Source organism: Poromitra crassiceps (genome assembly GCF_964638095.1).
Source record: "Poromitra crassiceps genome assembly, chromosome: 3".
Taxonomy (NCBI): domain Eukaryota; kingdom Metazoa; phylum Chordata; class Actinopteri; order Beryciformes; family Melamphaidae; genus Poromitra; species Poromitra crassiceps.
In genome coordinates, this window is record NC_139625.1 from 13,944,853 (window position 1) to 14,005,800 (window position 60,948).

Below are 60,948 nucleotides of genomic sequence, written 5' to 3' on the forward strand. Positions count from 1 at the left end.
GGTAGAGAAGTTAGTTTATTTTATCGAACTCACAGTCCCGTGGGAAGATCGAGTTGAGGAGGCTTATGAGCGCAAGAAAGCTAGGTATGCTGAAATGGCAGCAGAGGCAGAGCAGCGAGGTTGGAGGGCTCGAGTGCGGCCTGTAGAGGTGGGCTGCCGTGGTTTTGTGGCAAAGTCCGTTATTTCCCTACTAACTGAGTTGGGCATTCGGGGACGGAGCCTGAAACTTGCGGTTAGCAACAGGGCTGGACTGCAAAGTAATTCTACCGGTGCAATGGCCGGTGGGCCGCTCGCTAGTGGGCTGGTCAGGTTGGTGAAAAAGTATGTATTATGTATTTGAAAAAAATTTTTTTTTGGGAACTGAAATGTACCCAGGCCCGGGCCCGTGTGGCCCGGGCGGTTCCGCGACCCATGATTACACCTAAAACCCCTAGACCGGGTCATAACATGTGGCTTTATAAGTAAATCCCCAACCCATGCGAGCGCGAGCGAAGCGATCGCGAGCTCGAAAAATTGGGCCGATTCGAAATTGTGGGCCTGTCTGACACATGGCAGGTAGCTTTTTTGGTCCCAGTCCAGCCCTGGTTAGCAACATGTCTCAGGCAGCAGAACGAGCAAGTGAATGGCTGTGGCTAAGGAGGAAACATGCTAGCTGGGGAGCTCGCTAAGGTAAGATTGATTGTTGTTGGTCATGATTGACAGTCCGCATAAACAGGGCTGAATCATTGACAGCGGTGGTGTAGTTAGGAATGTCATACCGAACCGACCTGGATAGCTAGGCTTAGATAGTGAGGTAATATGCAGGTGTGCGGTGGTAGCATGGAGGGGGGTGTTTCCAGGACACTGGATTACACCGTTAAGCCTTCTTGAGGTGTCGTGGGAAACATCGGTGAAGGACGGTGCCCACTTGAAAACCCCAATGACATGTTTCATACTGCTGTTGGCTAGGGTAGGTAACTGGTGATTTGTGTCTTGTTTATTAGTTTGTTAGCCTGTTAGCTTGTTGTATTCTGGATTGGGCTTCTAAATGTGTTTTTGGCACAAGGGATAGTAACATCTTGTCCTGTGTATTAATTAATAAAATCATGTCATGGTGTTTTGGGGTCATTTAAAAACAAGATTGATTCTGTTATTTTTCTATAATATTTTTTGGTAATGTTATTTTACATTGAGCTCAACAGGGACAGGCTTGCGTTTCCCCCCTAAAAGGGGGCAGGAACATGTGCCGCCAGCAGCCACCTACAAAATGACGTATTGTCGATCTGGTGTATTGTGTTAGCTCCACCCACCCTGTGTCGCCACAGACACCATGTTCATAAATGCTGCAATACTGAAATGCAAAGGCTTGTATCAATGGGCCATAGGCAGATATTTATTTACATGAAAATCTTTGAGATTATCACTGTAAATCAGTATTCTGATAATAAAGTCATAATTCTGAAAATAAAGTTAGAATTCTGAGTTCAATGTCATAATTCTGACATTTAAATCAGAATTATTAGATTAAAGTCAGAAATCTGAGAGGAAAAGTCAGAAATCTGAGAGGAAAAAAGTCAGCATTCTGATTTTAATGTCAGAATTCTGAGAAAATAAAGTCAGAATTCTCAGATTAGTCAGCATACTGATACATGTGACATCACTGATGATTTCACATGTGATGTCACTGATGATGTCACTGTTGATATTACCGATGTACTGGAGATGACGGTGGAGGCTGGGAGGAGTTGGGCCATTGAGCAGCGAGGGAGGTCGGCGTGCTGGCACGAGGGCCGAGAGGTCCGGGAACACGGAGGTCGAATAGGAGAGCGAGGCGGCCGGAGGGAGGAGCACTGAGGAGGGGGCGGACCCCCGAGTCTGGAATTTGTGTAATATTCTGTGAGAGGCAGCAATGTGCCACAAGGCATCCAGTCTGCCGGAAAGCCATGAGAAGAAGAAGGCATTTGAATGTCGGGGGTCCCTAGATTTTTATGACGCCAAAGTGGGGTCACAAGCCAAAAAAAGTTGGGAACCCCTGTGATAGAACCTCAGTCTACTTTACTTCAGCCTCTCTCTCGCTCTCTCTCTCAGGTGTCCACACCTTCCAGAGGATGCATGGCTGTGAGTGGGATGATGAGACTGGAGATGTAAAGGGTTATGACCAGTTTGCTTATGATGCAGAAGACTGGCTGGTATTGGACCTGAAGACATGGACATGGATCGCTGCAAACCCACTGGCTGTCAGCAGCAAAGAGAGGTGGGATAATGACAAAGCTGACTTAGACCAAAAGAAGAACTACACCAAAGACTGCATTGATTGGCTGAAGAAGTTTGTGAATTGGAAAAGCACTCTGCAGAGAACAGGTAGAGTCACATGACCTGATGTAGTTTCATGGACACAACAATGTTCATCTGCCTCTTCTGTTTCTAATGTACAGAAACATGACAGTGAATAGGAACCAACACTGTATAACTGTAACATTGTTTGAATTTACACACAGCTTTCTCTCCCCTCTCTCCCACCTGTTTCTGTCTGTCTTTCTCTCACCACCCCTCTCTCTCTCCAGTGTTTCCCTCGGTGTCTCTCCTCCAGAAGTCTCCCTCCTCTCCAGTCAGCTGCCATGCTACAGGCTTCTACCCTGACAGAGTCAAGTTGTTCTGGAGGAGAGATGGAGAGAAGCTTCAGGACCTCATGGACCAGGGAGAGATCCTCCCCAACCATGATGGAACCTTCCAGACGAGTGTTCAGCTCAACGTTTCATCAGTCAAACCTGAAGACTGGAGGAAGTACGATTGTGTGTTTCAGCTCTCTGGTGTTAACTTTGTCACCAAACTGGACCCAGCAGTGATCAAGACCAACTGGGGTAAGATTGGGATCAGAGTTGATGGAGGTGGAGAGACACATTTAGTTTACTTCTTACACCTTACTTGCAGTGCATGAATGAATTAATTTATTCGACAATTTCATAACATTACAGCTCTCCAAAGAAAAAGACAAAAATAAAATACAATACCAATTATCAAACAAAAATAATCCTATTGGCCTGTGAGCCTTGAGCGTTCATTAATATTTAATATTTGTGTCTGTTTGTTTGTTTGTTTGTTTGTATCCGAGGTGCTCTTGGTAAGGGAAAAATTGAATAATATAGTGCCAGAGGCCACTTACTTGTACAGTGTGGTGGTCTCAAGCGCATCCAAGGCGACCCTCGTTGAGTGTTCTATCTCCCTCAACGAGTGTCGCCTTGGATGCGCTTGAGACCACACTGTACAAGTAAGTGGCCTCTGGCACTATATTATTTAATTGTTCATTAATATTACTTGGAAAACTATTCCACAAACTTAGTGGTGATATAAAAAAAAGTTTCCTTTCCCAGGTTAGTCTTAAATCTGGAAGGAACAACATCTGTGGAGCTCCCTCTAGAGTATGACTACATTTTTGGTTTTGTTGTACTGGACTGTCTCTCTGGTCATTGTTTGTCTGTCAGTTTCATCAAAAAGTTGTTGTCAGTTTAGTTTTATATATCCAAATGAACAGATTAAATGAAACTTTTGAAAATATGGTATGGCGTCTATTGCAAGTTCCAGTCTTTTTTCTCATGCAGTGTAGTTTCTATGCACTGTACATACAGTATGGTGCTCCCTGATAGCGCAATAGTTTGTTCCTCATCCTTTGGGGTAAATTTGAGAATATTGAAGGCAACCAAACATGCTGGTCATTTCACTAAAACACATTGGGTGTCTCTCTTATTCATCTGATTCACACAACCTATATACTTAAAACACTAAATGGAACAAAAACACATGATCCAATACATCCATTGTTATGTGACAAAGACTGAATGCTCTGTTTTGGTTCCAGATCCTTCATGGATCAACAGTGCTCTTGCCAGAGTTGTTGAAGTGTTGTTCCTCCTGGCAATCTGCATTGCTGCAGGCGTCATCATCTTCATCTTCTGGAGAAGGAATAATAATGGTGAGGGACGATGAATTTTATACTCATAAAGACATTTTTTTACTACTGTTGGATTTTACCATCTCGCATGGCCATGTTAATGTTATTGTTCCACAACGTAATAGTTACTGTGTGGTGCATCTGGTACAGATAATGCAAAGTCCTAGTCATAGTAATGCATATACCGTATGTAACATATTTTTTCTTTTTGGTTCCTTTCATGAATCTTATAATCTGTAATTGAGTAATAATGTAACCTCTTGTCTGTATTTCAGGGTTCAGACCTGCTAATAGTAAGTTTTCTTACTTTTTTTGTGTGCATCTACTATTAGGCTACTGTATTGTGTAGCTACTACTATTTTGCTTTGATGGTTTTTAAAAGACAAGGCAGACAGCCAGGCATTAGACATCGATCACAAATCTCTCATGTACAGTTCTGTTTCTTATAATATTGTTGTTCATTTCAAATTATTATTATTATTATTATTTAACTTTGTTGTGTTTTTGTAGCTTTGGAGAATTAATCTGCAGAAGCTGCATCTCCTACCTGATCAGTGAGTACAGTTATCATCATGTTCATGTCACTAAGTTGGTCACCCTCAACTGCTGTTGTCCTGAGTCGCGGTCTGACACATACATGTATTTCAGCGAACGCTTATTCTGATGTCTACAAGAAATCAGACTGCATCATTCTACATCTGTTATCGTTTGACCCAGAAATAAATATCCCATACATACAATATGAAAGCAGATAGACTGCACCGTGAAGAATAAGTTCAATATTTCAACTTGTCTGTTAATCTGTCTTGACAGACCACCAGTAGAGATGAGAAGAGGACGGTAAACTCCATTAGATTATGGAGGCATCAAGATCTATTGCAGCAGTTTATAATTTGCAACAAAAGTTCACATTGACAAAACTTGTTGAGAGTTTAAGTCACAGGATCTGTCAGAAACAAAATTGACAAATCAAATTGTAAAAATGTGTGTTGACTTACTTGCCAAATATGAATATTTCTGGTTGTTTCATGGATCATTTTTCTATCCTTGTGAGGCAGCTGGATTTGTGCGAGATCACAAGATCACAATTACACGACAAATCCATCTCTCCAATCTGTTAGTTTGAATCTGAACAATCAGCATCCTATGAGGCAGCTATACGGGCCAATCAGCATCCTATGAGGCAGCTATACGGGCCAATCAGCATCCTATGAGGCAGCTATACGGGCAGACTTTAAAGTTTAGGTGGGATGACAGCGAGAAACAGGCTCATTTGTCTAAAGTGCCTGCAGCACCAACATGGGCCTTATGGTTAATATCAAGCTATGGGGAGTTTTACCCAGAGTGCAGAGATTCATTGTTCCGGATGGGGAAGGGGCAAAATAAAGCCATGTCAATTATTAAAGGAAATCTATTTTGATCAGATTTATGATTTCAGTACTCAGAACAATCTGTTCTACACAACCAAACAAAAAAATGCATGGATAAATTGATTTAGTTTTGAATTACAAGCCTCTAGATTCAGAGAAGTGTTACACAAATGGATTCCTAGGTAGCATAGTAGTATTAGAAGAGGGATATTATTGTTTGTTAACATCTCTTGAAAAGCTACCTTATCTATTCAAGTCTTTATTATCTAGAAGTAATAAAGGTTGTATCTTCTCCCAGAATGCAATATAAAATTCAGGAGGTATCCATCAAAACGTTTGCATGCCGAGTGCCACCTCCTGTAGTTCCTCTAAGGAGATGGGTGCATCGAGACTTGTGGCATCAGCTGCTAAAGGCTGTGGTGAATTTAGCTGACCAAGAAAGTTATTACACCTGACCTGTCTCTGTCCAACTGAATCTCTGATTGGTATAAATTAGAGTAGAATAGAAGGTACAAAATATGACCTTTATTTGTATGGGTTGAGTTATGATATGGCCTGTAGAGGATCTAATGGAGGGGAGATCTGCAAAGCGTTCACTGGTATCCTTGAAGCCAAAAGGTGACTATATATGTGTACATAATAAATATGTATGAAAATAGGGCCCAGGTTAAAAAATACCGAGCTTCTGCTTTATATATATATTTGTGTTGCTCCATGATTGATTTTATGATATCCTTGTTTATGTTTACTGTATATTTTACTGTACTTTGCTTTTAACATGTGTTTTTAATTACATCTAGGGATGGTCATTGCAAATTAGCCTAGGCTATACATACTGTGATACATGTAATCAGATGTTGGCAAATGTTATTATGTTTATCTGTCCCTATATATATAAATGAATGAATGAAGTTTGCAGTCTAGCAGACCTAGCCATATAGAAATTGGAAGAAAACCAGGTGGTGTTACTCCTGATGAATCCTTTTAACCGCATTCCATACAATTTTGGGACCCCCAACTGAACCTATATTAAGTTGAAGGAAATCCTGTAACTGATTCAAACAATTTAGATTGACACGACTAATTTCTTAACAAAGTGGAGTTAAAGCACCATCTAGTAGCACATTTAGATCAATGATAGTGGCACAACAAAGTATACCTTTATGATGTGAGAGCAATAGGAAGTATACATGTCACTCAGCATTGCCAATGTTATAAAAAGCTGCATCGAAGAGAAAAGAAAATCTATCCTAGAGAATTCATGTCTAGCAGAAAAATTATGTAGTCTGTCATCGTAGGGTTGAATATGTCGACGAGTCCACGACTCTTAGCCCAGGATTGCAGAGCAGCAGTTGCAGCTTCTGAGCATTAGAACTTGACCTTGACCTTTCAACTGTGTTTATAACTGCTCCTGCAATAAATTAATATTCAGTTAGTGCCAAAAAAAATTGTGTGAACAAGTCATAAAAGTTTTTTTTCTTTTCCAAATGTATCTTCCTCCCATGCAATTCCACTTTGGCGATTGTTATTCTGCCTGTATTATCCACTGAGATGTTCAATATGTTGATTTTTGGGTTTTGTTTGCAGACAACAGCTACACCCTTGCTTTTGGAATTTGCTGAGGAAGATGCAATATTGTGGTAAAACTTGTTAGACAAATGACCAGAGTCTTTGCTCAACAAATGTCTATCTTATAGTAAATAGTCAATTTTCCTTTTTCGCAACATAGTCAGACTCCGAAAACTGGCATGTTTGGCATGTCACAGTTCCACTCAAGAATATACAATTCATTATTTTAGTAAAAGTATAGCTCTATGTGGTTATACCCTACACTTCATAATAAGAGAAATACAAATCTGATCAGAAAAACAATTATACAGTAGTAGGTATATATCCTTCTGTCAACAAGAACACACACACACACACACCAAATCAGAAAAACAAATAAAAGGCAAGGGTAGCGAATACTAACTGTATTCTTATTCCACATAGCCCTCTTCAGACCTCCTAAACTGCCTCTTGCAAAGTTGTGAAATGATAGCCGCTGGTCAACAGCACCCTCTATTGGCCTCCCTCTGTCATTAATGGGCAACATTCAAATTATGACAAATCTTTGAGGGATACAGTAAATTCATTGTTGTTGTTGTTGTTGTTGTTTGCATTGGTCTAAAAAAGAAAAATAGCAACAAAAAAGTTAGTCAAATGGTATTCCCTCCTACTTGTGATTGTTCATAATTAGACCTCCTACTTGATTGTATATAATTATGTGTTGTTATATTGGTATGCATTTGTATATATATTCACCATATTGACCACTTATATATGACTGAATGAATATATTTGTGTTGAATCTTCTTGTTCTTCTTTTTTACGTTACGTTTGTATGTGGTGGAATAAGAGTTCACACATTGGTCATGTTAGGTTATGTTACTATGTTACGGTTTCAATGATGCATCATTAATAAACTTCTACTCTACCAAATGATCAGATGGACTCCTGTCTGTTCAGCCCGTCCTCACAAGGAAAACGTCAACATGGACCTATTTTCAAGGTGGTTAAAACGGCCAATGTATACGAATGCGACCTCTTGCGGTCATGTAAGTGCATGCATGCAGTGCATACTCGACCATAGACTGTAAATATAAGTACTCGACATACTCGGGAGCTGTAACCAGGAAGTAGCGGCGACCTCTGGTTGTCTTTAACGTAACGACAGTCTGATATTGGGTTAGGTGGATCGGTGGCGTCCCCACCTCTTTGTGTCCCGGTAGAGAATTGGTCAATAGATCATCAATCAGTGACTGATCAGTGTAGCATGAGGTGGTGATGCTTGGACTACTGTATGTCATCTGGTGCAATCCAGTAAAAACCCAAGCTTATATTCATCATTTGTTTATTGGTTGCACACATTGATATTATTTCACCATTATATCATACAGATAAGACTAATATCCACAACATATCAAAAGTAAAAGATGAAAACCAGTTCAGAAAATAAGATCACTACATGTTGCAATAATAAAACAGCTTGGAAAGCAAACCGTTTCTCCCACAGAGAAACGATGGTCACTGTCACCATGGAAACACTTACAGTATAAAGATCCATAGATTATATCCCGGGCTGTAATCGATCAGCAGAGTTGAGGAGCAACAGGATTACAGTCATCAGATTGGCAAAAATGATGTTCAGATGATGAGTGTTAAAATTTGGATTGCAAAGTATATGAAGGGAAAAGAGCATTTGTGGCTCAATTTGACCGCATGGTACTGGCTCAACTTTTTTACTCTACTCAATTTATGCTTTCAATATGCCCCCACAACTGGTCGTCGTAGCGACGCCGACGCCATATATGACACAAGGCACCCCTACAAACTTGATCAGGTGGAAATCAATCATTTCTTGATTATGAGATTACACCAAGTGATTCATTCTTTAGTTATAAAACGCTATATTAGCTCCATTATCCCACTCCTGACAAACATTTTGAATGACCCGACGCTCAGCTCGCCAAATGCACACCACTGGCATTGCGTTCAAAGTCAACTGGACTTCTGATATTGGCTCAGAGACACAGCTAGCCTGTGCTCTGGTTGTTTGAGGGGAAGAGCTATCTGTGCGGGTCAGGGCAGAGAGCGAGAGGAGCGCGGCTCCGGGGAGAGGCAGCCATTTTTGCATCGCTTCAGTTCGCTTGGAACCTCGATTCTAAAAAAAGTATCACCTCAGTTCTTGCCCAATGGAAAACCAAAAAAGGCGAGGTGAGCTGGTACCATGCGGTCAATATATGGCTTTACATTGTGATATACAGTAATGGTTGACACTGGCTAACCCTAAAAATTTTAAGTGGACATTGTAAGAATTTTGAAAGCAAACCTAACCTAACCAAAATTAACATAAAAATGAACTGTGACTGTAACTGTGATTCAGTGTCTCAATTCAGTGTCAATTACATTACTGATCAGGAGGTGATCAGTAATCTGTAATGGATTCCATTTGGAGGTTCAATTTCTCAACCGATTACAGCTGAGCTGCGTTCAACAGCGGAACCACTTTGTTGAACGCAGCTCGGGTTGATTTTAATCTATGGCAGAATGGGCACACTGGCACTTTTGATAGCTACTCACACAATCACTTGGGGGACACAATAAGGCACGCACACACATGCACACACATACACACGCATACACACACACACATACATACACACCTCAACTACTTTGACTCATTTTCAGTTCAAAAGCCAAAGTCAGCCCTTTTTCCTGATTTTTTTTTTTTTACTTTATATTTGAATCCCAACCATTAGACAAATTTGGTCCAATTCAAATCTGCTGGGCCCAACACCAACACACACTCACACAAAAACACACACCAATAGCAGGTCAATGGCAACAGCATTGACATGACTGGGAGTTACAACAGTAAACATTACAGATGTTTATTTTCTTTTTTTGTTTCTTTTTGTTGCTTTCAGCTTCAGTCAAACTTTTAAACTGATCTTTTGGTGCATTTCAGTCACATCATATCAATAATCAGAACAATAATACAACACTTTGGCCATGGACGGTACACATTACGACTGATTCTACAGCACTGTTTGGTCATTTAGCAACAGGCTACAGCACTGTTTGGCCAGGAGTCATTTAGCAACAGACTGTTTGGCCAGGAGTCATTTAGCAACAGACTGTTTGGCCAGGAGTCATTTAGCAACAGACTGTTTGGCCACGAGTCAATTTAGCAACGGACTGTTTGGCCAGGAGTCATTTAGCAACAGACTGTTTGGCCAGGAGTCAATTTAGCAACAGACTGTTTGGCCAGAAGTCAATTTAGCAACAGACTGTTAGGCCACGAGTCAATTTAGCAACAGACTGTTTGGCCACGAGTCAATTTAGCAACAGACTGTTTGTCCACGAGTCAATTTAGCAACAGGCTACATGACCGCAGGCATCTCACACTGAAAGCATTTATGCTCCAGATTTGTGCCTACAAGTCCCGCCCACAGATTTGAATAACAACTTTGAGTGGAAAAATATCCTGTTGGGATGAATTATTTCACTTTCAAATACAACACAACTCTTTGGATGGGTTGGATTTGGAAACTGGATGTCAGACAAAAACAAAGAAGAGAAAATTAAGTTGATCAAATTAAGGCTTCGGCTGCTGAACGACAACAGAAAGTAAAGCTTTGTGGATTCACAACAGAGACATGAAAATGGCTTATTAACAATGAGAACGGCGGAAACACTAGCATTTGGCCTTGGAGTTACAATGAGCATATTGAACAGGAAATGAATTAAATAAACCATATTCATCCAAATAGCTGATGACATAAAAAGACCAATCACACTGGGCCGGTTTAGACCATGTGCCTGAATCCTTAACCCAGGTAAATGCTGAGAAGCTATTTACCGCACTGCTTTTCCCTAAAAACCATAACCCAGATAGTAACTAGTCATGTATGTACCACTAAAACAAGGTTATAAGCTGCTTGTGTTCATACAGCGCTTAATATAAACCACAGTTCAACACATTTAAACGTTAAATAAGGATTACCAGCTGAATTTCCTAAACCAGTTATGGCGGTAGTTTGGAAAATCAGTGGCCAATCTTTCCTCTGAGTTACAGTAAATGGAAGTTGTTTTAACTAGTAGAAATATATTCGCCAGAGTGGTACAGCGGTCATTTCAGCATCGTCGACCAAGGCCCTAAAGACCATCACACAACTTGGGTAAACTCCATCAGTGGCACGCGCCATCGGCCCAAATTCAAGGCAACCAAAGAATAGAACTTTATGAGACACGACAGCGTCACTACTGGCTGTGGACTTAAAGGGACATGTACCGGTAGTCTATTTAAGGAGGAAACACAAATAAAAAAGCATCCCAAATGGAGGCATCCAGAAAAGAGCTAAGTGGGGCAAAACGACTACATATGGGGGCGCTATAACATCGAGTGACAACAAGAGGATAAATGCGTTATGAACAACCAACCGAGCATTCCATAGAAATTCAAACTACAAAAAGGCGTAGTATCATATTAGTGCTTTCAGGTCGACAGGCCCGTAAGCCTTTCTTAAGCCTCATCACGCATACGCTATGCACAACCGGGACTTTTAAAGCTGCACTAGGCAACTGCACACTGGCCTCTCCAAACTCCAGCATCGGGTAAGAAGGATTTGAACTTCAATACCCAGAAATCCTGTGACGCTAAAGCTTTATAGGCTGCCAAAGGGAGGAAAAGATCTAATAGTGGTGAGTCCAGATGACTCTGGACAGCTGTGGAAGAGACAGTTTGGATTTCCCACCAGTGAAAATACTGACAGCAGAATGTCATCAAGGGCTCACTTTGTGATTTGGGCTGATAAGTCAGATGCATTTTATTTATTTATTTTCTAAATAAAAAAAGGTTAACCTAGCGCAGCTTTAAATAAGGTGCATGTCACTAAACGCACATAGGATTCAGTCTCAAGTGGCGCACCAAATCATTTTTTTGCGTTGATTAAAATCTAGTGCGATTTCTCCTCTTAACATATAAATATCCAAATAATGATTCAGTGCTCCGACCTGTGTTAACCCCCCCCCCCCCCCCCCCCCTCCAGCTGCAAATAGGATAAAAAGTCGCGTAAGATGACCGATCTATATCAGTATATTTAGCAGTAATCTGCGATCTCCTGACCGGCACGCAGATCATTTCGAGCTACAGCGGCGCTAACGTGGCCAATGGACACATACAGTGAGCTGGGTAAAGTGGGAGAAATGTCAGTCAGGCCTACTTTCAGTTTTCAGAATTGTATATCAACTGGGTTTGTCTTAAGACTCATACTGTCGATTACCGTCTTTACAAGTTTGATACCGCCGAAAAATGAAAAGGTTTTCGTTCCCCGTTCCCTCTTCAAGATTCAAATTCAATGTTGAAAAATGCTGCGAAAATGAAACACATTTTCACAGCACTGTATCTTTTTTTTATCCCATTTTTTATGCCCCATTAGTGCTAATTTGAATTTATTTATCCTGGTCGCTGCTCCACCCTCTGCCGATCTGGGGAGAGCCGAAACTGGCTCCATGCTTCCTCCGAGACATGGGCAGTAGCCAGCCGCTTCTTTTCACAAAGGAAAGCTTCACCGGTAGGACATAGCACGTGGGAGGATCACGCTATTCCAACGAGTTCCCCTCCCTTCGAACAGGTGCCCTTAACGAGCAGAGGAGGCAACACTTCAGCGACCAGGATATTGCATGTTTTGGTGAAGGGGGGTCCTATATGAAGGAAACCCCCAGCGGGCACAGGGACAACATGCAAACTCCACACAGAAAGGCCCTTTTGACGACCCCACCCGGGCGGTGGGCACTGGAGGACATGCGGACGGGCACGCACCCCTTCAGCGCTCACAGCGTCCCAGGTGGGAATCGAACCCAGGACCTTCTAGCTGTGAGGCGACAGTGCTTACCACTGCGCCACCGTGGCCCTAGCACGTATCTCAACTGCTACCATTTAATAAGCAGCGTTTGATATGAACAGTGAAGACATGGCTATTCTGTTCAAGATGTTGACCAATGTTGAATATTATCAGAAGCACATAACAAATGAGCCAGTCTTACTAGCTGTTAGCAATCAACTGAGAAATGCTTCATATTTTACGGTCAGTAGACAGCAAAATCGACCAGCGACATTGACACCGTTATTCCCATTATACCAGTGGGCAAACTGAAACACCAAGTCACTGTTTAGTTCACGTGTAAAACACCAATGATCTAAAAATACAAGTTGGCCCTCTAACTGACTTTTCTCCAGCTTGAACATCACACCTCACTGTATGTGGCCGCGGCTATAGACGGTTTTCACAAGCTGCAACCCCACAGCACTTCCTTTTTCTCAGCTTCTTCTTTGGTGTTTTATGGCAGTTGTTATCATTAAATGTTGCATTACCATTCTATCATCTTCACAGTGCTATTTACAGTGTCCACTTTCTCAGCTGTTCAGGGGGAAACACTGACATACTTCTATTTAAAAAAAATATGTTTGCTATGTAAACGTTTAAATGCAAAGATAGGCCTATGCGTGCAATAACGTACTAGTCAGCTTACACTGTAACATGTAGCTTTTCTCAGCCTCTCAGGCTAGCTCCGGACCAGACAACAACGGTTCCTATTACCCAGCGTGTGCACGTTTTTCCGACAGGGGTGGTTGTTATGGCAACTATCAACAACAACAACTACTACTAACTACTACAAGACATAAAGACCGAAATAGGCTACGTTGTTACTGTGTCCGTCGGAGACACGGCGTCACGTTAACATTTAATATGAGCCGAATATCAACCTGCGCACAGCTATGTATACAGGAAGTAAACCGGATATTCAGGTGGGTTGTGACGTTTGTTATTGTTGTCAAGTTAAAACCGTCTATACGCTACGTCAGCTATTTTCCCGTACCGTAAAAAAAAATAAAAAAATCAGCTACTTGGATAAGATGGACTGATACATGCCAATATCACAGCTACAATAACAACAACAACAATAATGACGACAATGAAGTTTGGTCAACATGTTTTTAGGGATGGGACCGTATATCAAAGTATAAATACTCGATACAAAATGTGACATTTTATTCTGCTGTTGTAATCACAAACCGTCAGTTTCACAAGTTCTCCATCCAGATTCTATTATTTGCACTTTGACATTTTTTTTTATTGTAGTTTACATTCTCGCAGCCAATGCCATCGCTAGAAACATCTGTGGCGCCGAAATAAACACAATTCTGCAGGTAGCCTTTGTTGTTATTGAACTTTCATTTCACATCCTATTGTGGTTATATTGAATAGAGAGCCAAAGTGGAACGTCACTTCCTGCTTCAGCACTGTTTCAGAGATTTTCATCCGCCATTTATTTTCCCATAGACATTTCGTAAAATGCTTATGAAAATAGTTTTACTCCGTCAAACCAAACAGTTCAGATATATTTAGAAACAGGAGAGACCACATAACATTTCACTCGGACCAAAACGTTGAAAAATCACGGATTTAAAGGAAATATTGTTTCCGTGTTGTTGTTCTTTAAGTTTTGCTCAGAGTGAAATGTTCTATGGTCTCTCCCGATTCTAAATATAGCTCAACCATTTGGTTTGACGAAGTAAAACTATTTGTATAAGCATTTTACGAAACGTCCATGGGAAAATAAATGGCGGATGAAAATCTCTGGTACAGTGCTGATGAAGCAGGATGTAGGCGGTCAGTCACTTTGCCTCTCTATTGTGAATATTGATATGAGTATCGCATATCGAATGGTATTGTGATATAAGTGTGTCATCCCATCCCAGAGACATAAATGATGTTGACCAAATACAGAAATGCCAAGATAACAGTAATAATAATGAAATGAAGCCAAATCGAGGAAGGGGAGGAGCCACAAACCGTAGAATCATAGGTAAACTGATATAAGGGAGTAGAGCATGTTAGAGCTGATATTATCTAGACCAGCGGTAATCAGCCTATGACCAAAATAGGTGTCCAATTCAACCAATTCTGCGTTCCCACACATCACTCACCAAATCAAACGGCTAATATGCTAACTAGCTGGCTGAATGACAGCATTTTCAACGATTGTCCTGGACGTTTGGTACCAAGTTGATCCTGTTTAAGTTAACCTGAGTCTTTCATGGAGGCGCCAACATACACCTCTACTTTTGTCTTCTCTCCTCCATTTAGATGAGAGGAAACTTTCATCATCTAAACTAGCCTATCAGCATCACTCATTTTCACCCCGTCCGTCTCTAGCAATGTGTATCGATATTTGTTAGCCAATGCTGGCCTTCTCTCTCCTTGTCGCTCTGTGAAAGCTGGAGGCCAGGTATGTATTTGGCACGACATAGAAAACACCAGACAGACAGATTAACGACAGCACACCACGCATATAGAGAAAGGGGGCGGGGCTAGACCACGAGTCCAACTGCTGCTCAAGTCCCAATATAGATACAAGATGTAAGCCAGATTGTATCCAACCAGGGCCGAGACTGGAATCACATGACTCTCGAGTTACGTAAGAGAGATAGGGGTGGTGTGAAGGGGTTAAAGAGGAAGGGTAGGAGATGTTTTGGCAGGGCTCCAGGTGGCCTACACTGCAGCCAGACAGCCTAGGTTTGTGTGAAACTAACCGTGCGTTCAGACCGCGAGCAATGCAATCAGAAAGTCATCAGACGTCCATATAGAGAGCCCAAGTCAACACCTACTTCCTGCTTCAGCTGCGAACCAGCCGTGGGGGGAAGAAAAATGGTGGAGAACGGCGAGAAACGATACTCTTTTTTTTTAAATCCCGTTTGAATTATGCCATGAAGTCCACAATGTAAATTTGGTCAATTTAAAAGATAACTTTGCATGTCAAGAAAGTCGCAGTTTGTCGTTTTGTATGAAACCGCTCAATCAACTACATCTCTCCTCTTGCACAATATACAGTACGTCACACCAACACGGCTCGGCGGGAGAGACGTCGCTTATGCGACTGGTTGTGTGTACAGTAGTCTTTCTGATTTATAACTTATATAGTGCAGTTTTCCGACAAACTCCGACTTCCTTGACTTGCAAAGTTATCTTTTAAATTGACAAACATATGTGTACGTCATGGCACAATTCACCACCGTTCTTTTTATTTTTGCGACTGGTTTGCATAGGGCCTGACTATACAGTAGATGTATAATATAACCCTACAGAGCTGAGCCACCAGGCTCAAGTTTGTTGGCCACAGCTGAACTTTTTGCAGCAATCCGATTTAGGCGCTTCTTCGCTTCCCTAGTGCTTCTGTTCAGCCTGGTGAGGACAACATGGACGAGTTGATTCCGGCCATTCAAAGCTTCTCAGTTCTCTATGACTTTTATTTGAAAGACTAGGGAAAAGTTTCAGAAAGGATGGTTGGAGAATGGTTGCATCCATCATCATTTTATTGAATTTTTCCCATTTATCTTTCTTATCACATCATATCGATATGTTAACATAGATAGCGAGCAAGTGCTTATTACCTTGCATTCATTTAAATTAAATTGTAACTTTTCCCCCCCCAAATCCTCATCATTAGGACTCGGAGGACTGCTGGTTTCCTAGCCTACCAGCTAGTTAATTGTGTACACTCAGTGCCCCATGTGTGAAATTGCCCGATTAGATGGCTAGAATGAGAGGCAGCAGGATTCTGGGTGTGTGGACCAGGATTCAAAACCACTGGTTTTGACTGTTAGCTCATTAGTGCTTGCTAGTTGCTAGCTAGCTACTTTAACTCAAAATGATGCAACGTCATGAGAGGCAATACCAAAGATGCAAAAAATGGCTGTTCAAAACTTTCTAGCGGCAGACTACTACACAGATGCAATCGGAGTCTCTTGCGCCGCCCACAATCAACCAAGTTGCTGGAAGTCTGAACTCACATTAAGTCAACAAATCCAAAGTAGCTTTTGGATGTGAGGCTGTACGCCATTGGCATGGGGTTATTTGGCTGCACTTTATATATACCATTTCTGTCAATCCCCATTCAAAACCTGGCAAGAGGAGGTAATTTGGCACTACCCTGGACTGAAAACGTCTGTCCACACAGAGACGTGAGGTCTGGAAGCTGGCTACAGTCAAAACCACTTGGAAACACAAACTGATGCTCCAATCAGAATACAAGACTAGGGGGAAAATGGAATGATACTGGACCAGAGGGTCTTCTGAAGTGGTCGATATGGTAATCGGTAGTCTAGGTGCTGTTGGTCGACAAGTACCCTGATGAGGCTCCTGATTGGTTAAGAGCCGGGGGGGTTGATGTAAAGACTAAATGTTATTGGAAGAGAGGTTCTCTGTGGTAGGTGCTGATTGGAAGAGAAAATGCAGGGCGAGGAGGCGGAGCTTAGGTAAAGACCAGATGCTGTTGGTCCAACAAGATTCTGGTGAAGTTGTTGATTGGCCCAATGGCGCTGAGTGACATGGCGGCGTCCCGCCCCCACAGCAGATTAGGACCAAACACTACGGCCAGATTGCTGTTGGTCATCTTGTTCACTTCACTGTAGGAGGACACCTACACACACACACACACACACACACACACACACACACACACACACACACACACACACACACACACACCTGTTGGTCCACTTATTACACAGACATTTGTATTTCATGACAAAAAGAGAAGAGATGCAGACTTTACCAAACAAAAATATACAGGCTAAGATGTTGGTCAGGAAATTCCACCCCTGTTCTGATGATGTGAAGATGACTCCATTTAGGGCATACTGTCCCCCTATCTATACTGCCCCCTTGTGGGTAAAGTTTGAAGAAGCGAGCATCCATAAACTTCAGTTTGGCTGTAACGACTGCGTGCGTATTTTGATGAAAAAGCCCAGGTGGAGTAGTGCTATTGACCTCTTCTGTAAGGCGGGGTTGACCACTTCTTAGGCGCTCCTGAGAAATCTGATGTACAAATTCATCTGTCGACTGTATGTGTCTCAGAATGCCATCGTTAAGTTGCTGACTGATCCTGGGCTAAGTGCTGTGAGATAGCCTGGGTAAACCAAGCCTCCACGTGACCTCTATCTATAGCACATAGATAGAAGTCACGTGGAGGCTGGGTTTACCCAGGCTAGCTGTGAGATACCAGTCACATATGTGGAAATTCTGGTACGATTGCCTTTTATCGTTTTTGTTTTAGTGCTCTTATGTGTTTTCTTGTTTATTTATTTATTTTTCATATTTACCTGTGAAATTTACGCTGAATCAGGAGCAGAGCGATCATGCGTCCTTGGATTTGTAATAACTGATGGATAGACGGCAGAAATACAGCAGGAGCTTCGCTCATAACGGAGCTGCTACACTGAAAAAAGTTGAATTCACTTGAACACGTTGTTTGATCACACTGGGTTGAAAAGGAAGGAATGTCTAGTTTCTTCTTTCTCGACATTTTCACAACAATCTGTCTCTCGTTAAAGTGTCCGTCATTTGATTGTGCCTTTGTTTAATGTCGCAGCCTGTAGAAGTGCACAGGAAATAGTCTGTTTCTATGGCTGAAAAGACTGAAACTTTTTGCGTCCTGAGGAAAAGCTCTGTGTGTGTGTGTGTGTGCGTGTGCGTGTGCATGTGTGTGTGCTCCGTAATCCATCAAAGTGACGGACGGCCTTCAGATTTTTCCATCATTAAAAAAAAAAAAAAAGTCAATGACGGAAAATATTCGCTTAACCCAACCCCAGAAAAACACACAACGTGTGGACCAAAACGGCTCAGCAGGCACAGTAGAATATCAAAAAACGGAAAGAAGGAGCTGTTAGGAATTTAAATAACAAGATTTAATGGGAAGTAATTGTACCTGTGTACTGCAAAGAGTTTTAGTCTAGTAGGAAGGAGGGGGTATCATGCACCCCCCGGAAATATACTTCTAATCAGCATTTGTAGATTGGAAAAATTGTGTAAGAAATGATGAGCTATGTTAAAAAGTTGTGAAAATGTCCCACATATCATTTCTATGCAGATTAGTGCCGCCATCACCAAAAAGTATATTTTCACTATATCTCAGCCAATATTGCAGATAACTGAACAACTAAGGTGTCTAGAGACCCATGTTTTGAGGGTCAAGGATCATAATAAAACTATTCCTGAAGTGGCCACATGTATCTGTGGCATGCTACTATGCAAATTAGTGCTGCCATTAGAAAAATATAAATTTTTTGTTCATGTACTAAATACCGTACTAAAAAACTCGTTATATAAGGATTTTTGAAAATGAATGGGGAATTCACTTCTGGGGGCAAGAAACGTCACATGACTGTCGAGCTCTATTCGTCTCAGTGGAGCAGCTATCAGGCACGTGGAGTCATGTGAAAGCCGTGTCTTGTCATGTGAAGACTGCATTTTCTTTTTCTGCACCAGACGGATGGAATCGGCTCCAGGACACTTTAAAATTGGAGCAACTGATCTCCTTGGAATCATTTAAAGTACTCCTCGAAAGCACTGTCTAAATAAAAAATAAAATACTAGCCGTTATGACATAACTGACCACTCACTATATACAGGAGATTTCCAAGTCTCCCTCAAAAGACCGAGAAAAAGTCATATCATTACACAATTATTTTAACATGAAACGGTGCTAGAAAGTGAAGCCTACTGTGTGTCCGTGTTATGCAAGTACGGTATGTTCCAGCAGGCGTGTGTTAGCTGTACCTGTGCCAGGAATGTGATGAGGTATCTTAGCGAGGCGTAGTTCTCCTCTGGAAGCGACTCTAACAGCGTCTTCATAGCCATCGCTTGGCTGTCACTGGGCACCGCTAGAGCAGAGAAAACACACTGATTTGGTAGAGAGAAACATGCTTCAGGTTGCTACTATATAATAATAATAATAATGATGATGATAATACAAATAATAACAACAAGAATAATGATAATAATAATAATAATAATGACAATGGTAATAATAATAACATACAGCTGAAGTTGACTATGTCGTTGTATAGCTGGTAGGTCAGCAGAGGCTCGGGTAATTCCCTCAGGAAGGTCTTCAGAATCACTGCAGCCAAGTGGATGTCCTCCATCTCACTGAAACTCACTGTCTCGCCTACAACACACACACACACACACACACACACACACACACACACACACACACACACACACACACACACACACACACACACACACACACACTATTTTTTGATTTTGCCTAATTCCACGGAAACCACCAATCCAAAGAGGCCTTTAAATAACATAGATTTACAGCGTTTCTCAAACTTTTTCGGCTTCAGTAACCCCTTTACCTGACTACAGCATTTTGCTTAGAAAGCTGCAAGAGAAAACTACAGCATATGATGCAATGGATGAATGATAACACACCTTCTGAAGAAAATAACTTTACAAAAAAATAAGATATGCAGTGAAAGAGTTGCAATTAGCGTCTCCTGAGCAGATTTATTTTAACGTTTCATTTATTCTCATTTAGGGCTGTCAGCGTTAACGCGTTAATCGCGCGTTAATGCAGGCCGATCATCGTAACGCGTTATTTATTTTTTTATCGCGTGCCGCTATTTTGTCCTTTCGTCGCACCCGTACTTGTAGTCAAGCCGTTCGGTTTCCTGTCTCCTGCTTGTGCAAGCATGGAAGAGAACGACAGCAATACGCTTTTAAATGGCTCGTTTTACTTAACCCATTGATACCTGATGCAGCATTTGTGTGCGTATCCCTTTAAGACCGCGAACCGCGTTAACGCGGTTCACGGTCTTAAAGGGATATGCACACAAATGAGGGATATACACACACAAATGCTGCATCAGGTATCAATGGGTTAAAAAAAAAACTCCCCAAATGGCACAGTGGAAAAGTCAAGAGCCATAGTTTGCACCTTGTGTAAAACGGAATTAAAATATCACCGAACTACATCGAGTTTGAGGCGAGCGATCACCTAAAAGTAGCTAGCGGCCAGCTAGCTAGCGCGAGACCCATCACTCATTCTTCCTTCAGAGTCTCGGATGCGCGGTGTCCTCTAACCACTGGGAGGTTGGCTCCAATGGCTTCACGCGATATATACGTATACACGTTATCAATACAGTTTCCAATACCGAGCCATTATTCACATGAAAGTGCCAAAGTTTTTAGCTCAGACACAGCCTTCTTCGGCTGTATCATTTTGGGTTTCGACTGCTCCACAGCGCCGCCGCCGGAAGTATCGGTTCTGGAGCGTTCTGGAGTGTTTACAATTATTGTGCATTTATTTTCTATTCAAGATGCATTTTGTAGACATTTTGTGACCTCCTGTCTACATTGCACTTCTAGTGAATTGAAAATAAATCTAAAATTCAAGATCACAAAGTACATTTATTTGCATTCATTTGCTTCCCAATCACGACACACTGGTAAGAATGATTAATATCTAATTAAAAATGCTTTGCAATGCAAAATAATAGCATTTTCCATTTCCCTCTAGTCTGACTCACTGGAAGCCGGCTGCGGGTATAAGCTCTGCCATTGGCTCCGACCATTTCAGTCGGAGCGAAGGGAAATCCCTTTCCACTCCCTGCGTGTACCGCTCTCAAATGCCTCCGCTGCTGTGAAACAACAACAACAACAACGCTAGCTGCTAGCTAGCAAGCTACAAGTTTTGACGAAGATGTGGATTGTGCAATAAAGCAGGCCTGCTTGGTACTTTCGGTGGACGGTTGTAAAGATAACAGAGCCTTACTTTCCCTATACCAGAGTGAGAGTAAGAGGAGCCAGACTCTCTCCTGCGCTGGTACAGCACGAAACCAAAGTGTGGAGATAGTGTGGTAAGCGAGACTAATTTCCATCTCGACTGCAGTTGAGGCTGGTTGAGGCTGGTTGAGGCTGGTTGAGGCTGGTTGAGGCTGCCTGCCACATGTGAGTCGTGTGAAATCATGACCAGCTCCAGCTCTGCAGCTTGCTTAGAAACTAGCAGGTGCGTTGCTTTGCTCCTACCTGAGTTGTATCTGAGCTGGACCTCTTTCACCAGAGTGACATTGGCAGAACGTCTGAAGATGCCCTCTATCTCCATACCTGACACACACACACACACACACACACACACACACACACACACACACACACACACACACACACACACACACACACACACTTTTGGCATTTTGACCATTTTAAACATAAACTCAAAACACAAACCCAGGCAACTATTACTACTACCATTACTACTACTACTACTAATTATTATTATCATCATTATGATTATGATTATAGAATTGTCACTACAGAATCAGCAAGGTTAAAGACAACCAATGTATTATTCAATCTGGCCTCGACGCGAGACTCGGCCTTCATTCTGAGTCTCGGCTTAGCAACCCCTCATTCCACTGCAGGCTCGGCTAAAATCGCTGCAAGCGGCATACACGTTATCACTCACAATAAAACTGTAGCCACCAATGTTGTTATCCAAGATTTGGGTCCCATGGTATTCCAAAATATTGCGTCGTTTCCGATACCGAGCCCTTATTCACATAGCTCAAAATTGTAAACAGTGCAGTTTCACCCTCCCAACCACTGAGCACCCGACCGATACATCCGGCGGTGTGGAGCAGTTGAACCTGAAATGCCACAGCCCGAAGAAGCCTGTGTTTGAGCTTAAGCTTCGGCTCTGGCATGTGAATAAGGGCTCGGTATTGGAAACTACGCAATATTTGGGAATACCATGGGACCCAAATCCTGGATAACAACATTGTGTCGGAGGTGCGTGCAGTGGAATGAGGGGTTACAATCAAACTGCATCAGAGCCATCAGAGATGGAAAACACAGCACAGACTGGCTGATATGATATTTAATAAATATCTGTCCATATATTGACAAACCAATGCATTGGCCTAACCCTTGTGTCTTATAATAACAGAAATAACAGGCAATCTAGAGTTTGCTTCATGACACTCAGAACAATGCAATTAAACACCTTGCGCTGACAGGAAGCCAATGGTGTCTCTCATCACCACAGGAACTAGATCATCATCTGGAGTCCTCTGTCTCAGCCTGACACACACACACACACACACACACACACACACACACACACAGACACGCACACACACACACAGACACGCACACACACGCACACACACGCACAGACACGCGTGCATGCGCACACACACACACACACACACACACACACACACACACACACACACACACACACACACACACACACACACACACACAAAGGGGTTAGAGAAACAAGCTACTACCCACGGTAGTATACTGCAGAAATATCTTGTCAAGATACCAAGATCTTGGGAAATTGTGCCTGGTCAACTTAAGGCTGCGTAATACACTACTTTTTTTTTTTTTGCAACGACCCCAACACTGATATTGGAAATGTATTGGAAGTACCTGATAAGCCTTTGCTTGTTCCACAACACTGTTTTTGCCTGCTAGAAGTGCTACCCGGCTGGTTAGGGAGCTAGTAGCTGCTCAGCTAACGGCAGGTGACGTCGCCGTGAGCCGCTATTTATTCCTCCTTACAAAAAGCGCACCAGGCAGCGCTTTTTCCACGTCAAAAACGATGTGTGAACGCAGCCTTGACCGCGTGAGGTGATGAGAACATAGACAGTGAGTGCGTTTACATGCACACCAATAAACTGATAACTGTGAGTAATCAGTTTATGGCAATAATCAGATTTCTGCGTTTACATGCACTTTAATAATCCGACAATAGGAAAAACCCGGGTTTACATGATTCAGTCAATTAGTCGGATTTCTCTCCAGAAGGCGGCGGTAATTCAACTTTTTACATGCAACTTGTACATGCGCAGATGTATAAACCCACAAGAAACCTGATACGCTGTATACATGCACTCAAAAGACAGGTTATTGGCCAAAAACCTAGGTATGTTTATCGGTTTATTCATAACCTGATAACGGCCATAAACGGATAAAGCTTATCGGTTTATGCTGTTTACATGACCATTTGAATAATCAGGTAACTCCAGAAATCCGCTAATAAACAGTTTATTGTCAGCATGTAAACGCACTCAGTGACGCTGCATATCATTTAAGAGATCACTTATATCAGCATTTAGCTGCTCCAAGTTCTCATTTCCTCAATTCTGAGATAATGCTAGTGGGTCGACTATCACTCAACCCGTGTATGTTAAGGTTAATACTTCGTACATCCTAATAATATATAGGCTTGCGGACCCCAGGAAGAATAGCTGCTGCAGTGCTGTAGCGAATAGTGATCCAAATAAACTTAAACATAGTGTGTATGCTAAAGCTAGTTAGCATGGGGCACCAGAGCCAGCACTGGTTTGTGGAATCTGTGGAAGGCAGCTAGACAGACAGACAGACAGACAGACAGACAGACAGACAGGCAGACAGACAGACAGACAGACATGCAGACAGACAGACAGACAGACAGACAGACAGGCAGGCAGACAGACAGGCACAGACAGACAGACAGACAGACAGACAGACAGGCAGACAGACAGACAGGCACAGACAGACAGACAGACAGACAGACAGATATGAGACTTACACTGTGAGTGGGATCCCAAAGAGCTGGTTGGGGAGGGGTGGGCTGCGAGGAGGAGACATGGGAGGCTGGGCTGTGGGTTTCAGGGAGGCTCTCAGCTTATTATCATACCTGGAAATTTGGTTGGAGAGATGATGGTGAACAGATGCATGATTTTCACATGATGAAGTCTCCACAACACATAATACTGTGCAATGACTGAAGAATAGTGAAAATAGGTGGTTGCTGCAGCAAATAGTAATAGGATATAGCAAAGGTAAATATGACCAGATGAGGGGTAAGAAAACATGATGCAACCAATTTCAGCACTGCAACATATTAATAATATACTGTGCATTTCTACCACATACTGTATGTGTACAAAAGGACCGTGGTTCAACATACTGAGGCAAAGAAAATAAATAGAAAATCTGGGGGGGGGAAATATGCACGTCGCTGTATTGATGTCACTGTTGATGTCATAGGCACTGATGATGTCATAGGCGTAAGATCCCGTGTCAGTTCTTACTCTCTGACGCGGGCAGGAATGACCAGCTGCTCACAGTTCACCACGTCTTCTAACTCGCTGAGATAGCTCACGTAGTTGATCTTCCTGCCAAACTTAAAACTGCGCGCAGACACACACACACACACACACACACACACACACACACACACACACACACACAATCTTGTTTACAATCTTACAGTGGGGACATTTGATAGGAAATCCCGCTTATACCATGGCCATTTGCCAACAATATAAAATAAAAGCATTCGCAAATCTTTGGCAAAAGTTTTGCACTCGAAATCAAAAGGTTATGAAGCAAGAGCTTACTGTTGTCATGACAAGGACAAATACAATTATATTCCCCTTTTACAACCAAGCCAGGGTATGGCCATACTCAGGCTAAAGTGATTGTTGCAGTCTTGGTTTAGCTAGCAAGTTTGGTAGTCACAATTGATTCGCTTGTTCGCTCAACAACAGAGCAACTGAGAAGGAAACAAGGAGTGTTTCTGTCACTCGGTTTTGAGAAATCATTACAGATTGGGTAGCGGATTCATTTAGAACAGAGATTGAACTTGAGCCGAACTGAGCGATACATGGTTTTAACACACCAATCAGAAAAGAGTATTCACCCAGACCATGGTATACTACTACAGGGGTCAGCAACCTAGGGCACAGGTGCCAACTTTGGCACGCGGAGGGTTACCCAGTGGCATGGCAGCACACAGTAGCAATAAATGGGCAATTGAGATACCGTATCTTTGTAGAAATGTTGTGTTGAAGTGCCAAATGACCTATTCCACAGCCATGTGCAGTTGCACGACCTGTTATTTGGGATATTTACTAGGGCTGTGAATCTTCACTGGCCTCACGATTCGATTACGATTCATCTGTCAACGATTCGATTCGATTCCACGATGCATCACGATGCAGCTCCAAGTATTGCAGCTCCAAGTATCAAATCCGAAATGTTTTATATTATTACTGCACATGGCTACTTTTTCATCAATTAATACAAGCAGTCAGATAAATATCAACTCCTTTTTTACTTAGAAAGTGCTTTAAAATCTGAATGTCAACAGAAATGTAAACATGAAAGATTCAACGATTCATCCGTCAACGATTCGATTTGATTCACACGTCCGCATCGCGATGCATCGATTAAACGATACATTTTGACACCCCTAATATTTACAGTAGTGGCCCACGCTACTCTGCCTCTGATTGGTTAGCCTTGTTGCGTTCCATACATTCCAAAGTAGCAGAGAGCAGATACAAATGTTGGTGCCGAAAGACAGACAATGTCAGGTCCTCCAGCTAAAAAACCTTTCGGCACACTGACTGACAAGCAAATTTGAAAATGGCACTTCATATCAAAAACGGTTGCCGACCTCTGGTATACTATAATGCAAAATATGACCTATTTTGAAGTGGAATACTGACATACAGTCACACAACACTGTGTTTACTCTTATCAGTGAATGGCTGAACCTCAATGAGAAGGAAGTTTGTTTTTGTGGTCGACTGAGCCAGACAGTCTGGCTTTTTGCACAACACAATGTGAACACAGCATTTCTTTCTCTTTGACAGGAGTGTATTTGTTGGGTGTAGCTCCTAGGCTATGGTGATAGCAGCCTGTCGGTAGCCTTCCTCACTGAACACACAGCAAGGCTTGCAGCACGGCTAAAGGCTAATATGTACACCAGCTCCAGAACAGATGCGGTACGGCTGCGAACAGACCCAGCTTGGTTGGTTGCCTTGCTGTATTTCCGTCTTCAATTGGTCGATTTCAAAATGGTCCCCTCCTCACGTCGCTGCCGTCCGTCGCTCATCACTTTGAAAAGCATGCTGGGATACCTGGCGTCAGGACATCGCGAACGACAAGACGAGAGGAGGGGCCAAAATCAAAATAGACCAATTGAAGACGGAAATACAGCAAGGCAGCCAACCAAGCTGCAGCAGGGGGGCGGGGCTTGACAGGGCGAAGGCGAGTCCATGCGGACTGATCGCTTTTGGTGGGCAGGAATCATAAAAGCTAACGTAAGGGGCTAATGGTACCTTTTAATCGAGTCCAATAAGGAATGTTAGTCTGCCAATTAAAAAAACATTTTACCACAATGTGTTTGGTCAAGACAAATTGACTACAAATAAAAATGAGATGGAAAGAAAATCGAATTTCTAGTGTACCCATTTTTACGTATAGTTACTAGTAGACACAGTATATATTTTTCTTTTTTTCTTTGAAAACACAGAACTACTGAGCTAACCAGTAACCACCCTTTATTGCTGAGCAGAAGGATTTCAACAATGTCAGCATGTGGTCTAAAAAAATGGACAGAGAAAAATGTCCGTGCATTTCTTGCTGTTGCATCTGTTACCACAACAGGAAGTAGCCTGGTCAAAACCATCCTGATAACGTGACTCCACATTGTGTTTCGCTCTACGTATCAGTCTGGACTCCTACAGCCACGCACAGCCAGTTCAGTGGGCGGGACTACTCGGCTTGACAGACATCTCCAATCCAAATCACACGTGGCTTTGCCCATGGTTTACCACGGCCACGCCCACTTAGGAGACTTTTGGCAGATCCGAGTCTATTGGAGTGGAATGGAAGGAGTGAACGTGATCTCAGGTTATGACAGATTATTTCGCCCCCATGGTCATCAAAGTAAATATTCTGCCCATTTTCCGAAGCCACATATCTTCTGAACATTCTGACCCTAAAATGGCATTTTTCAGACAGACAGATCAGGAGAAAATTTTATTTCACGTTAGCAGGGAGTGATTAGCTAAAGCTACATGTGAAGTTCGTTAATGTAGTAGGTAAAACTGTGGTTGGAAAAATTTATTTTTTTAATCGAATATCTTAGTTACAACTATATTGAGCTAACAAGGGGCAGGTTTGTGTTTATATGTCTGGTTTGTGTGGAGTTTGGGAACTCACGATCTCTAGTTCCAAGTTAGCTTGCTAGGTCAGCACTAACCCCGCGTCACCAGGCTCTCTCTCTCACAACACTTCAGGGGAGAGGTGAGCACGTGACCATTTAGGAGACTTGCTCGTACCGTTTCTTACAATTGGCAGGGCCTGCGGTGCCGTATCTCTCTAGTCATATTGAAACTCTCTGGAAATACTAGTAATAATAATCACCTGATGATTGGTTTGAAGAGGATCAGCAGAGTCTTAATGAACATGGTGGGATGGACGATGTACAGAGCCTTGATGTTCTTCTTGTACCTGAAAACAGACAGAGACGTCTAAAAAACACTCAATTAGGGTTGTGCGATGTCAGTAAATTATCCATCGTGATTATTCCACAGTGAACCATCGTGATCCACGATGGCATCGTCGTTGGCGGGGGTGGGGGGAATAATTAATAATTTATTAAGTCGCTGCGGTGCGGTAATGCCATTCATTGCAATGCGTTCATTACAACTGGACAGCTGAGCTCTTCACGGAGACCAGCGGGCTTCGATAGGCTACTATTAGCCTCTGTGCTAACAGCACAGAGCCAGGTGACTGAATGAAGCAGTGGCTCTCACTACCAACAATTTGAACGGTGCAAATAACAAAACGTTCACGTTACAGGTCCTCACCAACAACGTGTGTGTGTTGAATTTAACTAGCTGGCAGTAAACTGACTGAATTACTGACTGATATAACGTTAGATTCGCATGGGCTTTTGAACCTATAATGAGAGCGATTTGACGAGAGGAGAGTTGAGAGAGAAACACAGCTGCTGCTGCTGTAGCCTCAACGCGAGACTGATCAGTCATTCAGACTGATGCGTCTAGCGTTGAGGATGCTGCTGTGAGCGACTTCTACTTTCACTTTGGAAACAGGCGAGTTAAATTCACAGTTGAAGACTTGTACTCAATTTGGGTTGAAAACAGGAAAGAACGTGAAGTTTCTTCTTTGTCTTAAAAGTGTTCGCAACAAAAGAACTGACTTTTCATGCACGGGGGACGCCCAGGCGACATTAAACAAGCACTCCCAGTGCAGAGAAGCACTAGAGCGGAAGAGGGGGAGGGGAGGCTTCTCTGAGTCTGAACTGGGCGCGCTCGTTTAATGCCGCCGGCGCATCCCCCACGCGTCACGGTGAGTGGACTTGGTGTTTTTTATTATTAAAACGTCACAAATTTGTGTCAGCCGCTAGAAATTTCAATACAAACTCGCCAAGGGGAAATCGCGCAATTCGAGTGAATAGGTTGATTAGTGAAAAAATGTGTTTTTCGTTTTTTTTTATAATTACACAAATGAGAGTATGGACTATCCATCCCACATAAAATTGAGTTGTTTTATAACCAGTAAATAGGTATATTTAGCGATTTAAAAAAATCAAGATTTGCAGTCTTGAGTGCCTAGCTGAGGTGGGGAGGGGACGCATGCAAATCCGCCTCAGACTTAGGCCAGACTTAGGCATAGATCAGTTTTAAACGGTGCATGTGTGTGAACTTACTTTCTATCAAACTCTCTGTAGGCATCTCGTAGCCAGCTGAGAGACGGCTTGTTTTCACTGGTCAGCCCATGATGGAAATAGATGAGCGTGTAGTCACTTTCAACATACTGGTCCAATGTTGATTTCAGATACCTGCCCAACAACAACAACAACATGAACAGGGAGCAAGTCATTTAATTTCACTTTGACTCTAATATAAGATGAGTGCTTGGTCCTAGTCATGGCTTTAATATACCAGAAGTGAGAGACAGCTGAAACTGTTATTTTGTACATGGAGACTTTATCAATGGAAAATAGTATTTGGATGAGCAAATGACAAACTGCAGTACTCGATGCACAGTACTTCATGCATTCAGATAGATATGTCTACGAACTATTGACCACCACTGTTTTCCCCTCACTATGTGTCAAGAGGGCTTCCATAAGACATTAACATACAGGGTTAATGTGGAGTCGCTAGACCGAACACAGGAGAGGCTAGTGCAGCGACCAGGACACACAGCCTACCCTTGTCTAGGTTCCCACCCGCAGACACGGCCAATTGTGTCTGTAGGGACGGCTCGACGCCCGACCAGAATAGATAGGGCTATGCAATAAAATCGATACGGCAATATATCGCGATACTTTTTTCCGCAATACTGTATGGATATTTCAGAAAAATATCATGATATATCGCCATATCGATTTTTTTTGCACAGCCGTGTGTTCAGTGACACAATAAGAATACTTTTTATTTCAGTGCGTTCAGTAAGACACTCAACAACACTCAGTAGTTTTGACTCAATTTGTCCACTAAGTTATTAATATAAAGTGATGTACATATTATGACACTACCTGTGTGGTGCACAGCGTGTTGAACTTTTAGCTCTATTTTTTTTAATTTCCAGTAGATTATGTAGAGTATTGCAATATATCGCAATATGTATTGTATCGCAATGCATCGTGATACAATCGTATCGCGACCCATGTATCGTGATACGTATCGTATCGTGAGGTCCTTGCCAATACCCGGCCCTGGGAATAGACCACTACACCACCCGGGCTCCCCATAGAGCACATTTTGAACAAACAATTATGGAATTTACACTGGTGGGTCATCAAACTGCCTAACTTCAATGAGGAGAAGTCTCCAGCGGTTTGCTGCTCTCCTGGGGGCATCATGATTCAATTGACTCCTTCAGCCCGAGATCTGAGCATGAGATGTTCTGGGTATGAATGCCTACTTCCTCCACCTTAAATCAAACTGAAGCATGCTGTACCCTTGTCAGGCATGGAGAAACCATACCGTTGTCATGCAGGGAGAAGCCAGAAACAGGCTGGCACTTACATCAAGAGTTTATGATGGTCCAGCTCGTGGTGCGGGGGCATCCTGCAGGCATTGAACACGATCACCTTTCTGCCAAAGTTATCATCACCTACAGACAACAGAGACAGAGAGAGCGAGAGAGACGTTAAACACTACCAACATTAAACTAATTACCGTAAATTCCGGACTATAAGACGCACCGGTCTATAAGCCGCGGGACCAAAATTGACTATTTTTTTCTTCTATAAGCCGCACCGGTCTATAAGCCGCGGGTGTTTTGATGTTTAATTACCATATGAAAGGGTTCGTGCACAGAGAGGAATGTCGGGAAAGAGATGGCTGTTTTGGGGAAGCTCCCATTTATTAACATTTCAACAAAACAAAACAAAAGTCAGGTCACTAATCCCCAGACAAAATCACACAACAATAGGCTATATGTGCAGCAAACCTGTAACCAGAGAAGTCAAGTCACTAATCCTCGTCTTCCTCTTCTTCCTGCGTACTGAAACCACCAAAGTCCTCATCTTCAGTGTCGGAAACGAACAGGTTCAGGGTGGCTTCGTCAACCACTCTCCTCTCTCCTTCATTGTCACTCAAAACCAACGAACTCCTCTTCATCACTGTCGGCATCGAACAGCCTCTGAAGCCTCTGACGGCCCTCAGCGCCAGCTGTGGCGGCGTCATCCTCTTCATCCCGCAGCAGTCCAGCGTTTTGGAACCCGTTGGTGATTGTGGATGTTTTCACACTCCTATAATATTCCGTGATCTTCCTTTGTGTGAATTCGCCGAAGTTTGTGATTTTCTCCTGGTAGTCGGGAGGGAGTTGTTCAGTAGTTCTCCCCCGGACGGACAGTCCCTTTCGTCTCATGAATCGGAAGCACCAAGATGGCCCACCTCTGAAATGTTCAATTTTCATCTCGGTGGCGACTGTTTTGGCCTTCAGTCGGATCTGCACCGTGGAAACGCCTCGGCCGTCTGCTCTCTGGGTCAACACCCAGTCCTCAAGGGAATCTTCAAGTTCCGGCCATCTGCTTTTGTGGCCTCTGAAGGACTTTTTTGTCTTATTACACTGAGACAGTTCCTCCTGCTGCTTCTTCCAACGTCTCACCATTGACTCATCGATGCCCAGGGTACGCGCTGCTGCTCTGTTTGTTTCTTTTAGTGCGAGTTCGACTGCTTTCAGCTTGAAAGCTGCGTCGTGTGAATTTCTGCGTACCTTCCCCATGGTAAGTGAGAGAGAGACTGCTCGTCTTGTTGTGATTCCGGGCTGATGAACTTTGCTTACCGTAATTACCATATGTAAGGGTTCACGCACAGAGGGGATTGTTGGCTGTTTGAGGAAGCTCCCATTTACCGTATTACCGTAACATTTCAACAAAACAACATAACACAACACCTTTGTTTATTTCGACAGTGCACACAGTGTCCGCGGTGTGGTGAAAAGAGGGCAACAGAGGAAATTAAAACAGAAGTGGATTTATAGGTAGAAAGAGTGCTAAAAAAGAGAGATTTTATTTGTATTTGAAATTTTTTTTCTGAAAAAATCCATAGATAAGCCGCACCGTTATATAAGCCGCAGGGGCCAAAAAACGGGAAAAAAGCCGCGGCTTATAGTCCGGAATTTACGGTAGTATTATGACAGCCGCGCCAATTTCTACAAACGAAGACGTTTTGTTCCAAAGTGATTGGAAATTGCCTAGCATGAATTTAACGTCCATCAGTCTTCAGTCATCTTCACCCACTCACCTACAAAACAGTTATCTTCACCCACTCACCTACAAAACCGTTATCTTCACCCACTCACCTACAAAACAGTTATCTTCACCCACTCACCTACAAAACAGTTATCTTCACCCACACTCGCCTACAAAACAGTTATCTTCACCCACTCGCCTACAAAACAGTTATCTTCACCCACTCACCTACAAAACAGTTATCTTCACCCACTCACCTACAAAACCGTTATCTTCACCCACTCACCTACAAAACAGTTATCTTCACCCACTCACCTACAAAACAGTTATCTTCACCCACTCACCTACAAAACAGTTATCTTCACCCACTCACCTACAAAACAGTTATCTTCACCCACTCACCTACAAGTTATCTTCACCCACTCACAAAACGGTTATCTTCACCCACTCACCTACAAAACAGTTATCTTCACCCACTCACCTACAAAACAGTTATCTTCACCCACACTCGCCTACAAAACAGTTATCTTCACCCACACTCGCCTACAAAACAGTTATCTTCACCCACTCACCTACAAAACAGTTATCTTCACCCACTCACCTACAAAACAGTTATCTTCACCCACACTCGCCTACAAAACAGTTATCTTCACCCACTCACCTACAAAACAGTTATCTTCACCCACTCACCTACAAAACAGTTATCTTCACCCACTCACCTACAAAACAGTTATCTTCACCCACTCACCTACAAAACAGTTATCTTCACCCACACTCACCTACAAAACAGTTATCTTCACCCACTCACCTACAAAACGGTTATCTTCACCCACTCACCTACAAAACAGTTATGTGGTTGAAAATCATCTGTATTTTTGAGTTTTGGTGTTATCATTTCAGTTAAAAAAAATGCAATCTGCCACACACACTGCTCATGCTACTAAACTGTGTTTGTATCAGTCTATCACCAATAAAAACACATATCAAAAAGAAAATCATCTGTATTTTTGGGAACATGGGTGATGGATTGTGTTTTGGACTGGAAGTCTGGAACCCTTTAAATCATCACTATTTTATCACAGATCAAAGCAGCTTTCAACACGCAGATCTTCACCACTTGATCTTTAATTAGAAAGATAAAGTCATAAAGTAAAGTCATACACTGTAACAACTAGAATGAACACTACACATGCTCATTTGTAAACAGCCTCTCAGAGCCAATCACAGACTCTGCTATTTCACATACACCCAGGTTGTCCCACCTACATTAATTAACACTTTATACTGGCTGTATTTGAGACTTTTTTGACGAGAATTTATCATTTTTATTGGGTGGGGGGAAAAAGGACATATCTCCCATGACTAGTCAACGAGTAATCGATGACTACTAAAATTCAGCAGTCATGAATGCCTACCTTGAAAATCTAGTATTGATAAAACACACGCAGACACACCCACATGGGATAACATCAAAGAGATAGGGGCAGTCGCAGCAGACACACCCACATGGGATAACATCAAAGAGATAGGGGCAGTCGCAGCAGAGAAACATGAGACAACAATGGTCACAAGGCTTTGGACGGGTCGACTCACCGGTCACTTCGATGATCTGGTGCCTGGCTATGTCATAGAAGGGGTCGTCCCAGGACAGATGAGGGGAGCCAGCAGCTAGACGCTGGGAGATGTCCGTCTCTGAACACACACACACAAGCATGCACACACACACACGCACGCACGCACACGCACACACACACACACACACACACACACACACACACACACACACACAGATTCTGAAATATATATACATATTGATAACACAATATCATAGTACTTGCACTGCTAAGAAATGATGGAATTTCATAAAACACATATTCAAAGTCATTAGCTCCAACTGTCAAGTCAATTTCACGTGTGTGTGTGTGTGTGTGTGTGTGTGTGTGTGTGTGTGTGTGTGTGTGTGTGTGTGTGTGCGTGTGCGTGTGTGCGTGTGCGTGAGAGAGTGTGTGGGTATATGTGTGTGTGCGTGCGTGTGAGAAGCCTTCTTACCTGACTTGGTGATGGCATGATCAGGAGGCCACTGCTGGTCCTCCAGCGGGGACAGTTTGAGGTGATCTAACTGTGGGGTGGGGTCTTCACCCAAATCTACTAACAGGTCTGAAGACATCACACAAACTGCACGGTGATGCTACAGGAGCACACACACACACACACACACGCACGCACACGCACACACACACACACACACACTCAGAGATGAGGTCTCCACAGAGTAGCAGCCAGAGTTCTGTAATGAGACAGAGATGATGCAGGTTACACACACTGATTTGGGGAATCAAACAGCAAAACCAAGAGACAGAATGAAAATCAACTATGTACTTAATGCAACTGATGGAAAAGCTCTTGAGGAAATGAAATATGATCGGTAAGCATAAACACAGCTCATTGCTTTTCCTGTTTGTTAGAATTGACTTAATTGCACAGTGCCAAAAAAAACATTATGAATTTTCCAAGACTCACTTCCTGTAGAAACCAGTGTTGAAGTGAGGCACGAGTGACTCATTCTAGTCAGAGATGATATGAGTATGTGTGTAATGCCATGTGTTTAGTCACAGTTAAAAATACAGTAGCAAATGAATCCAATAAGACGAATCAGTGTGAAATCACAGCAACAAAAAACTGCTGGATAACGTCGGTAGTGTTGCATCGGCGCCAAATAAATTGCATTGGTAAGAACTGAAGGCTAATAGGTCGCTCCATTGCAACATTACTCTGCCTCTCATTGGCTGTCATGGTTCTGTGCTGTTGTCCCATTGGCGCAAGAAGATGAGTCTGGCCTCCAGCCCGGCCCGCCCACAGTGATTTTCAGAAATTACAAAGAGCATGGGCCAATCAGGGACCTGTCTCGTCGCTGACTACATAACCGCCCGATCAGGGACGCCGTGGGTAATTATTGCAAAATGGGCGCGTTTCAGGCTGTCAGGCTGAAAAGCGTCCCATTTTTGTGCTGCTGCTGTACTGGATTAAAGTCATTCAAACTTTATTGTGAGTGCTGCCATTTCACCTGATATACACAAGCATAATAAGCAGTGTAGGCTTATAATATGATCCAGCAGTTGAAACGGTGGTCAGCCTCAGGCGATCATGTCTACTGGCCTATTAGGCCTGATTGCTCGGAGCATGCCTGGTTTTACATGGACACTGCATGACTGAGAAGATTACCCAGTGTGACTTCTTCCTGGCCGCCGTCCGCCGCTCCACGAGAAGCAGCATGCAAACTACAAGACAGTCAGGGAAGCTGCATGCAAACTACATGAGAGTCAGGGAAGCTGCATGCAAACTACAAGACAGTCAGGGAAGCTGCATGCAAACTACATGAGAGTCAGGGAAGCTGCATGCAAACTACAAGACAGTCAAGGAAGCTGCATGCAAACTACAAGACAGTCAGGGAAGCTGCATGCAAACTACATGAGAGTCAGGGAAGCTGCATGCAAACTACATGAGAGTCAGGGAAGCTGCATGCAAACTACAAGACAGTCAAGGAAGCTGCATGCAAACTACAAGACAGTCAGGGAAGCTGCATGCAAACTACAAGACAGTCAGGGAAGCTGCATGCAAACTACATGACAGTCAAGGAAGCTGCATGCAAACTACAAGAGTTAGGAAAGCTGCATGCAAACTACATGACAGTCAGGGAAGCTGCATGCAAAAACTAAATGAGTCAGGGAAGCTGCATGCAAACTACATGACAGTCAGGGAAGCTGCATGCAAAAACTAAATGAGTCAGGGAAGCTATATGCAAACTACATGAGAGTCAGGGAAGCTGCATGCAAACTACATGAGAGTCAGGGAAGCTGCATGCAAACTACATGAGAGTCAGGGAAGCTGCATGCAAAAACTAAATGAGTCAGGGAAGCTATATGCAAACTACATGAGAGTCAGGGAAGCTGCATGCAAAAACTAAATGAGTCAGGGAAGCTGCATGCAAAAACTAAATGAGTCAGGGAAGCTATATGCAAACTACATGAGAGTCAGGGAAGCTGCATGCAAACTACATGAGAGTCAGGGAAGCTGCATGCAAACTACATGAGTCAGGGAAGCTGCATGCAAAAACTAAATGAGTCAGGGAAGCTATATGCAAACTACATGAGAGTCAGTGAAGCTGCATGCAAAAACTAAATGAGTCAGGGAAGCTGCATGCAAAAACTAAATGAGTCAGGGAAGCTATATGCAAACTACATGAGAGTCAGGGAAGCTGCATGCAAAAACTAAATGACAGTCAGGGAAGCTATATGCAAACTACATGAGAGTCAGGGAAGCTGCATGCAAACTACATGAGAGTCAGGGAAGCTATATGCAAACTACATGAGAGTCAGGGAAGCTGCATGCAAAAACTAAATGACAGTCAGGGAAGCTATATGCAAACTACATGAGAGTCAGGGAAGCTGCATGCAAAAACTAAATGACAGTCAGGGAAGCTATATGCAAACTACATGACAGTCAGGGAAGCTGCATGCAAAAACTAAATGACAGTCAGGGAAGCTATATGCAAACTACATGAGAGTCAGGGAAGCTGCATGCAAACTACATGAGAGTCAGGGAAGCTGCATGCAAACTACATGAGAGTCAGGGAAGCTGCATGCAAAAACTAAATGAGTCAGGGAAGCTGCATGCAAAAACTAAATGACAGTCAGGGAAGCTATATGCAAACTACCGTAAATTCCGGACTATAAGCCGCGGCTTTTTCCCCGTTTTTTGGCCCTGCGGCTTATATAACGGTGCGGCTTTTCTATGGATTTTTTCAGAAAATAAATAAATAAAAAAAATAAAATCTCTCTTTTTTAGCACTCTTTCTAACTATAAATCCACTTCTGTTTTAATTTCCTCTCTTGCCCTCTTTTCACCACACCGCGGACACTGTGTGCACTGTAAAAATAAACAAAGGTGGTGTTGTGTTATGTTGTTTTGTTGAAATGTTACGGTAATACGGTAAATGGGAGCTTCCTCAAACAGCCATCTCTTTCCCGACAATCCCCTCTGTGCGTGAACCCTTACATATGGTAATTACGGTAAGCAAACGGCCACTCGGTGACCTCCAAAATCGATGGATTTTACAGGTTACACAGCTTCATCAGCACATTTTATGTGCATTGCTTTGCTGCTTGTTTTTTCGATTATTTTTTTGTAAAGCACCTTGAATTGCCTTTGTGTATGAAAGACTTGACATCATTGGCGGAAACACATGATGACGCCGGCACAGCTGGGCGCCTTCAGAGGCTGTTCGATTCCGACACCGACAGTGACGAAGAGGAGTTCCTTGGTTTTGAGAGTGACAACGAAGGAGAGAGGAGAGTGGTTGACGAAGCCACCCTGAACCTGTTCGTTTCCGACACTGAAGTTGAGGACTTTGCTGGTTTCAGTACGGAGGAAGAAGAGGAAGACGAGGATTAGTGACTTGACTTTGACTCTGTTTACAGCCGTTTGCTGCACCTTCACCTAAAAGATGAAGACAAGGATTACGGTACCTGGTTTGATTGTTGACAGCACCTTATCCTTTTGAGGATTGTTATATTATTGTTTTCCAGTTAATTTGTTTACTGCACCTTACCTTAACCTTTTGAGAATTGTTTTATTGTTTACAGCACATTATCCTTTTGAGGATTGTTTTATTGTTTACAGCACATTATCCTTTTGAGGATTGTTTTATTATTATTATTATTGTTTTATTTTTTATATTTATTTTGTTGAAATGTTAATAAATGGGAGCTTCTTATAGTAGCCTACCGTAATGCTGATTTTGTTGAAATGTTAATAAATGGGAGCTTCCCCAAACAGCCATCTCTTTCCCGACATTCCTCTCTGTGCACAAACCCTTACATATGGTAATTAAACATCAAAACACCCGCGGCTTATAGTCCGGTGCGGCTTATATATGTAAAAAACAGTCAATTTTGCTGCTGCGGCTTATATACCGGTGCGCCTTATAGTCCGGAATTTACGGTACATGAGAGTCAGGGAAGCTGCATGCAAACTACATGACAGTCAGGGAAGCTGCATGTCTTCCGAAGACAGCAGCGATACCACACAAACTGCTGAGAAAATAGACTTCTGACACTCAAAATATATCTGTGTCCCATTTCCTGGTTTTTGAAATTAAAATGGACATTTCCAGGAATTCAGAACTTTTGATTTCAGCATTTCTTTTTAATATAAAAGATAATGAATGCTCAAATTAAGTGCAATTATTGCCATTTATTTTTAGCCTGAGTAGAGGCAGTTTGGACATGGCGCACAATTTGCCTTTTTCAACCGTTTTTATTCAACATGGTAAAAAATGGAAATCAACCAAGAGTACAAATTTGTTTATGCAGGCAGCTATTTGCAGCATTAGTTATAAAAGCATAATTTACATATTTACATCATGTGGAGACTGGAGAGTAGAGTAAATGTTTACACAGCTGTTGCCAGGCAGCTATCACCAAGTATAAACTGGGCTGGGCTGGGGGCTTGTTGACCTTCGACCTTCTGATCTAATCCATTGGTCTTGTGATAACTGCACAGTCCAATTTCCCATTCTTAAATATGCTAGCAACATTTGTCAAATAGTTCAAAACCCATCTACAAGGGCTGTACAGTCATGTCATTTGTTTTAATTTGTTTCATTTAATTTATACTTTTAGTTTCATTACATTGTATCGCTGTTGTATTAAATCCTGAACGTATTGAACTGAATCATATTGTGTCCACAACCATTTAGCTCAGTGTCCACAACCCACATATATTTGGTTTTGCTGTCATAGAGGAGTAAAGAAACCAGAAAATATTCACATTGAAGAAGCTGGAATCAGAGAATGTTTCTTTTCTTTAAAAAATAATAATCCCCAAATTAATCTATTATCAAAACAGTTGCGGATTAATTGAATAGTTGCCAACTTATCAATTAATCATTGCAGCAGAGCCTCATGGTTTTTCAATCTAGATGATTATTTACTGTGTTCTCTGCAAATGATACTAAGCTGGCTTTCTGCTCGATCTCCCTATTGGGGAAAGTAACTGTGACAATCTTGCCTTTAATTCTGCCATAAAACATTATGAAGGAAAGAATTAGACGCAGTATTCTGCCTCTGTCCCTCTCAGTGCTGCAGCATCATTCCATTCCAAACACCAAAACACACCTGCCTCAGCATTCCCATGCCACTGATGAAAGAATTACCGTAAATTCCGGACTATAAGCCGCACCGGCAAAGTTGACTATTTTTTTCTTATATAAGCCGCACCGGACTATAAGCCGCGGGTGTTTTAATGGTATTTTTTTTTTTGTGTTTTAATGTTTAATTACCATATGTAAGGGTTCATGCACAGAGGGGATTGTAGAGGAAGCTCCCATTTATTAACATTTCAACAAAACAACATAACACAACACCACCTGTGTTGTTTTTTACAGTGCACACAGTGTCATACAGTGTCATACAGTGTGGTGAAAAGAGGGCAAGAGAGGAAATTAAAACTTATTATAGTTATATAGGATTTATAGTTAGAAAGAGTGCTAAAAAAGAGAGATTTTTTTTTTTTTTTTTGAAAAAATCCATAGATAAGCCGCACCGTTATATAAGCCGCAGGGGCCAAAAAAGGCCAAAAAACGGGAAAAAAGGTGCGGCTTATAGTCCGGAATTTACGGTACATTATATAGCAGTGAAGTCTGAGGATCACGAACAAGATCTTCGAAGCTGGGACAAGCATTTGAAACATTCGAGAGCACGCACAGTCGCACACAAAAAGTCCATACATGCATTCTGGGGTACTAACAAATATTCCAAATAATAAATGCACATCCATTCATACTAGTAGTAAATCTCCACACATGCAGAATCAAATGTAACCTCATAATGTGTTGTAAATGGCGTGACAAACGAAGGCAACACCAGGGCAAACCAGGCACAACTTTAGGAAGTGGATTTCAAAGAAAGCATGAAGTAAGAGAGGGTAACGTTATTTGATGGTAATGTGGGAATTAAGGTTAAACTGGGCTTAACTTAGCTGAAAAAAGCTAATTATGAACATATTTGGTCACAATTTAACAGGCAATACACAAAGGCAGACCAGCAAACTGACCATAGTGACTGATCCTAATCCTTGCAGTTAAGAGTCAGCACAGCAGCTGGGTTTGCATCCAAAGCATTTTTATGTGAATTATTATGATTAATTGAATCAGCAAATCTGATTTTTTTTTTCTCTGCGTCTGATTGGCCTACCCGTAATGTTTTGCCCTAACCTTACCCAATCGTCAAGTCTTCATGCCTAAACCAACCAATCATCACTCCTCATTCCTAAACCCAACCCAATCAGAGGCAGAGTAGTGCGGGTCTTGCTGCAAGGATAATAAAAACAAGGATGAGACAACACTTCACTTGTTGTCCGTAGTGCTTTATCGTCTACACAGGCACACTTGACATTAGGGCTGTGAATCTTCACTGGCCTCACGATTCGATTCGATTACAATTCAGAGGGCTACGATTCGATTTGATTACGATTATCGATGCATCTTAAATCGATGCATCACTTTTTTTCCCAATACATGATTTATTTTTTCTCACTTTCTTTTTTCTCCCTGTGTGGCTACTTTTAAAATAAAAGTGCATTTGGAATTGCATTGTATTAAGATCCAAAAAAACAACTGCATGTACTTCCATTATATTTTATTCGATTATTTAAAATAAAAAGAATAAAAAAATAAAAAATGTAATAATCGATTGACATTTGTGAATCGATGCAGAATCGTGCACGTCCGCATCGCGATGCATCTTATAATCGATGACACCCCTACTTGACATAATATGACATTGTCTTCTCCTGTTTTATTCCGAACTGCAGCAGAAATCTCCAGTCCACTGCTGCGTGATTTGCTCATGGATTTTCTCTGGGGAGTAGTGTGTAGCGTTTGTTGGACGATACGTCGCTACTTGGTCTATAAATAGCTGAACTACTGAAAACGCGAATTGATTCAAAAGGAGCGACGCTACCACCAAGCTACTGAGACATGTAATGAGGCACTGACATTTGCAGCCAAAGACTATCTGTACAATATCTGTCACCCACGACCTCCCAGCAACAAAACAACACAATAGAAGATGCAGGTCGACGCTGAAGTGAGACCGCTAACAGCAGAGAAGGATAAATATTTGAAGAGGGAAAGTCTAGGCTCTCTGGACTTGACGGTCCTGATCACAGTCCTTCCAATCCAGACCTAACCCTGATGAAGAGCCCACTAGAGGCGCGGGTCATCCCACACATTTGGCATGGCGGTGCGCTGTGGGATCCTTTTTTCAATGTGGGAAGTGTGTGTGCCTTGGCACAAAACAAGTTTGAAGAACACTGGGCTACATAACAACAACGCTTGTTCAGATTTGAGAGAGAGGGAGATAAGCGGACATTAAAAGCACTAGGATGCAACCACAAGGTCATTACATAATGTATGAGGCTATGGATAAGTGCAGTGAAGAAAGCAAAACTAACATACAGGATATACATACAACAATTCCATATACAACCCATAAAACCACGGTAAAGATGATCTAGGCAACTTCACACCTTGGCTGCACCCAAAGGTTTGTTTTTTTTACGAGAATCTCAAGGATTACCACTTAATTATCAGGTTCAATTAGTCACTTCCAGACAGTGCACCAAGAATATTTCCCCGGCCACCACTGGCTGTACTCAATACCACTATTTAATTTGGGCAGATGGGGTGAACTTCCAGCATCTAATGGCCCATTTCCACCGCTGGTATCAACGCGGCCCCGCACAGCTCGTCTCGCTTTTTTGTCTCATTCCACCGATCAAAAACGTGGACAGCCAGGGTTGAGTCGGGGTTGAGTCGTGCTGCTTTTGGTCCCTGCTCTGTTGAGGGGGGGGGGGGGGGGGAGTTGCCTCAAGCAGCCATAGTGACAGAGAGAGAAAACGGCAGCATAATGTGATCGCTTCAAATTAATGATTACCTCCCACGCCTCGCTTCCTCTTCTCCCTCGCCTCTCTCACACGTTAAATACTTCCACACTTCCTGTTTTCTTCTACTCTTACTCTCTCTCCAACCCCCCCCCCCCCCCCCCCCCCCCCCCCCGACTGTGTCTGCCCTCCTCCCCAAGTGATGTTATGCTTGGTGACAGCAGGCATGTTGCTTTAAATAAATATCTCCACTAACCAACAGAGACACAGTCAGGCTATTTTGCTGCTGCCCAAATGAATGCACAGATAGTGGAAAACAACTGTTAGCACAGAGTCAGCCGTTCAGTCAGCAACCACAACGCTATCAAGACGCTCATTTGACAGAATTCTGGATGTGGCGTGTGTGTGTGCGCGTGTGTGTGCGTGTGTGCGTGTGTGTGTGTGTGTGTGTGTGTGTGCGTGGACACACGGCTCCCTCCCACACTCATCTCTAATGGGGGATTGCTATTGTCTATCTTATGTTCCTTCCTGCCCACACTCCTGCTTTGTTCACACAGCATTATGGGAAGGGCCATATGATTTCCACAAAACGGGGGGGGAACGGAATCATGGAATTAATTTGGTAATAAAATTGTAATCAACTGTAAAACATGGAATATTGCAGAATTTTCAATAATCTGGCTGAAATTGATAGAAGTAGGCCTAATGCTCAAAATCAAAAGTAGATCTAATTATTGTAGTAACCTCAATTATTTCATAATTGTAAAATAGGCAGAGAGAAATGATTCAGTTTTCGATTGGGGTGTTTTGAGAGGGGGGGGGGGGGGGTCGGCCTTGCGTGGGACCCTTACTGCACCTCACAACTAAAGTTTTCACCTTGAGAAACATGTCGAAGAGGCAGTCTGAGAGCGCCAAGTCGTCGAAAAAAGAAAAAAGATCGCTCCTAACTTAAAAGTAAAATTAAAAGAATTCAGAGAAAAATAAAATGGAATTTGGAAAAATAAAACGGACTTTCATATGGCTCTACATTAGGGTTGAGCAGTATCCAATGTTGTATACCTTTTGTATACCATGCCTGAAATTTTACCACGGTATAGACCAAATCAGCGGGAAAGTTTACATTTACTCCCGGTTACCCCTGGTTCCGGTTACCTCCACACATCATAATGGCGGTGAACGGCACAAACTGACGTGTTGAAGACAAAAACAGACAAAGAAGACAAAAATGGTTTGTTCGTGTTGTGTTGTTGGGTGTCCAGTGACCATAAAGAGCGGGTCAAGATTTGGATTATTCAGAATTCCCTCTGCAAAGGGCAAACATGAGCAAAGAGAACTCTGGATTCGGCGACACAGGCTAAGTTACTACAGCTACAACATCCGGGTTCCGAGCTGTATCCGAGCGGCACAGGCTACAACGTGGCGTCAGTCTGTAACGTAACGTTAACGAGTCTGCAAAAAAACAGCAAGTTTGACAGTTGTAAACAAACGTTATTAGCTAGCTAACACTACATAAAACAAACACAGAGGAAAGGCTAGATACGTCGGACAAGCATGTTTACCAACCGTTTGAACATTTAAATTGAAAGTGGTCGGCCGAAAACAACGAGAGGGTTTGACAGCATTTATTTGACAACACGCAAATTTAAACCTGCCGCCTTCCCGAAGTGGTACCCGGAAGTAAATGTTGTTTACATGGTGACGTCACGGTGATTTGGTCTATACGGTATTACCGTCTGATTAAAAATCACATCAAAAGTCACATGGCTTGGAGGGAGCCGCCAATTCCAAATGGTGAATTTATATAATCGCTGCTAAATCATTTCCCGCCACAAGGTGGCTGCAGTGCACTTATGCTCACAAGTGAATGATGAAGCTACAGCATTAGTTGCACGTACACGTTTGTGACAGTTAGCATATGCATGAGCGACACTGTCAGTACTGGTTAGTGAAGGCTGTCTGTACATTGCTAGCTGCTAGCCATTAGCTGCAGATTGCTAGCTGACAGCAACACGACCGGCTGCACGTTGTTTTGCTAATTATCCCTTCTGACACCCGCGCGCGCACACACACACACACACACACACACACACACACACACACACACACACACACACACACCCCGAGAGAGAGAGAGAGAGAGAGAGAGAGATGTGAGTTTTCTGTATTCCTGTGTCTCGTCGCTCAGGAGAAGCTGCCACATGATGCACGATTATTGTCGCTTGACTCTTTAAGGTCGTCTTTTTTTAGGTTATTTATTTGACAAATTACACACTGTTTACAAAAAGTTCTGTCGTCACTTTCATAGCATCTTCAATCACACAGACAGCGGTGCTGGACAAACGCACTGGCATTTATTATATGCGCACATTGCACAGCAGAATGTTTTTTATGACGGTAATGAAACGTATACCTTTGCTGTTTTCAAATACCCAGCAGGTATAATAAGCTTTTACCTCATTACCGCCAAACCCTACACATCATGTTAGGCAGTTTAGGTCAATGCGGAGGTAAAGCTCTTCAGGCCAGCGGACATACTACACGACTTGTAGGCCATGATGTCATGATGACAGATGGTCTTTAGCATAATAAATAGCGTGTGTGATGTAATGATGACGATGATGTAATGATGATGATGATGATGCAATAATGACAGATGGTCTTTAGCATGTGTGAGTGTAGTGTGAGCAACTGCTCAAGTCTGAACGGAGGCAAGGCAACAACCAATGAGAGTTGAGCACCAGAGAGGAAGTGTTTTCACAACATTTGGATGTTGCGTGGGGTTAGAGAAGAAGTGTTGCCCAAATCCAACACGTCGTCAAGCGTGTGTGTTCCTCAAATCCAGCTGTGTGTCAAATGTGCATGTTGCCAAGTGTCTGCCAGTCTTTAAGTGTGTGATGATGCCCACTTGGAATGAACCAATTAACTTCGGATATATTCGAACACATTGAGGGGCAATTCAAGTTCGTTGGAACTTTATTTTTGGAAAAAGTGACCGCTCTACTTGGTATATGCAGAGACACTACATTCTACATTAACCCATTGATACCTGATGCAGCATTTGCGTGTATATCCCTCATTTGTGTGCGTATCCCTTTAAGACCGCGAACGGTCTTAAAGGGATACACACACAAATGCTGCATTAGGTATCAATGGGTTAAAAACCACAAAGCAGCGATTCATTAACAATCAATCCATCTAAGCCATTTCTGGAAAAAAGCGTGTATAATGTATAATGGGAATATGGGACGGGAGTCTATGAGAATTCTACTGAGTGTGACTTCAGTTAACTGTGTTTGCCATACGCACTGTTATTTATAGCAGCCCGGCACAAATGGATGCTTATGGGTCTTTCACACAGTGGTTGCGTCAACACTAGAAAGACCTACAGCGGTCATTTTGACTTTTTTGAAATGCATAATGCGCAATAACTTTGTTGAATTAAAAAATACAACAATGCTGCTGGTGCCTGACTTTTCCTAAAAGTGTCTGTATTGTCATTTAAAATAGTTTTTATATGAATTACACAAAAGGCAAAGAAAACATAATTTTGACCTAGAAAGACCATTGATTGACTTTATTGAATTTCCCCCGGGTTCTAGACCAATTTTTTTAGTCTATATTTTCCCATTTTGGTGTTGTTTTGTCTTTTTAACACATTGAGTGCCAGCCATTTTTTCAATCCTGTAGGTAAGTTGTGCCAGGTTTTTTTTTTAGGATTCTGGCTCATTTTACAAGAGCCGAGGATTATTTTCTGTTAAGAATTCGTGAACACCAATCATCTAAAAATAACTAATAGAATGTGTGCTTTCTCTGTCTAAAAGAGTTAGTTTGCAGAGTTAGTAGTTATGTAGATATTAGCCGTTGAGTACAGCATGGTTTCAGAGATTTTCAGAGAGTTTGGAGATAAATGGATTTTTAGAACCACCTCACGTGCCTGTGATTATGGGTGCCCTTGTCTCCCACTCTGTGCGCTCTCTCTCTCTCTCTCTCTCTCCTCTCTCTCTCTCTCTCTCTCTCTCTCTCTCTCTGTGCTCCTCTCCGAGAGAGAGAGAGAGAGAGAGAGAGAGAGAGAGAGAGAGAGAGAGAGAGAGAGTGTGTGTGTGTCTCCAAACTCCTCCCTCCGTCTGTGCTGCGCAGTGCTCTGCTGCTGGGAGTTTGAGCAGCGACTCTCCCTGGCAGCGAGTGTGGATAGGTCTCACTGTCTCTTGGGTTTGAGAGCCCCGATGAACCCCCGTGCGACTCTAGGCTTTATGCTGCTCACCCAGTCCATTTCTGGAACCCCCCACCGCAGCAGCGCGAAGCGTCCCCGCCTACAGTATGAGAATGAGGCTCGTTCGTTTCTGACTGTAAAATCGCCAAGCCATTTCCGCGGGAGGCGGCTGCTTTTGGTCCACGGGTCCCGTGGCTGTGGCTTTGTCTCTGTCTCTGTCTGGAGAGAACTGTCGCCACTTAGTGGTCGGTAAAATAGATTATACACATTCTCTTGCTCCAATAGTGATATAGAAGACGTAAAAGTTGTTGATTGATGTCCCACCGTCAAAAAAAAAAAATGTTTATGTAAGACGAGATATCTCGGCTCTGGCACTCAAGCGTTGGATTATGTAAGACGAGATATCTCGGCTATGGCACTTAACGTGTTAAAATATATCTTAACACAATAAATGCATTAACCTGTCAATTGTCACCACCACCATACAGTCACTCTGTCACCCACCATACAGTCACTCTGTCACCCACCACCATACAGTCACTCTGTCACCCACCATACACTCACTCTGTCACCCACCATACAGTCATTCTGTCACCCACCATACAGTCACTCTGTCACCCACCACCATACAGTCACTCTGTCACCCACCATACACTCACTCTGTCACCCACCATACAGTCACTCTGTCACCCACCACCATACAGTCACTCTGTCACCCACCATACAGTCACTCTGTTACCCACCATACAGTCACTCTGTTACCCACCATACAGTCACTCTGTCACCCACCATACAGTCACTCTGTCACCCACCATACAGTCACTCTGTTACCCACCATACAGTCACTCTGTCACCCACCATACAGTCACTCTGTCACCCACCATACACTCACTCTGTCACCCACCATACAGTCACTCTGTCACCCACCACCATACAGTCACTCTGTCACCCACCATACAGTCACTCTGTCACCCAGCTATCCCTCTAATCAATGAGCCGATCAGTCAGCTCACCAGTTTCCTCAAGGATTACTTTGACAACACTGGTGCAGTGCAGCATCCACCGGCCACAGCACCTGTCTGTAGGTCACATCACCTGTCTGTAGGTCACAGCACCACCTGTCTGTAGGTCACAGCACCACCTGTCTGTAGGTCACAGCACCACCTGTCTGTAGGTCACAGCACCACCTGTCTGTAGGTCACAGCACCTGTCTGTAGGTCACAGCACCTGTCTGTAGGTCACAGCACCACCTGTCTGTAGGTCACAGCACCTGTCTGTAGGTCACAGCACCTGTCTGTAGGTCACAGCACCACCTGTCTGTAGGTCACAGCACCTGTCTGTAGGTCACAGCACCTGTCTGTAGGTCACAGCACCTGTCTGTAGGTCACAGCACCACCTGTCTGAAGGTCACAGCACCTGTCTGTAGGTCACAGCACCTGTCTGTAGGTCTCAGCACCTGTCTGTAGGTCACAGCACTTGTCTGTAGGTCACATCACCTGTCTGTAGGTCACAGCACCTGTCTGTAGGTCACAGCACCTGTCTGTAGGTCTCAGCACCTGTCTGTACGTCTCAGCACCTGTCTGTAGGCCACAGCACCTGTCTGTAGGTCACAGCACCACCTGTCTGTAGGTCACAGCACCTGTCTGTAGGTCTCAGCACCTGTATGTAGGCCACAGCACCTGTCTGTAGGTCACAGCACCACCTGTCTGTAGGTCACAGCACCACCTGTCTGTAGGCCACAGCACCTGTCTGTAGGTCACAGCACCTGTCTGTAGGCCACAGCACCTGTCTGTAGGTCACAGCACCTGTCTGTAGGTCACAGCACCACCTGTCTGTAGGCCACAGCACCTGTCTGTAGGTCACAGCACCTGTCTGTAGGCCACAGCACATGTCTGTAGGTCACAGCACCTGTCTGTAGGTCACAGCACCTGTCTGTAGGCCACAGCACATGTCTGTAGGTCACAGCACCTGTCTGTAGGTCACAGCACCTGTCTGTAGGTCACAGCACCTGTCTGTAGGTCACAGCACCTGTCTGTAGGTCACAGCACATGTCTGTAGGTCACAGCACGTGTCTGTAGGTCACAGCACCTGTCTGTAGGTGTGTATGTTTGAGTAAACCATGCTCTGCTGCTTTTGGAGGCTGTGCAGTGTCTACTCTACATAATGTGTGAGGAAACAGTTTGCTGCAGAATGAATCCAATGGTAAAACAGCCTGCCCCCTCCCTCCTCTCTCACACTCTGCCCCCTCCCTCCTCTCTCTCACCCTGCCCCCTCCCTCCTCTCTCTCACCCTGCCCCCTCCGTCCTCTCTCTCACACCCTACCCCCTCTCTCACACTCTGCCCCCTCCCTCCTCTCTCACCCTGCCCCCTCCCTCCTCTCTCTCACCCTGCCCCCTCCCTCCTCTCTCTCACACCCTGCCCCCTCCCTCTCACCCTGCCCCCTCCCTCCTCTCTCTCACACCCTGCCTCCTCTCTCTCACCCTGCCCCCTCCCTCCTCTCTCTCACCCTGCCCCCTCCCTCCTCTCTCTCACACTCTGCCCCCTCCATCCTCTCTCTCACCCTGCCCCCTCCCTCCTCTCTCTCTCACACCCTGCCCCCTCCCTCCTCTCTCACCCTGCCCCCTCCCTTCTCTCTCACCCTGCCTCCTCCCTCCTTTCTATCAGAGCAGAGCAGCCGACAGAGGAGAAAGGAAGCTTAGTGATTTTTCTTTGCTCCAGGGGGTTGGGGGGGGGGGCGTCAGTTCCTCAGAAAACGACACTGCAGAAAAACCCGGGAAATTATTCTAATCCTGTTAGCACAGAGCTCAACAAGCAGGGGTGACGTGCGGCTGTTCATTGACAACACACTATGATCACTAGCATTTCCATGACATCATTACACACACACACACACTGCTATTGCACAGTTCACTTCACACTATTCTCTTTACGGCATTTGTGCTAAACAGTGTTACAGTATGCCAACTGGATGCTGTAGGCTTCAAACTGAAGGTCATGAGTCCACACAGTATGTGCCATAGCCCAGCAGTGAGCTACCTGGACACAGCAGCTGTAACACCGCGTTTTGTCTAGAACTTCACATGTGGCAGCCTTCTAAAGAGTACAAGTAAGCGGTGCTGAAGTAAGCGGTGCAGGTTTTGCGCAGGTAAAACTCTATACTCCCCCCCCCCCCCTCTCTGGCACTGTGTGTCGTGCGTGTTTCACCGTAGGCCTGGGTGATAAATCAATAAGCAGTATATATCGGCGATAGACAATTCATCAATAGAATAAAGAAATAGTTCAATATATATCGATATGTCCCTTGATAATGGAGCGTGTTACGAGTGACACACAAGCAGCCAATCAGACAAACCCTAAAGTTCCCAACCGACCCTATCTGTTACACAGCTGCAGCACTCAATTTGTGTGTTTTTGTGTTAGCATTAATATGATTATCTGTGTGGCCTTGATAAATAAGCGGGTTCAAAATAAAGTGGTTACATTCAACCTTTTTTCTCATGGTCTTTATTGGAAATAGGTAATTAAAAATGATCAATAATTATAATTTTTTTGGCTATATCGCCCAGCCCTATTTCAGCAAGCCGTGGCACTTTGTGTCACCACTCTGCTTCCTTGTAGAGGCGCGGGGGGTGGGGTGCGAGCGGGGGAGGAGGAGATTAGGCTAAATCTCGTGCACAAATCAAATAAACAACAAACAAACAAATAAACAAGGCAACAGTAAATATTAATAATATGCCGTCCCAGAAGAACGACACAATCCCCCTCTGGGCCAGTCAGTGACAGATATGTCACCTTGTTTTGAGCTGTAATTGTAGCGCCACCATTGGGCCAATGAGTGTAATTTTGAAAACGTTGATACGCGGGTGGCGTGATGCATCATTCACCCAAGTTGTATCCAAAATAAATCAGTGTTGTATGAGATATAGTGTCTGAAAAATACACTGTATCTCATATGTAGGGCTGGGTTAAAAAATCGATTCTCCGATTTTTAATTGATTTTTATTTTAATCCTTTGATAATCGATTCATATGTCCAGAGATCGATTTTTTTCATTTTTTTTCATTAACATAAGCTATTCACCTTATGTAGCCACGCCCATTTGACCTGGTTGTGTGGTCGTTCGACGACTTCCGGCAAAAAAAAGAAGAAAAAGAATTGGCTGGCTGCTCCAATATAATCTAACTCTGAATTAACTAACACTTTAGCCAATTGTATGTAACATACCAAATAAAAGCAAACGGCAATGTCTAAGAATGCAACGCCATGTAACTGGCTCGTTAATTCTCGCATTCCAGGGAATTACGTTAACGTCTGCGGGTCTTATAGACGTAAGTGGCTCGCGCTGCCTCGGAGGAGAGAAAACCTTCTGAAGCTTTCTTTGTTGGAGTCCAGGTATGTTTTACAAGAAAGTGCTCGTCATTGTTGACGATAACGTTATCTGACCTGGCTAACAGTGGATACTCGCTTGCTTGCTGTGTACCGAGCTCAAAGTAGTAGGCTACGTTCTTTGTTTTACACCCTGCGCTGTCCGCTACAAAAACAACTCTCTTCTTCATGACGTTCTTTCATATTTTGCGCCGTGACCGCCGGAAGTGTTAATAGGACCCGGAAGAATTTGGCCCACTGTAAGGTCTGAACATAAGGTGAATAATATAGGCTGTGTGTGGTAGTTGAAACATAGTTTCAAGTTGATGTTTATTTATGTTTGTAGTTGAAAGAAAAACATAAATACTGTAGGCTACATAAATTGAAATGTTTGATCATTAATATCTACTTTTAGAAATTATATAGGCTGAAATCAAATCACTGTGCATAATTGTGAAAGTGTCTTTATTGACAGATGAAAAGGCTGTTATTTACCCTTTGTCACCACCTGGTGAGTAAATATATGTGTAACTAAAACCATTAAAATTGACAACCGGTCCGCAACTTTTTTCCCCATGTATCTACCGGTCCTTAGCGCAAAAAAAGGTTGGGAACCCCTGTGTTACATAACTGGACAGTCATGTAATTCAGGTTACAGCTCAAAAAACATGTTTTAGTATCACTAACCAAATCGATATTGAAATTAATCTAATCGGAATCGAATCGGGATTAATCGACTCGGAACCTTGTGAATCGGAATCGAATCGATTCTTGAAATTTGAACCAATACCCAGCCCTACTCATATGGGGTAGGAGGGGAGGGACAATCCAAAGATCTAACAATCAACAAGACATATAGCATTTTGTTTTGTGCTTAGGCCTCAGTAGTTTTGATTCAGTGCAGGGCAGCATATTGACTCTTCATTTAGAAAACATGAACTAGTATTACAAGAAGCTCTAGTTAGAAATTTGTGCCAGCACCTTAAAATGTTAAAGCCACACTGAGCGGTTGAAACAGGATGTTAGGGCAGGACGTAATGCAGGGAGGGACTGTTCAAAAGTGGGCGGGTTTAGTCGTAATAAACATTAAGACTGTGGTGAACCATGGTGTCTCTGGAAAAGGAAACGGGGTGTTTGGGTGTGAATTTGAAACACCAAAATACACTGGCTGTTCTCAACAAGCAAGACATGATCTTCAAATTCACACTGTTTACATGCGTGTTTTCAATACAAAATTTGTTTATCATACAAACTTGTTTTTATACAGATCATATCGACATCTCGGTTATCAGCCATAACAGCAATGTTAATATCAGTTATCGTCCCTACCATAGCAACAATGCACAGAACTACTGTTATCAGATGCAACAGCATGTGTGGTATTAACCATTATGAATTCCAATAGCATCACATAGGCCTACTCTGATTTTATGCCTAAAGTTGACTGAGTGCATATTGTGCATGATATTTGGTCTGAGTATTACTTTGCGGCATAACCATTATTTTACAATGCGTGAGGATCTTCTGATAGATTCTGCATACCATACATTATGGCACAGATATTTAAATGAAATGTCCACTTTCAAAATTACTTCATAATATTGTAGGCCACCGCCCACCACGGTGTGTTTTGGTGGAAAAATATTGTGATAGTAGGGTGAATATATTATGATATATTGCAATAACAGCTGCTCAATGGATTCCGATTTGATCAGTGACACCTATTCGTCTAAAAATGCATCAAGTAATGTTTTACAACGTGCATGTTTGAAGATAAGCAGGGACACAATAATCTGCTGGATTTTTGAATGGAGTTCGTCGGAGCGTAACGTTAGCTGAAATCCGGAGAGGCCACGTCCTGAACTGACAAACTGTTGCAAGCTATACGGCAGCAAGCGTTATATCTGGGTGCAATTAACTTACCAGCTACAGTGTTAAATGTCATTTTAAATGTATTGTTGCTATTCTGCGTTGAAATTCACCCTTGAACCATATCGCCGCAATCAATGTTAGCACCGAACATTAGCCTCATGACACCGTGCGACAAAAGCACACTTCTCGCTCGAACGCCGCGCTTCAGAGTTGATTGTGCGATCCAAATTGTAGTAGTCAAGTTATGGTATGGTTATTTACCTTGGTGTAATATCTCTGAGGACGTCTTGTGTGTCTATCGTTGACTTGATCTGTGTGTTGTTGACAGCAATCTGCGTCAAACGCCGCCTTCTTCTTCTTTTGGTTTTAATGGCGGTTGGCAAACCGCTTTCGGGTGCATTACCGCCACCCACTGATCTGGAGTGTGGACTAAAATCTACCCTCTCTCTATACACACACACAGCAAATACTATCAAACGATAAACACAATAACATATAATTAAATTAAAAAGGAACCAAATAACCAATACAATTTTCTCAGTCTATTCATTAAACTTGTTGATATTAACGACTCCAGAAGAAGAAACCTTCTTCTTCTTCTATGGTGTTTTACGGCCGTTGGCATCCTTTAAATTGCATTACTGCCTCCTCCTGGATTTATCCACCCACTGTTTCCCTAATCTATTACACTTACAGTCTTGTAATCCAGTCTCTGATCAACAGTTTCCGCACCTCCACTGATCCCACACCCTGGCCTCCACTCGTCCCAGCCTCTGCAGTCCAGTCATCATAGTCCTTCTCTTCCTCTCATACTGTCTCCTTTTCCTGCCACGGATTAATGGCCAGTTGGATGCTTTCCTATTCCATTCAAGTTGCTGTGACCAATCTACTTATTAATATTTGTTCTTTCCTAAATTAGTTCCACTATTCCACTTCATTTTGTATAATCATGCAAATCTCTCCGTTTTGTTGTATTATCCCAATGCTGTTGTTGCCACCGTTTGATTATTTTCCTCCAAACTATACTTTCCCCCTCTGATTTTGAACGTTTGATATTAATGTCCACATGTTATCTCCTAACCGCCTGAGATTCCTGAGTGTGCTGGTACCCACATGAACTTTATGATTTTCCCCTGCCTGAGTCTGACTAACCTTGAATTAGTAAACAACTGCTCATCATCATATCATAAATCTTGGTGATTGCTGCCTGATCCAGTTTTATTGTGTCAAACACCACTTATGGTTATTGGTTTTCAAAATAAAATGATGCATTATGCCCTGCCTTATGTATCTGTCACAAAAGAAAATCCACCCTATACTAGGGTTGGGTACCGAAACAAGGTACCAATATGGTACCGGTACTTTAACAACCAATTAAAGTATCGAATTGTAACGCAGATTTACAGCAGGTGCCTCATTTAGGTGCCATGCACGAGCTGCTGAGTGAAATATCCTCCCTCCGGTGCTCCGAAATGGGCGCTGCACGCACCTTCACTAACATTCTAGGGCATAACACATAACATTTTTGTTTTAAATCCTCTTTACAGCCTCTTTAAATAAAAAATAGGTTTAAATATGCTTTAACTTTTTTTTTAAGTAGCCTACCATTTCAGGCACCGTTTAGGCACCAGTACCGTTTTAGAAGTATCGTTTTAGCACCAGTATCGAAAAATATGAAACGATACCCATCCCTACCTACTGTATGACCCAAACACACTTTAACAGTGGCCTGTTTAAAACAGCTATTGGAGACGCGTCGCATTTCTGGCTCTTTTCTTTGGCGTTTGGTGGTGTTACTATTTTAATATTCCACACACCAGGCTAGATAAATAACCAAACACAGTCCCTCAGATTCAAAGAGCGAGGTTTCTAGAGCCACCGTTTCACACGGAGGTTCAACATGATAGAGAAGTAGCTATTTTTCTCTCTCTCTTTTTTCATGCTCGTTCCACCCGGCCTCTTTCTTTCTGCCAGAAAGAGATGATGCAGACGCAGAACAGAGGAATCGCCATACAACTCTTCAAACATCTTTCATTGCATTTTTATTTGTGTTAAAAGGGTGTTGGTTGCTATGTAGTCTCGGTTTCCAGACGTTTGGTGAGCGGCGCCAACAGCGCCACCTAACCACCAAACGTCTGGGAATTTCATTGTCAAAATCTGTCTCTTCGAGCCCGGCGAGAACGGCCGGCAGCAGACACACCTACATTTATTATTAGAATTTTATTTGGTAGCGGCAATGCAACGTTTCATAGTTCCAATATAGAGCAAGACACTGATGTGCTGCAAAGAGAGTTTATACCTGTTGTTTATTTTACAATCATTTTTCGTAGGCTCTTTTTAGCAGGCTCTGTAACGTTAGCCTCGGGAGTCGGGCTTATCGCTGGGGAAAAGACCTCTAGCCGCCAGGGCCGGATGAAACACGTCCTATTAACAGGTTATGTTTGTTTCTAAGTGATTAATATGTTTCTCCGCAAACGCGGCGATGTTTTGCGAGACACTGGTTCTGCATGAGCGTCACTGCCCCCAGAAAGCAGGCCCGCCCACAACACTCATGATTGGTTCTCCAATGCAAGGCTTCCAACAGCACCACCTAACGTTATGAAAATATTTAAATAATAATATTCTCAGTCTTAAGGTAGTGAAACGGATTAAGACTGAGAGCTGAGTCTAGTTGCTATGTTAGGGTTAGGCAAGTTTAAAAAATGGTTAAGGTGAGGGGGGCGGGGGAGGTCAATGGATTCTGGTACTCTTGAGTCTTGGGCATGTTAAATAACATACTGAAGATCTAGGAAGATCTCAATTCCGGAAAGGGGTCGTTTTCAAGATGGCAGCTGCCTGCCAGGAGGTTAAAATGGCTATATCTCAATTACTATTCAACCGAGAAAAGTGGTTTTGGTGTCTACCTCTGAGTTTTAGGGCTCAAGATATACAACTGAACCAGTGAAATTTACCATCAGTTAATTATTTATTGACAAACCCAAAAGGTGAGGCCCCAAATTCCAGGGGAATAGGGTCAAAAAATTAAATAATAGATATCATGAAATTCCCCAGTTGATTACTTACATTAAGACAATATTTTTTTGTGTTACAAGAAAACTAACCAATATGAAAACTAACCAATATGTGTGGCGGCCTGGAACAACCCTTCATGTGTCGCTGCTACGCATTGTTGTTAATGAGCCAAAGAAGGTTGAAAATAAATGTTGCATTTGGAATTTTGAGTGATTTGGTTACTTTCATATAGTACATCATGGTGAATAATTATTTTCATAAAATAAAAGGGAAAGTGTTTATTTTTATGCTTTTGGTGGAATGTCGCTGTACAAAATACCATGTTGTGTTATGTTTAAAGGCATTTTTCTCACATTTTACTTTTAGAACATATAACATTAAAATACTCATAACATTTGATGTGAGAGAACTATCTCAGTCATTCAAAAAGTTATATATGGGGGAGTTTCTAATTTATGGAAATATAATAAAAAAGTTGAAAATGTCATATTCCCACCACATGAAGGGTTTTGCAGGCCACCACACTATATGAAGAAAATAAAAGGAAAAAAATGGGGGGGAAACACCTAAGCCTAAACAAATTGATACAAAATGTTATTCAATGGATTCTGGGCATGGTAAATGACATACTAAAAATCTAGGAAAATCTAAATTCCGGAAAGGGGTAATTTTCAAGATGGCAGCTGCCGAGAGCTTAAAATGGCTATATATCTCAATTACTATTCAAGCATCTTGAATCTTGAACACTTACTGGTTGGACATTCACCCACACAGGGAAAAGTGAAGAAACATGTCAAATAATCCCATGAAGAGTCAGTTGAATTTTGCAGCGATGGGAGCGATCAGCGCTCGCTCCCATCTGATGCTTCAGCTCGGGTACATGCCTGCATGATGCGCCACCAGTGAGAAGTCCCCCGACAAGTAGTCCTCAGCTCCAACTTCTCAGTCCAAAACGCATGAAAGCTCATTTTGGGGTCATCCCTATGTTCCCCGGGTCCTATGTTCCCCGGGTCCTATGTTCCCCGATTTTAACACTCTCCGTAACATTTGGGGTGTCTATCCGCTATGCCGACCACCCGCAATGCCGACCTTAGGTTTAGGCGTGAGGGGTGGGAGAGGTTAGGTTTTGGGTTAGGGTCTGGGGGAGGTTAGGAAGGGTTATATGTTCCCCGGTCCCACAAAAACGGGGAACATAGGACCCGGGGAATATAGGACCCGGGGAACATAGGTACGCTCCCAAAGCTCCAGTCCAAATCCAAGTCCGAGTCATCAGTGCTGCAAGAGCAAGTCGAGTCACGAGTCGTGAAAACGTGTCCAGGACTCGAGTCGTGACTCGACTACGACAAGACTGGTATCAGGTGAGGCTCCAGATGACAGTGAGCGTGGCCATGATGCCGTTCAGGACAGCAACACTGTAGCCCACATGGAAGCCCTGGTCTGCTGCATGTCTGGACACACACGCGCGCGCGCACACACACACACAGACACACACACAGACACACACATGCACACGCACACACACACACACACACACACACACACACACACACGTAAATATATGTGATTTCCTGTTTTTATTAGGTTGTCTTTTCCAGATTTTTCTCCTATTTTCTCCCCAATTGTACTTGGTCAATTCCCCCTGCTGTCCCGGTCATTGCCTCACCACCTCTGCTGATCTGGGGAGAGTTGTAGACTAGCACATGCTTCCTCTGATACATGTGCAGTCGCCAGCTGCTTCTTTTCACCTGACAGCGAGAAGTTTTTCACCCGTCAGGACGTAGCGCGTGGGAAGAGTCCGGAGGAGGCGCTAGTGTAGCGACCAGGACTTACCCCTCCGGCCTCCCACCCGCAGACACGGCTAATTGTGTCTGTAGGAACATCTAACCAAGCCGGAAATAGCACAGGCAGGAATTGAACCCGCGGTCTCCTCGGTGGTAGGCGAGTGCTTTTTACCTCTACACTAGCCAGCAGCCTCAAAGGGTGTTTATTTTAACCGGCTGATGAAAACACTCCGTGCTCTGCATATATGTTATTACATAAACTGGACAAAAGCGTTCAGCGATGAACAGAAAATATCGGCCCCTCTTCGCCCTCTCTCTGATGCCAAACAAACCAAAACTGATTGACAAGCAGGTGCAGGTGATATGAATTACAGTAATATCACTTAAACCTCAGTGACACATACACACAGCTCCACATGGACACAAACACATGCCCACAACTCCCCCTGGTGACCGAGTATCAGACATGCAAGCTAAATACATCCCTTGCTCGTAAGGTACAATACAGATACTGAGGTTTTGGGACGACGAAATGTCCTGCATACCATATAGCATGGTGTACAAATATATTGACTAGCTGTGGTCAGGGAGGCGCCGCACATCAATCATATCAGAGGTGGATATCATTTATAGCCCATTTTGAATAAAAGTTGAATAATGTTACCTGAGCTGGCACAGTGCCAGGGGTGTTGGGAACAGCATGCCAGGTTTGTAGAAGTCGAGGTAGGTGAGCGTCCATGAGAGGGCACAGCAGATGAATCCAGCTGACACTGACAACACCAGGATACTCCAGAAACCTGCTCACAGACAGACACACAGGCGGGTCTTTCTCACACTCTTGAATCCAAGGCTGATGGACTCATAGTGGTTTGGATTTTGGTTGAAGAAAGTTCTTGAAAAGTAACTAAAGCCCACACCCAAAATCTGTGTCAAACCTTACATCTAATGGTAAAAACCATGCAACTGAAATTGTCATAATATATTATAAACAAGTACATAATATATATACAATATATACATAATATAATATATTGTTTGATCTTTGGTGCCAGGTGATGTCACTGCACCTGCCAGGCTTTACACTGATTTGGGCTTTACACTGATTTGGCCTTCTTTACACTGATTTGGCCTTTACACTGATTTGGCCTTTACAATGATTTGGCCTTTACACTGATTTGGGCTTTACAATGATTTGTCCTTTACACTGATTTGGGCTTTACACTGATTTGGCCTTTACACTGATTTGGCCTTTACAATGATTTGGGCTTTACAGACTCTCCCAGCAAAGGGGCTGGGAGAGTCTGGCTGGGGACGCTTTCTATTGTGGACTAGAGGGGAAAAAGGCTGTTTACAGCCATCCACCGAACGTATCATGCAGGCTGCTTCATTGCATAATCCACATCAATCGTTTTCAGCGTGTTGCAACGAGCTAGCGACTAGCGCTGCTGTTGTTATTGTTTCAAAGGCAGCGGAGCAGGCATTTGAGCTCAGCAGATTCGATACGTACAGCAGCAGAGGCAGACAAATTCCACACGGGGGGCGTGGAAAGGAAATCCAAATATGGTCGCAGCCGCAGTCAGAGCGGGTCGGAGCCAATGCAGAGCTTGCAGGGAGCGGAATGGGATTTCCATCCGGCACCGACTGAAATGGTCGGCACCAATGGGAGAGCTAAGTTCACCATGCTGCTTCAACCCAGTCAGACTAGGGTCAAAGTAGTCTAGCTAGCCAGCCTCCTCTCCCTTCCGTCCGAGAAGTCTGGCGCCGCAGGTCTCCATAACTGGGATAAACCCTCCCCTTGCTCTACTCTGCTCTCCCATTGGAAGCGTTGATTTCAGACGCTGCCGGATTTCCACTCCCCGCTTAAGAAGCTCGGTCATTGGCTCCGACCATGTCAATCAAAGCGGCTTCCGCTCCCTCCTCTGTGTGTGTGACTGTAAATAGTGCCCTGCCGCCTCAGTGAAAACAACAACGCTAACTAGCCAGCAAGCTAACGGCAGAAACCTACACGCTAGCTCGTTGCTACACGCTGAAAACGGCAAGTTGGATTGTTTGAAACTATTTTCCAAGAGCACTGCCGCTAAGCGCCGCCCATCGCAATCCCACTAGACCTGCGGCGCCAGACTCCTCGGACGGAAGGGAGAAAAAGCTGGCTAGCGAGACTAGGGTCAAAGTGAATGGGATTTCTGTATGTGGATTGCGGTTAAATGCATGAAGTAAGGTATGTGTGGTTAACAAAAGTTTATGAAAGAGCGAACAAGGACCACTTTTATGACTTTGAAGAATTTACGCTCCACAAGTCATAAAAGTGGTCCTCGTTTGTGAAGATGATCTTGCTGAACAAACTTTGCTGGTTCATAAACTTTTGTTAACCACAGACCTTATTATTTCATGCATTTAACCGAAATCCCCATAACCTAACCTCCCCCTACGAACCTGACGTGCTACTTCCGGGCTCATTCCTGCGGTACTCTATTCTACAAGGAAGAGTGGAATCTGTAGGAGAGGACGTTAAGTGTGATACTCACCAAGCATCCTGACTTCAGTCCCATCTTCCACTCTCACTCTCTCAGCCCGCAGTTCTGAAGTACAGATTATCATCTCCTCATTCATCAATACTAATATTAATAACAGTTCTGAAGGACAGATTATCATCTCCTCATTCATCAATACTAATATTAATAACAGTTCTGAAGGACAGATTATCATCATCAATATGGCATTTGGCAGAAAGGACATCCTGTGAACTGGTAGCCTAAATGCAAAAGCCTCTTTTTTTCAAGCTGTCAGTGAATATTGCAGCAGACTTGTTTATGGTTGCTATATTTTTGCTACACAAATACACATATATATTTTTAATTATTTGTAGGCTACATCAAGGCAATGCAATGTATTTTTTATATATATAATTAACAATGGAGCCACACATAGGCCTACATTCGTTTTCTCAACTGTTATGAGAGGCGAGCTACCCTAGTTTAGTTTAGTTTAGTTTAGCACCTCAATTACAACTTTAAGTACAGTAGTTGTTCAGTGTAGTACACAACATCATACATACACACAGGCACACACAACTCACACACACGCACGCACACTTATACTTCACACTACTTCCACCTACCTTTCAGGATCGGGTAGAGGAGGGCGCAGAAAGCACCAGCGGCGGCCACAGCGAACGCGGAGCCGAGTGTTGACGACACCTGACCGACACTTCCCCAAACCTCCCTGTCTATCACTGCACTCCTCGGCATTCCGCTGCACTTCACGCACAAAGTTAAGCTAGTTGATTGTCGGTCAGAGAAAGTACCTGGCAGTTTCTTTCCACCAACCCGTTTGCGCCGTGCGCCAAACTCCTAACTTCAGTGTTGGCTGTTCACTGGTGCACTGCACTTCCGCATTCCGATTGTCCCTCGGGGTGTGCCGTCAGTGTAGTTTTTTCGATCTCACTTCCTGTGCTTCACGGCACGCTGATGCGTGATTTCTATTCGCACATAGGTTACGCAATAACCACGCCCTGTGCCCGCCTACGCAGCAGTCAAGCGCCGGAAT

At 43.2% G+C, this 60,948-nt stretch overlaps 2 protein-coding genes across 2 annotated transcripts; both read right to left on the minus strand.

Moving 5' to 3' along the window:
- Nucleotides 1-14,441: 14,441 nt before the first annotated feature.
- Nucleotides 14,442-52,946, minus strand: arhgap1 (Rho GTPase activating protein 1). The gene is made up of 13 exons (XM_083634049.1): nt 52,871-52,946; nt 34,270-34,507; nt 33,814-33,912; nt 30,548-30,635; nt 29,221-29,352; nt 27,912-27,998; nt 24,785-24,883; nt 24,280-24,387; nt 22,702-22,778; nt 21,726-21,803; nt 19,726-19,854; nt 19,464-19,567; nt 14,442-17,325 (listed from the first exon to the last, which is right to left on the minus strand). Exons 2-13 carry the CDS (start codon nt 34,385-34,387, stop codon nt 17,158-17,160), a joined length of 1,287 nt encoding a protein of 428 aa, XP_083490175.1. The 5' UTR covers nt 34,388-34,507; nt 52,871-52,946; the 3' UTR covers nt 14,442-17,157.
- Nucleotides 52,947-56,865: 3,919 nt separating this feature from the next.
- Nucleotides 56,866-60,742, minus strand: arl6ip6 (ADP-ribosylation factor-like 6 interacting protein 6). The gene is made up of 4 exons (XM_083634055.1): nt 60,521-60,742; nt 59,928-59,981; nt 58,067-58,199; nt 56,866-57,069 (listed from the first exon to the last, which is right to left on the minus strand). The coding sequence occupies exons 1-4, from the start codon at nt 60,648-60,650 to the stop codon at nt 56,976-56,978; spliced, it is 411 nt and encodes a 136-aa protein (XP_083490181.1). The 5' UTR covers nt 60,651-60,742; the 3' UTR covers nt 56,866-56,975.
- Nucleotides 60,743-60,948: the final 206 nt, after the last annotated feature.

Coding starts and splice junctions, on each gene's coding strand:
- arhgap1 (XM_083634049.1), bottom strand. CDS start 34,387: ATGTCTTCAGACCTGTTAGTAGATTTGGGTGAAGACCCCACCCCACAG. Junction 27,999..29,220: donor TACAGAGAGTTTGATAGAAA/GTAAGTTCACAC, acceptor GTCTGTTTTCAG/GTACAAGAAGAACATCAAGG. Junction 19,855..21,725: donor CCAGCTCAGATACAACTCAG/GTAGGAGCAAAG, acceptor TGTGTGTTGTAG/GCGAGACAGTGAGTTTCAGT.
- arl6ip6 (XM_083634055.1), bottom strand. CDS start 60,650: ATGCCGAGGAGTGCAGTGATAGACAGGGAGGTTTGGGGAAGTGTCGGT. Junction 58,200..59,927: donor GACTGAAGTCAGGATGCTTG/GTGAGTATCACA, acceptor GTCTGTGAGCAG/GTTTCTGGAGTATCCTGGTG. Junction 57,070..58,066: donor CTGGCACTGTGCCAGCTCAG/GTAACATTATTC, acceptor GTGTGTGTCCAG/ACATGCAGCAGACCAGGGCT.